This window comes from Nelumbo lutea, chromosome 5 (genome assembly GCF_056320005.1).
Source record: "Nelumbo lutea isolate HS-2025 chromosome 5, American lotus-T2T, whole genome shotgun sequence".
NCBI classification, from domain to species: Eukaryota; Viridiplantae; Streptophyta; class Magnoliopsida; order Proteales; family Nelumbonaceae; genus Nelumbo; species Nelumbo lutea.
Genome location: NC_142688.1, coordinates 44,350,498 through 44,422,586, shown reverse-complemented (window position 1 = coordinate 44,422,586; position 72,089 = coordinate 44,350,498). Strand labels below are relative to the sequence as shown.

The 72,089-nt window shown below is 39.4% G+C and overlaps 2 protein-coding genes across 3 annotated transcripts; both read left to right on the top strand.

The window, feature by feature from the left end:
- The first annotated feature begins 17,364 nt into the window (after window positions 1-17,364).
- On the top strand, window positions 17,365-18,363 carry LOC148852067 (uncharacterized). Its single transcript, XM_088944494.1, has 4 exons — window positions 17,365-17,618; window positions 17,685-17,774; window positions 17,856-17,891; window positions 17,982-18,363. Exons 1-4 carry the CDS (start codon window positions 17,453-17,455, stop codon window positions 18,074-18,076), a joined length of 387 nt encoding a protein of 128 aa, XP_088800620.1. The 5' UTR covers window positions 17,365-17,452; the 3' UTR covers window positions 18,077-18,363.
- An 897-nt stretch (window positions 18,364-19,260) lies between these two features.
- Window positions 19,261-71,674, top strand: RUG1 (Regulator of chromosome condensation (RCC1) family protein). 2 transcript variants are annotated; one of them, XM_088944493.1, is made up of 15 exons: window positions 19,261-19,863; window positions 28,005-28,081; window positions 38,043-38,121; window positions 43,311-43,370; window positions 44,085-44,180; window positions 44,319-44,412; window positions 46,106-46,148; window positions 46,289-46,334; window positions 46,432-46,478; window positions 46,589-46,691; window positions 46,972-47,026; window positions 47,160-47,226; window positions 47,357-47,393; window positions 61,491-61,570; window positions 71,169-71,674. In XM_088944493.1, the coding sequence occupies exons 1-15, from the start codon at window positions 19,617-19,619 to the stop codon at window positions 71,286-71,288; spliced, it is 1,251 nt and encodes a 416-aa protein (XP_088800619.1). In that variant the 5' UTR covers window positions 19,261-19,616; the 3' UTR covers window positions 71,289-71,674. The 2 variants fall into 2 exon arrangements, with proteins under 2 accessions (XP_088800619.1, XP_088800618.1); XM_088944492.1 differs by having other exon boundaries at window positions 44,079-44,180.
- Window positions 71,675-72,089: the final 415 nt, after the last annotated feature.

Genomic DNA, 72,089 nt, shown 5'->3' with positions numbered 1-72,089 from the left:
AAAAGATTTGCAAAAGGTTTTAATCTCGGGATCTATCTGATTAGAGAGTGTAGCATTGCACCTTGCAACCGAGAAGTTAAATGTAAGAGACCATTACAGGGTTGATTACCTGATGGACTTTATCTCACTTAAGTCCATTATCCTTCGATCTTCATATGGTGTCTGAATTTGATGATCATTTAGGTGTAAATGTTGAGCCCATGCTGATTGGCTTAGGCTTCACTGCTCTAAACAGTGAATTCAGCCTAACCTCTTTCAGAGGTGGGGCCGAACCCTTATGGACTTTAGTGAAACCTTTTGTGGAGTCTCATGCCATAGAATACCAAGCCTAAAATGGTCATGCAACACCTAGGGCCATGATCCTTTTGAAGAAAATGGGCCAAAGGCCCAATATTAATAAGATTAATTAACCTGTCACATGACAAAAGTTGTGTTGTCATGTGATTGGTTTCAAATCTATGTTTGATATTGGGTATGAAGCACTTATTCTATTAAGAGGATAATGTTTAATTGTTAAAAGAGTCTAGTTTCAATTTAAACCTGGATAATCTCCTAATTAGATCAGGAGTGTACTTCATTAAGAGATAAAGGAGAAGAGGACAAACAAGACTATACTACCTCTCTCTCATTCTCTTTTCTTCTCTTTTGTCTCCTAAGAAACCCTTGAACAACCTAGGCTTTCAAGAACTGATTTAGATCAATTTTCTTCTTTGTTTTTGCAAGAAAAACATAAAAGAATAGTGGGTTCAATTACCCTACTCGATCCAAGCAAGTTGGAAAGCAAATTTGCTGAAATCAAGTATTATTGAATCGGTTCTTTGTATACTACGCAATCTTCAGTTGGAAGCTAGTTTTAGGATTGATATTGGGCATGAACTATCACCTTGGGAGCTACAATTTGTGGTCTCCGTATTAGGTATAATCTCCCTTCTCCTCGGTTTCAAATATGGTCCAGTTTAATGCAAAACAAAATTGAAATTTCAGATTTCAAATTTATTGGTAAATCGATTCCCAAAAAGGTTAGAAAATTTTTTGAAATTTTGGCCAACCATCTAACATGGTTTGGACATCCATCTAATAGATTCTAACTCTTGTTATCAACATTTTGAAGTTTCTATTTATCTTATGACCCCAAGAGATTTTATAAAATTGGAATTGGTTCACCAGCTTTTCGATTAATTAAAATGACCAGTCATCTAGATTTTCATAAAACTAGAACTGGCCAAAGGGACTAAGACACAATTTAATTGGTTTAACAGTTCATCTGGCCCAATTCTCTGAACAAATATTGGAACTAATCTAAATGAAAACCAATTTGAACAGATTTGATGATTCAAACATTGAATTGGACCTTCCAAAATGGATTACACCTGATCCATCTCTATTGGACTCATTGGATGGGATTGGATTGGACCAATATCTGGTCCATTGACAACCTTACCCAACCTCCATCTTTCCCACATTTATCTTTCTCTTCTCTTACTTGTCTTTCATATATGTGTGCACACATGTGCATGCACACATACACAAATACAAAATTTATATCCCATGTTTTTTACTATGCATAAAAAAATAAGGTCTTTCAATGTGTCTAACTTGAATGAAGGTGCCAGCTAGCCTGTTGGTAAAGTCTTTAGCTGGTTGTAGCAAAGACTTACGATCAAGTCCTATCTTCACCCAAGTTGGGGGTGTAGGAGTTTTGGGGGAGGACTACTCCCTTTTTGTAGCCCATTATCAAAAGATGTGTATGGTTTGAACAACAACAAGTTAAGGTAATTAGGTAAACCTAGAACCCACCCATAATTAATTAATTGATGTCCTTATTGGCCATTTTGGGTCTTCCATGTCTTTATCTCATTCATAAGTTTCAAGTACCTTATTCTATCCAATTCTTATTAGATTTAAGATATCAAAAAGGAATAATACCTAAAAAATTTGATAACTAATAAGGCATCATAAAAATAGTAAGGGTTTGTTTGGTTCACAGTTAGAGTTGGAATCAGAATCAAGATCCTCCAAAATTAAAATCAAAATGATATATTCCCATAGTTTGTTTGGTTCAGAAAGGAATGAGAATGGGAATTAGAACCAACGGAAATAGGATTTCATTCCCAAGAGAGGGGCAAAGAATGGCCATTCCCTCAAATGGGAGAATGCCATTCTAGCAAGAATGGGAATGGGATTCCAATTCTGCCCAACCAAACAACTAGAATTGAAATCCAAATCCCCCTATTCTCGTAAACCAAACAAGGCCTAAGTAGTTAGTTGTTATTCATCAAAATATGGGGGGTTGATTAGTCAAAGTTCTTCTAATATCATACCCTTTCTGCATCGGTCATAGATATTACCAACACCACCCCACCCTTATATGGTCACCAAAAACCAAAAGAATTTTATGATCTTCAATTTACTAAGTTTCAATGTCATTTTACTTTAGCCAAATGTCCTATAGATACTAAAATGTTAGCCCTATGCAAGATGCTCTTACCAGTGAGGAGTTTGGGAGGGATAGATGTATTCAATGTTACTCCTGTAGGTATAGAGAGTCTATTTCCATGTTATAAATCCTAGTCACCTAGGTTGCAATGGAGCAACCCAACCATTACGCCAAGGCCCACCCTCGAATGTCGTATAAATAAATAAACTAAAACTACTAATCTAAAATGTCCAAACAATGTTGTGACCTCCAAAAAGCTCGTGATTGGCCCAGTAGAATCACCACCCATTTTTGTTTAAGAGGAAATGAGTCATCTTTCCAGGCTTAACCATTCAGATTTTTAGACAAATAGGGATTCCACTCTTTCACTGGCCTAGAAACAAAAATTCAAGAGTTCTTTGAATAAGGGGAGGGAAGGGGTTAGGCACCCCTCTCCTTAGTTGCAAACACAACCCAATATGAGATCTGATGGAGCGCGATCCGGCTGGTCTTAGCTGTCCACTGCCTTGCTTCCGAACGGGGTAGCAGGGAACCTGAAACGGAGGAGATGGGAAAGCTCCTGGGGGAACCCGGTGTAGAGGCTCCGAAGCTCAAGTTAGAATCCTTCAAAAGCAAGGTAATACCAGATAGCGCAAAGTTTGCATACCTCCGTTGTCGGGGGGCAGGGGGCTCTTATAGTCACTTCGTGCACTCGTCCCGAGGCCCTTGTTAGGTCGGGTATGATTACCCTTGTGCTTGTCAATTCGACCATCGTCCTTTCTGCTGAGACAGAACCGTCGCTGCCTAACCGTCATCTAACTGGAGATGGCGGTGTCAGTGGCGGTGGCAGGTGGCCGTTTAGGGTGCTGCCGCCAAACATCAGATCCCAAGTCAGTCAGGCGCGGCGCCCTTGGGCACGAACTTCCTTAGTGTCAGGCGTGGTACGACTTGTTTGGTTTTGGTGCCAAGTGATGCGAAGTGCTGAGCGAGGTGGTCTTGAGCTCAGAGTTATTTATAGGGCAGGTCAGTTCGGCGAAGTGTGTCCGGAGCTGTTACAAGGGTCAGTTCGGCGAAGTGTATCCCGAGCTATTACAAGGTGGGTCAGTTCGGCGAAGTGTATCCTGAGCTGTTACAAGGGTCAGTTTGGCGAAGTGTATCCCGAGCTGTTACAAGGTGGGTCAGTTCGGCGAAGTGTATCCCGAGCTGTTACAAGGGTCAGTTCGGTGGTGTGTTCCCTTGTTCCCGCCTAGGCTTGGCCCTTTTTGCCGAGCTGTTGTTTCTACCACGTGTCACATAATAGAGAGGTCGGGCCAAATCTTCCTTCATCAATCTCCCCCCACTCCTTGCGCCGGGGGTCTTGCCATGGTGCGGGGAGTTTTCGCGAGGTAGCAGGTGGATTTGTCCTATCCTTCGAACCTTCACTGCACGTGACGCTTTTGCTAGGGTTCTTTCGGTTTCCAAGAAGGCTGGAGACGTGCTTACTCAAGAACGCTGGTGGTTGTGACCGCGCGTTTTAAATTTCAAACCAATTCGCACCGCTGGGACATGACAACGGATCATTTCGAAAAGACGCGCCACTGCTGTACGTGCGGGCGACTCAGGGAGACGTGCGACGCGTCAGTTTCGGAAAGACACGTGTCGAAGCGACGTCGGTTTCAAAAATACGTGCGCTGACATTTCGCTTTTTTCGGAAAGACGTGCGCCAATCACGTCTCGACCTTAAGGGTTGTGCGGTCGGTAAGAACGTGGGCCGTCGGATCGTCTTCGGTCTGCACGGTTGATTCTTGGTTAATGTACCTATAAATAGTGGGGGACCCCAGTCAGTTTGTCACTTCTGCGGTTGTCTACTGAGTTCGCATCCAACCTTTCAACTCGCGTCCAAATCTTTTCCAGCTCGCATCAAAGCTGGTTATACAGTTCACGGTTCTTTGGCTTGTTCTCAAACTTTCCGGTGAGTACTTTCTTGAATCCATCTTTTTCCCCAATGTCTATCTTTGATAGCTCAGACGATTCTTCGAGTAGGGCCGACGTAGGTTCCACCAACCGAGCCGTGTCCCCAGTCTGCCTCAGTGATCCTGAGGTGGAGCTTGAGGACTATGAACTAGTAGGTCGAGTCGCTTCGGGCAGTTTGGCGTCTACCTCCCGCCGAGGTCGGATGCTAGACCGGTTTGGCCCTTCGACCATGACGCCCGAGGGGTTTCAATCCATACTTCTGTCTTACAATCTTCCTGAGGGGTACACATATTTTATTCCTTCGGGTAGCTTTCCTTGGGAACACGGTCCTGACGAGATCGTGATCTTTCGAGAGCAGCTCGCTGCAGGGTTGCAACTTCCTTTCCATCCCCTTCTCGTCGAAGTCATAAACCACTTCGGTGTCACCATTGGCCAGCTTCATCCGAACTCTATTCGGAACCTGGTGGGGACAGTTTCCCTTTTTTGCGAGCAGAACTTCCCCTTGGACCTAGAGATATTCTCCTCTATCTTGATGCTCAAGAGACAGGCGGGTCCTCTTCCTATGGGGAGACGGGCGTATTACCTTACTCCTCGCCAGGGTTTTAAGCTTCTGCACGATCTTCCTAACAAGGTCCCGGCGTGGAAGCGGGACTACTTCGGTGTGTGAAGTGCACAAGGATGGCCTTTTCAGACCGGGTGGGGTGAGGCCGCTCCCGATTTAGGCGTGACCCTCGATAAAGAAACGGTTAAGGGCCTCCGGCAATGGGCGCGGCAAGGCTTAAAGTGCCACCACTACTTAACGGAGGCCAAGCTTATTGCAGCCGGCCTGAGTTCGGGTAGGTTTCTAGCTATGCGGTTTTTTGTTTGCTTTGTTCTTTCATTTTTTCTGATGTCGAACTCGTTTCTGCAGGTGTGATGGACGCAGAGAGAACTCGTGGGGGGCGCTTGTTTCAAGGTATGAAGAGGAGGAAGCGGGTCGCCAAGCGAACTCATACCGAGCTGCCCCTGGATGAGGAGCCCCAAGTTCCAGACCATACGCCAGAGGATCTGCCCAGGGAGCCCGAAGTGACTCCACCGATGCACGAAACTGTCGGGGCGCCTTACGCTGAAACCACTCATACGGGCGCTCCTGCGTACTCAAGTGCTCCTGTTCACTCCAGGTCTGCTCATACGCGGGCTGGGCCCTCAGGCTCGGGAGCTCAAGGGGAGTTTAGGAGCGTGTTGACGCCGAACTACGCTCTTCAGAAGAGTAGGGACGCTACTTTCCCTGAGGAGGTCGCGGCGTGGACCGATCTTCCCTTGAATCAGGTCGCTTGCCGTGCCATAACACATGCCATGGTGGTAAGTTAGATTCTGTCTTCCTTTTTTATTCTGTTGCTTCTGCTGTCATTTGCTCACTTGTTTCTTTTGGTAGGTGAATTCTTCAATTCATGCCTTGGCGGCCCAAGTGGAGAGGAGCTCGCGACAGGCGCGAGCTGCTGAGGCTGCCGCTCATGCTGCTGAAGAAGCCTTCCATGCTGCAGAGGCGAATACCCGGGCTGTTGAGGCAGCTGCTTATGCTGCTGAAGAGGCTGCTCGCGTCGCGATGGCCAGACAGGCGAGGTCTCAGCGTGACGCCGAGGCCATGGGGGTAGTTGTCAAGCATATGGCGGACTTGAAGTTGGATTTGCAGCATCAAGTCGAATATCTTCAGGAGGACATCAGGGAGAGAACACAGATTTTTTCCCAAGGCATTGAAGACGCCAAGAAGAAGGCAGTTGAAGACTACATTGCCTCTCCGCGTTTTGACGATCTGATGGTGGACTCTTACAGGAGGGGGTTCAAGTTGAGCAGGTGGATGATCCGGAATACGTACCTCGACCTCGATGTAAGTGCCATAACCACTTCGCGTATAACTCAGGAGATGGCCAATGCTGCCGATGGCGAGCCAGACTCTGAAGGAGAGGCAGGGCCTTCGGGTGTTGTTGAAGTGCCTTCCGATGGCGAAGAAGTGGCTCCGGGCATGTAAATTTTTTTTTTTTGCCAATGTATTGTTTCTTGCAATGGAGTGTCTTTTTCCCCTTGCTCATCTTCCCCGAACTGTTTCTTTGCCGGGTTATTAAATTTCCGCAGTCTTTTATGCCGCGAACTGATTTTTTGCCGAGCTGATAATGTGCTGTCTACGCCGAAGTTCCTCTTGGCTTGCCTTGTGGCACATAGGGCCTGATTTCGTCCACTTCGCTAGTTGGTTTATAGGTAGTATCGCCTTAAGTTCACGATGTTCCACGTTCGAGGTACTCGTTTGCCTTCCAAGGTTTCGAGTTTCTATGCGCCCCCGAGCGCTCTTTTTACTTTATAGGGCCCTTCCCAATTAGGTCCAAGCTTGCCGATGCCGGGTTCGGGCACCATAATCTTACGAAGGACCAGGTCGCCGACTCGAAAGCTTCGTTACTTTACTCTGCTATTGTAGTAGCGAGCTACCTGCTGCTGGTATGCCGCAGTTCGGATGTGCGCGAGGTCCCTTACCTCGTCCAGTAGGTCGAGGTTGGTAAGTAACTCGTCTCCGTTCATCCGATCGTCGTATGTTTCTAATCGCAACGTTGGTATTTCGATTTCCGCCGGGATCACTGCTTCAGTGCCGTAGGTGAGGTTGAAGGGTGTTTCTCCCGTGGCTGCTTTTTTGGTCGTTCGGTGAGCCCATAAGACACTTGGTAGCTCTTCGGCCCACAATCCCTTAGCTCGATCCAGACGTGCTTTCAGTCCGCGCAGGATGGCTCTGTTCATTACTTCCGTCTGACCGTTTGCTTGCGGGTGCGCGATTGACGTGAAATTTTGCCGAATCCCCATGTTCTGGCACCACTCTTGGAACTTGATATCCTCGAACTATTTGCCGTTGTTGGAGATTAGAACCCGAGGTAACCTGAACCGACATACTATGTTCTTCCAAAAGAAGTTCTGTATGTTTTGAGTCGTAACAGTTGCCAGAGGTTCGGCTTCTATCCACTTCGTAAAATGATCTACCGCAACAACTAAGAATTTTCTTCCGCCTGTTGCTGGTGGGAATGGCCCTAGGAGGTCGATGCCCCATTGTGCAAAGGGCCACGGGCTGGCGAGGTATTTGAGGTCAGAGGCTGGTTGATGGTGGATGTTAGCGTGCTTCTAACACTTGTCGCATTTTCTGATGAGCTCGACAACTTCTGCCTTCATCGTTGGCCAGTAGTATCCTTGTCGAAGTGCCTTTTGGGCAAGTGTTCTGCCCCCCAAGTGTCCGCCGCACAGGCCTTCATGAGTGTCGCGGAGTACGAACTCGGCTTCGGTAGGTCGCAGGCAACACAAATAGGGGAGCGTGTACGACCGTCGGTATAACCGTTCGTCTATTATGACGTATTTGGCCGCTTGGCGCTGCACCCTCTTGGCTGCATTGCGTTCTGCAGGGAGGGTTCCGTCTATCAGGAAGCTCGCGAGTGGATCGATCCAGCTCGGCTCTGCTTCTAAGACGGGAGCGACCTCCTCTGTCCCCCCGAGAATACTAGGCCGAGGTAAGTCCTCTATGTACACAGTTCTCATATTGTTGTGACTCGTATTGGCTAACCGGGACAGGGCGTCGACCTCAGTGTTTTCTGACCTCGGGATTTGCCTGATGATGTGTGACCGGAAGTTGAGCAGGGCTTCTTTTACTTTGGCCAAATATGCGATCATGGAGAGACAGTGTGCTTCGTATTTGCCGATAACTTGGTTTACCACGAGTTGAGAATCGTTGTAGATGACCAAGTGTTTTGCCTTTACCTTTCGCGCTAGGTCCAGCCCGGCGATCAGTGCTTCGTACTCTGCCTCGTTGCTGGATGCCACAAACTCAAAGCGTAGTGCGTACTCTAATTTTGTGCCGCTCGGGCCGCACAAGACTATTCCAGCTCCACTGCTTTGCCGGTTCGAGGAACCGTCCACGTGAAGGATCCAGGGCTCCTCATCCCAGTTCGCGCTTCGCCTGACCAGGAGAGATGCCACACTGGCTGCTACCTCACGGGGTGGGGACGAGGCCTGGCTATTGGGGTGGTTCTGGGGCCGGGAGGCCTTCGCCTGGTGGGGGCATCCATCCTGCGGGAAGGCCTTGACCGGCCTCGGAGCGGGGTGGCGAGGTGGAAGTAGTGGTTGGTTCAGTGGCAGTTGGGGGAATTGTTGTTGATAGTGATATTGGGAGATGTTGTGCAGCACTTGGTGCTGGTGAAGCTGGTGTTGCTGGAACTGTTGCATTTGGGCTTGCATTGCCCGCATGCACTACATCAGGTCCTCCAACCGGTTTTGGCTAGCTGCCAGGGGGACGACAGTTGGTTCAGTGAATGTTGTCTCAATGGGGAGAGGAAAGGGGATGCTTGTGGTAGGAGGGTTTACGGGTGCCACTGCTTGTGGCGCGTTCAAGATGGGGATCCCATCCGTCGAAAGGGGGATGATGAACTGTCCAACGCACACTACGGGGATTTGAAGTTGCTCCCCGGTGGCGTTTGTCTCCGTGCCACGTCCGGTGTTGCTGGAGGAGGCCATGAGTGTTGGGTTTTTTGAAGAAAAAGGGGTTATTGAAGTTTGGAGGGAGGCTTTTTGAAGCGTTTCCCATAGATGACGCCAATTGATGGAGCGCGATCCGGCTGGTCTTAGCTGTCTGCTGCCTTGCTTCCGAACGGGGTAGCAGGGAACCTGAAACGGAGGAGATGGGAAAGCTCCGGGGGGAACCCGGTGTAGAGGCTCCGAAGCTCAAGTTAGAATCCTTCAAAAGCAAGGTAATACCAGATAGCGCAAAGTTTGCATACCTCCGTTGTCGAGGGGCAGGGGGCTCTTATAGTCACTTCATGCACTCGTCCTGAGGCCCTTGTCAGGTCGGGTATGATTACCCTTGTGCTTGTCAATTCGGCCGTCGTCCTTTCTGCTGAGACAGAACCGTCGCTGCCTAACCGTCATCTAACTGGAGATGGCGGTGTCAGTGGCGGTGGCAGGTGGCCGTTTAGGGTATTGCCGCCAAACGTCAGATCCCAAGTCAGTCAGGCGTGGCGCCCTTGGGCACGAACTTCCTTAGTGTCAGGCGTGGTACGACTTGTTTGGTTTTGGTGCCAAGTGATGTGAAGTGCTGAGCGAGGCGGTCTTGAGCTCGAAGTTATTTATAGGGCAGGTCAGTTCGGCGAAGTGTGTCCGGAGCTGTTACAAGGGTCAGTTCGGCGAAGTGTATCCCGAGCTGTTACAAGGTGGGTCAGTTCGGCGAAGTGTATCCCGAGCTGTTACAAGCGTCAGTTCGGCGAAGTGTATCCCGAGCTGTTACAAGGGTCAGTTCGGCGAAGTGTATCCCTAGCTGTTACAAGATCTATCTAGGCTTCTAGGAAACAAATTAATTTTACTTAATCAACAAACAAGATTAGAACACAAGGAAGGGCTGAAGGACTTTAAAGTTGATGGAAAACAATTTCTTCAAAAAAATGTCAACCATGGTTTAATGGGGATGTTTTCAGGGAGTGGGTATTGAGTTCCCCAAATCCCTCTCCTCTCTCCTTTAAGTACAATGGCTAATAAAAGTAAAGGATCACTCTATGAACATTAAATTCCTTCAACCTTGCCACAACAATAAGCAAGCAAATGACTTAAAAATTAAATAAAATTACTAAAAATCAAGCAAAAATGTTAATAAGATGAGTTGAGAGGATTACTTCTCGAATGTAGCCTTGCCAAACAACTTCCAACAATTAAGACAAACTCTAAAATGCTCGTTGAGGGTGATCTTCATTGGTAGTTTGATTTCAAACGTTCTTGGATGGTAGGAAACAAATATTTTAGAGTTTCTTAGACTTAGCTATGTGTTAGGGATGAGATTGGGAGAGATGTAGTGATTTAGACGTCTTTTAAAACCCTAGGATTCCCATTGACATAGGGTTTGGATATGTTTTCACTCAAGGTCGAGTTTCCCTGAATTATGGGTGCTCTCCCTCTAATTTTTTTCTTCAAAAATGCATTATTTATAGAGGATAGAAGACAAACTACATTTGCAACTTATTCTCCATGCATCTAAGACTTTATGGGGCTTGCTTTCTCCATGCATGAAATCTTGAAGATTTTGCTTGTAGAAGCTTCCTATCATCATTTTTCAATGGTTCCCCATGAAAGATTGAAGAGAGTTTGGGGTTTTCTCCCCTCCCCCCCCCCCAATGAGGTGCTTTTTGTGTTTGACCTTGAAGGGCTCGAATTAGGCATGTTGAAAGCAGAAAATGTAAATTAGAGACGGCCATAATGGCCTTTATGTTACTTCCTAGGTCTAAGAAGGGTTATTTTGGCCTATTAAGAGCTTGCTGATTGGTCCAAATGTTTAGGGTTTATTTGGCTTATGTGAAGGAATGACATCAGCCACTACCTCCTTAAAACCTTAGATCAATGCCAACTAAGGGTGAGTTAATCTGGAGCACTAAAACAAAATCTTTTTAGTTTAATGGTCAAATGGAGGAGTTAGGCCATAAAAATTGATGTATTGGGTTTTTTTTGGGTCTCTAAACATGGTGGTGAGATTCGATTAGTCAAATAAATCTGGGATGATGGAGATCCATGACATGATGTGCTCTAATCAATGAGATTTGTTGAAATTGAATCTTAACTTCATGGTGGGTCAAATGAGGGAATCTCGAGGTGAAATTTGGTGGATAGGCATTACTAAACATCTTGGATTTGATGAAAAAGATGTATCTTTGATCAGAGGTTTGGATTGGAAGATTTATCTCAGATTAAAGTTTCAACTTGGAATCTTGCTAATTTGGAAGGAAATGAGGGAATTTATGGTTGAAATTGAGTGGGAGGAATAATTAGGGTTTTAGAATTATTGAGAGGGGTTTGACCATTAGGATTATAACTCTTGGTGCAGTTGGAATATTTGTTAATGGGATTGATCAATCACAAAGATTTTGGTTGAAATGTAAATTATGTTGTTGAATCTTATGAGGAATTTAAATTTGGTCCTTGGGGTTTATTAGTTTTTATGATTGATTGTCATGATTTTGGGATGGGATGTGGTAGTTGATGTATCACAATAATTTTAGAGTTTGGGAGCGAGAACAAAGACGTAAGGCGGAGGAGTTGAGCAAAAATTGGGTGTTGACAAATGTATAAAAAATAGTAGTTTGATCCTTGAAATGTTTAAGGGTATCATATGATTGTCAAGGTTAAAATTGTCATCATAAAAGTCTAAATACATTGTACCATAAGAAGTCCCAATCAAGTAAGCCTATCCAATGCATGGGGTTGAATAAAAATTTGGATAGGTTTGGGTTGGAAATTTTGGATTTTAACTGAAGGGATGAGATATGCATTATATGGACGCTCAAATCTTGCGGAATAAGGTGGGCGAATTTCAAAAATTTTTCTCTTTCTTTAACTGAGAATCGCATTCCCTATTTAGAAAATCATATTTTCAATGATCAATCTTGAACCATAAACTGAACCAGATCTGGACCAAAAGGAGTAGGAGAGAGGTATACCTGATACAGAGAAATATTATCTCTTAATGAAGGTGTTCACACCCAAGGAATGATCCAAAGACTGCTCCTACTGAAAATGGTGCAGTGTAGGATGGAGCAAAATCAGCAGTGTTTTTCTCCAAGAACTCTATCCTTTGCAAGAAACAGTAGGATGGCACGTGAGCACAACTTCCTATCAATCTTTTCACAAAGAACTGATGTCAAGATCGAATCTTGACTTTCCCACAACTAGAGATCGAACTGGCAAACTGGGCGACAAGAACAATGAGGCGGCAAGAAAGAATTCTGCAGGGTTGCTTGATTTTTCTTTTTGTGATTTCAGCTCTGAAGAGGATGTGAGTATGTGTCTTCTAAAGGTTGCTGCCCCTTCCTTCTTTTGTAACCTAAACGATCAGTTCCTAATCCAATTAAGAGTTGCTGATCCAAATCAAATTTGGATTAGACATCCCTTTATGTGATAAGGATAAACCCTTATTTTATCTGCAAATTAGATAAGCCTTCTCCTAATCTCATTAGGAGGTTTCTAGATCTGAATCATATTCAAATATGTACTCTCTGAGTGAATGGGGTTAAGATCCTATCCTATCTGCTGACTCATCTCAGAATTCGCCCATATTTAACTTATTAAATTAGTCTAGTTTGAAATTGGCTTTAGGCCCATTAAGTTTATGTGCTCACTTAGCCTTCCTAACTGCTGCCCAGTTGGGCTTCCTTGTATGGCGTGGGACCCAAGCATTGATCTACACATCAGCCACATGGGTTCGGCCCAGCCTTTGTTACAAGGCCTGACCGAATACACTGCTATGGACAGTGCACCCCCTGAAACCCATCAAATGGGCTCTATGGGCCCAACACTTACTCTAAGTGGTCCCTGGGCCAAGCCACCTTGTAACACCCAGGGACTATGGGCAGATGCAAGATTAGCCCATCAGGTATTACCCTCAATGGTCTTATACTTAAACCTCTCAGCCCATAATGATCAAACACTACCCGATAAGAGAGGACCTCTCCCTCGGCTGCATGAAACAGTGTTGCACTCTTTGCTTATATGGATCCCGAGAATTGAAACATTTTGCAAACAATTTAAAAACCATAATATATATATATATATATATACTTTTATATCTCATATAAAATATATTTTGCAAAACAAATCTCAACAATTGAAATCGGATGTCGGCAGTTTCGGTTTCCATTAGTGAGAGTGCATCCCCGATCATTACCTTTGTCCGACAAAGGGGCTAATCCTGTCACTATGATCACCCACTCAGATGAATTCTCAAACTGTCCCAACATACCCAGGTTTTGACCCCCGCTAAGGATCTCACTGATTGGTACATCAAAGATAGCCCAATCCGACACCTAGTGCATTGCCATAATCGAGTCTAGGGGTCGGGTGTAACTTTCTAGTTTTGCCCATTAATCTTCAAGGTCCAGGGCAAGACTGAAAATCTGGTCCAGTTCAAAGATTCAATTAATCCTACACTATATGTGCCTAGGGTCTCACATTGGTAGCTGAGACAGGCCGCCCCAACCGACTTGGTCGCACAACAGTGTCAGCCTTATCAGAATAGGTCTCCCCAGACCGACCCACTGGCTGCGAACATTCTAAACTAACACAAGTCTCATTAGGTGTTCTGTTTAAGGGTATTTCACAGAAACATATCAAGGGAACATGAATCGAATATGCAGTTTTATTCATTTACAATAAACTCATAAAGTACATCATTCTAATTGAAGTTAAAGACATATAGAACTGTCCAACATTAACATCATTTTAGGTCTAGGTTAGAGTCATGTGTAGGCCTTTTAGGGTTAGTCTTGGGTTGGGCTGATTGGCTCTTAGCTTGACCTAATCCATCTAATTTAAAATTTAAGAGAAAAGAAGAGATTTAACGGGGGAGGGGAAACATTATAAATATTAATAAACCTTAATTATTAGAGGATGAAACTAATGGATCAAATCTATGATTTGTATTCTTAGACCAGATTCAAATATACCTCATTTCGAATCCTATCCATTTGAATCACTAGTTGAAACCAATTCTACTATTCGATTAATGGGTTTTCTGATTCACCCATAAAATACAATGCCCATTTGACCATTGAAACCAACATAATAGTCCTTCATGGTCAAAATTGCAAAATCTTAATTTTGGCTAGCATGGCCCAACCTTACGTGTTTAGGTGCTTACGGTGCAATGTTAAATCCTCCCAAAAATTAATTGACAATCAAAAGGTGAATCTTCTATCCAACTTCAACAAGTTCAAATACAACACATGATTTTAATAGGCTAACTGGAGTAACTCTACTCCTTCCAATTTCTCTCTCTCACGCACATCATATCATAAAGCTTCTGAACATGGGGAATTCAAGATGGCATTGTTGACTGTAGAAACATCCTTATATGGCTTCCATTCTACTCATACATCTGGAAATAAACCTGTCCATATACTGATACGCAATATTCAAATTCATGATGCATTCCTGGAACTTTACTCCAAATTTTCTCGTATCAGACTTATTTTGAAACTGAGTTTGATTAATCGAATTAGTCATATTGTCTAATTCTTTTTTACCTGAGGACTTATATTGAAATGGAGTTTAACTAATTGAATTAGTCATATTGTTTATAAGAGAAAGAAAAAAAGAAGCTTTTGATTTTTAAAAAGGAAATTATATTCTACAAGAAAAAAATCGATGATATACCAAACTTTTCCTCTTGTTTAGCTTACCTTTCTACAATAGAAATTTTGAAATATGTTTCTTGTATCACAAAATGTCAACCATGAGAGCTAAAATCCTTCCACCAGCATTTAGGTAGTAAGGGCCCATAACCCATTATGAGGCTTTTCCTTAGTCTTCATTTGATATATTTTACATTTTTATAATTGCAAAGTTTAATATCTTACTTGTTTTAATTTAAAAATATAAAATTGAATACATGTTTTTGAATCAACAACAATTCACTATAACTTACATTCATCAACATCAAATAGACTGTATATGCTAAAAATATATAGGAAAAGCTCAGAGGGAAAAACTAAAAGTAGACTATTTTTATGTATATCAAGGTATAGCCACGGTTTTTTGATGAGGAAGCAAATTTGATTAATTGATGAAAAACGGTGCAATACTTGCTGTTTGTTGGCTTACATTTCTTTTTTGAAAATCCTGTAGGTAAAAATCAATTTAAAGCATCTTCAGCCAGTACAAGTATAAAAAATTCAGGGGTGATTGACCACATAGTGGTCTTGTGCAAAACACAACCATATTTAACCAATAATGCATGGGCAATCTTGTTACATGTACGTGGTAGACATCAACAGTTGTTCTCTTCTTCTTTTCAGACTTATTAACTCTTGAATCTGGGAGTTAGCAGCCACAAGTATCGTCTTGGGATCAAAGATCCTTCCTTCTAGGGCCCATGGCTTTGTGACGGGATCTGCTCCTTACAAATGGGCGCCTAATAGGCACACCCACCATGCATTGGCAACATCTCCCATGAATAATAACTAATAAGTACGGGAGATGTTTTTAATGCATGATAGGATGTGCGTGTGAGGCGCCAGCAGTGAGGAGCAGATCCGGTCTCCATGGCTTTCCATCAATGCCAGAGTATGATAGAGAACTTTCTGAATGAAGAAATGTCATCCTCTAGTGTTTCCTTCACCTTGTTCAACCAAAGCGAAAACCATCTATCTAGTGTCCAATCCGGATACAAATCCATGTGGATGGCGAGGCAAGAACCAAACCAAACTAGTCTCAAGAACTCACACTTCTCAAATAAATGGTTAATGTCTTCTATTTCTTTCTTACATAGAGGGCACAAAGTACAAAAACCATCTCATTTTCTAGTATTTTGAACGATGATATCATTCAGGCCACCCCGTTCATTTTTTGGTAAGTTACTTACTTGGGAAGATGTAATTATCTGGGTAAGTTTTTCCTGGGAAACACTTACCTAGGTAAGTGCATACCCATGTTCTTTTATTTTCCAGGTAAATAAGGCAATGACCATTTAAGTGTTGGCAACTTTTTCCCCTATATGTTAAAGTTATTTACCCACCTACGAATTGAGTATCACTTACTCGAGTAAGTGATACCTAGGAAAATAAATTTTCCTTGATCCCCACATAAATTTGAAAAAAAAAACATGGGATTCTTGTTCAATGGGATTCCCATTGACCAATTTTCTCCCCTCTCAAAATCCAAGAAAGGACCACCCCCTCAGAGACGATATATTTCGCATGCATCTCCAATCATGTGGCTATGAGAAGTTTTCAAGGGCAAAGTGGCTATGAGAAGAATCAGCTTGATTCAAGGAATACATTAATTGGGTTGATGCACATGTGAATTTACCATGCAAGGTAAGAGTCCAATCATGTGATTTACATATATATATATATATATAGGATAGGGGTGTCTCCATGTAGGAAATGGAATCTACTAGTGTGAATAGATTCCCACGTCAGAGCAACCCACAATATATAAATATTGTTATATATAATTAGATATATATAATTATTTAATTATATAAATATATAATAGTTATTATAAATATTGTTAATAACTAGATATCGAATCGTTCGAACGGTTTTGACCGTTTTTTATTTTTTTGTCAAAATGGGCTGATTGTTTGGTTTGAACGGTCGGACTATTCGACACGGTAACCGGACTCCTGACCAGTTCGATCTTTGGGTCGGTTTTAAAAACTATGATGTTATGTTATTTGAGCGTGTAATTCATACGACCCGAAAATGGAACCGTTCTGGCCATTGGTTTTTGGGTCGATGGTTTGATCATCTGGTTCGAACAGACAACCCGTTATGACAACAAAAATTAAAAAAATAAAAAAAATGGCTAAAAACCATTGAATGGGTCAACGGGTTGACCACTCGGGTCAATGAGTCGTTGGCCGATTAAAATGGAACCGATTGCCTAGATGGTTCCCAATTAAAAAAATTAAAAAAATGGACGACCTGTTTTGACAACAAAAATTACAAGCAAAAAATTGAATGTGTGAGGTCCATTAAGCAGCACCATACATGTTATGCCATTCAAGCGTGTGACTCATACGACCTGAAAACGGAACCGTTTTGGCCACTGGTTTTTAGGTCGATGGTTCGACTATTCGGTTCGAACAAATGGCCCATTTTAACAACAAAAATAAAAAATAAAAAATAAAAAAATGATTAAAAACCATTGAATGGATCAATGGTTTGACCACCCAAGTCAATGGGTCATTGACCGATTTAACGTTTTTGGTTAGAAACCGAGATTAGAATAAAACAGAATCGGTTGCTTGGATGGTTTCCAATTAAAAAAATAAAAAAATGGCCAAAAACCATTAAATAAGTGAATGGGTTGATAGTTCGACCGCATGGTCAAATAGTCATTGACTAATTCAATAATTTTCACTAAGACCAAATCAACGAGTCAACGGGTTCCATTTCAGCCCCTATGAAGCAGGCCCCTCCGCTAGTAAAATAGTATTATGAACAGCTTGGCTCAACGTTCTATTTAAATGGGGTTGAGGGGGGTTATAACTGGTGTTCAAAAACACGAACCATTAATGGACGTTTCCTTCTATCAAAACATTGAATGAATGCTGACGTGGATGGCAATGCAAATGGGGTTCGCATCCGCCCCCAACAGATTTGCCCCCCGAAAACGCCTCATGGATTCACAATGCGCCGCGAGTCCTCCCATACACGAATGCACCTAACCCGTGCGGAGTGCACGTGTCCTCCCTCTTCGCTGAAAATAAGTAATCTCTCAGACTCTCACTCCTTTCCCTCTCTCGAATCTCAGCCTCACTTGAACTCTTGACCAGGAGTGCACGAACTGAAATCCGCCGGAGCTTCCCCCATTCGAGTTCCCTCAGTTGATGCCGACAATCGTTTGGCAGCTTTATTTACTGGAGGTAAGTTTTTCTCTTTATTCACATTTCTTCCATTCTCAAATTTGTTTTTTCTTATTTTTCTACATTGTTTTTTGTTTTTAGCAATAGAAAAAACAATGGAAGCTCCAGCCCGCATGGGTATGTACAACGGAACGTGTTTGATATTTCAATGCTTGAAACAAATAAAATCAATTAAATACTAATTTTGGGTTGAAATGTTCTGTTCAGATGTCTGTGGATGGAGCCAAAAAATCCTGCCCGCTTGTTTGGATGATTCAAGTTCTGGAGGTATTGGTGTTTCATCTACAACAAGAAAGAATTAATAACTTCTTCCTTGTTTTCTAATGTAGGAGATGGCAGCAGTTGATTTGTAAATATTTAGATTGGACAAAGAGACAAAGCAGAGAGCATAGAGGCAGAAGAAACAAGAATCCTTCATAACGACTTGAGAACAAGAGAAGCAAAATTGTAAATGCTGAGTGATTTGGAAAAACCCACGAAGACGCAATTTTACAATTAGACGCAATTTTTTTTTTTATTAAATGAAATTGGGTGATTCCATCAGAAGCTTAAATTGTCATTAAAAGCATAATAATTTTTCTTTTGTGAAGTGAGTTGTTGATCAATGGAAAAGGCACAGAGTTGCAGATGTTGCAGCGGTTCTGACTTGTCAACGTCGACCAGCGGAACTGGAGGGGGGCTCCCACTCCAGCGAAAATGAGAAAAAAAACAAAAAACAAGGTAAAAAAATGAGAAAAAACTTATTTGAGAACTGAAGGATACTTACCTCCGATATATAAATCTACCGAAGCGGTCGTCAGCATCGACCGACGGAGCTCAAAGGGGGCAATCTCCAACGGGTTTCAGTTATGAGAGCAGAAGGTCGAGGGTTGAAGTGAGCTGAAATTCGAGAGAGAGGAGTGAAAAGGATGACCTTTTGGGCGAGAGGGAGCTAACGGCTGTCCCATGGGACATGTGGGAGGACACGCATGAGTCCTATTAATCTGCGTGTGGGAGGACATGTGGCATGCTCACAGCCGTGGGGCATTTTTGGGGGGCAAAGCTGAGGGGCAGATGCGAACAGCCCTGTACTGCCAAAAGTACAGTGGTACTCTACCATGCTTGCCTCTGAAGGGCAAATTGTGAATCGGGATTTGCTCCTTAGAGATCGAATCTGCTCATCACCTTTGCGTCTCACAGGCGCCTCACATGCACATCCTATCATGTAGTGGAAACATTTCCCGTATTTATTGGTTATCATTCACGGGAGATGTTCCCAATGTATGATGGATGTGCCTGTGAGGCGCCCATTTGTGAGGGGCAGATCTCCACTTTACAAAACTCCTAACACCGATCTCACGGTACTTCTTACTTTCATTCGGAATATTATAGCATACAAATGAGAGATGTTCTCGATGTGTGGGTTAGACGTGCTGTGAGGAGCGTTGTGTGAGTATTAGATCCGGACTTTGTTCAATTAAATGGTTGCGGTTGCTACGTTAGCGCTACATTAGATTCGAATACGATTCGATCCCTCTCTGTCATGCGCTAAGGTTATGACCGAAACTTCTTTTCAGCAACGACCGATACGACACGTAACAGAGCAAAGGTCACGCAGCATTGTCACCACCACCCAATATACCAACAACCGTCGTCAGCTCCTCCATTTTCAAACCAGTCGATGACCAGACGGATTCTCACTTTTCCTCGTCTCTTTGTATTGAATTGCTTGCTAATGGCACACTTGAATTAATAAAAAGAAGAAAGCATTAATAACAATTTTCAAAAATCTTTTTTATTTTTTTTCGAAAATGACAATTTTCAAAAATCTTGCTTCTTCATGAACGGACTTTGTGATCGAGGATGTGGAGGAGGTGCTTGCGGGTTTGTAGATCGACATCCATGAATGGGTCAGGGTTAGGGTTTTGGCGGAGATGGATGTCGACCGAACCCAAGAAGAGATTTGCTGCTCTTTGGGGAAATGGTGATTATGGGAGGTTGGGGTTGGGCAAATTGGATTCTCAGTGGAGGCCAGCGGTCTGCCCTGGATTCGAGAATGAGAGTCTTCGTGCCATTGCGTGTGGTGGAGCTCATACCCTTTTCTTAACAGGTTTGCTTATGACATTCTTTATTCCTTTTTAGACTATTTGTTTTCTCAGTCTTGTAGAATTATGAATTGGTTGGATTCCTAATTGTTTTTTGAAGTCTGGACCAAAAGTAGCTATGCATAATATTATAGTTTACTTAAACTTGTGAAATTACAGTTCTCTTGTCTACACTGTTTTATTGTCACCTTTCCCTCCTATACCAAAGTTTAGTCTTTTATAGTTTGACATTGGAATTTCGAATCCTAAACTGAAATGGCGGTTACTGTTAAATTTTGGTCGACCAAAAGTAATTTCTGAGTTGTGGCCAGAATGCTCTTCTTGCATTTAATTCTAACGCGGTCCTCTTTTATTTTTGTTTATTTTTTATGCGTAGTGGCTTTTAGTGGATACCTTCTTGAATTGTTCCTTTTAGCTAGTAATACTGCAAATAGAATTCTTCTAGCATTGGAACGGTTGGATGCTTTGGATATTTATTATTTGTATTATAATGTAAATTAGAACAGGAAAGAAGGAGATGATAAAAAATCACACAGTGAATAGTTTAGAGATCATTCAGAAGAACCCGCAATGAATTCTACTGCACTTGTAAGCTTGATGTGTCTTGCCTTCAATTTCTTGAGACTTGGGATCCTTGTAGGTAAAGGAATATCTGATTAAGCATGGTGGTTTATCAATCATGATTTTCTCTGGTAAGAAAACATGTATGTATACTTCTGTCAATAGACCTATGCCACTGTTATTGGACAGTCCTCTCTAGGTGATTTCTGTTTGTGGGAGGTTTTGGGCATGCATTTATTTGGGGTCTAATTTATTCAGAGGATAAGATATATATATTTTTTTTTGTATTTACCTTTTTTGACTTTCCTTAAGTGGATCAGGCAGAGGAAGGGGCAGTGTTTTTTAAGACATGGAATTACATCCCAATTTATATTTGTGATCTTTGGTATAATAGGTATGGATAATTATAAGAGTATTGAGTTGTGCCAATTCCATATCATGAAAAACAGGAGAAGTTTTACAAAAATGGAGAATGTTTTGGATATTGGAGTCATCCGTAAAGATGTCTTGTGGACAATGCTCTTGTTGTTCTCCATCTATAGTGCAAAAAGCAAAAGCATATGGAGACTGTGAAGCAACACTTAGTTCATGATGCTATTATACCAGTAACTATGTTTCAAACTTGATGCAAGATAAAGATTTCTTTTGAGGTACTGATCTGTGATCCTCAGTTTAAAATAGAAATTCATGATTCTGTTGCTGATTTCAATCATAAGGCCTCATTATGGGTTCAGTTTGTTCAAATTCCTAACATTGTTATTAAGAGAATTCAGATCTCTTCATATGATATGATAGCTCTTGGGTCTACAATCTAGGCTTTAGAATAAGGAGATTTTCAATATAGCCCAATGAGAAATAGGAAGACATAACACAAATGGGCCGAGACCCACACTATCAAGTCCCACAATACTCCCCCTCAAGCTGAGCATAGATGTCCATCATGCCCAGCTTGCACACCAAGTCACCAAATCTGGCTTTAGCAATTCCCTTAGTGAATAAATCAGCAACTTGTCTTCATAGTTCTAAAGGCGCCAAGGTGAGGCTAGGCGACAGGGGGGGTGCCTTGTCACCTAGTCGCCTAGGAAATGGATTTTTTTAAGTAAAAACATGTATCCTAGGGTAGTTCCCTAGGTTATATAATCATATTTCCTTAATAAATATCCACAATTTTCATAAGAAAAGTATAAACTTCATGTTAAAGTATAGAAAATCAACATGTTCCAACATATTCATGAGAAGAAAAAGAAGAAAGAAAAAAAAAATAAAAAAATATAGGAGCTGAACCCCTATTTCTGTTATAGGAAAATTAATAAAGAAAAAGAAGAAAGTGTGTTGATTGGGCAACATTTTATGTTCTTTCATTACTTATGGGTTCAGGTTTTGAAGTCTTTGAGGGCTCAATACAGCATTTAGCAATATTTGTGTTGATTAAACCCTAACAAATAAGAAAATAATAAAAAGAAATTAGTATATAGCACACAAAATGAATATTTTAGTTTAAAAATGTCTATTTTATAATTATAACCTCAAAAAATTAAAGTTTTTTATAACACGCTATAGAAAACTACTTGGCGATTAGGCGAGGTGAGCCTCCAAGGGTGCCTTGCCGCCTAGGCGTTGCCTTGACAACTATGCTTGTCTTGTAAATGGCATGTAAGGAATACCTAACCTCCAGATACAATCCTTTTTCTCACAAAGTGCCTATCAATGTGTTTGGTCCTATCATGCTGAACTAGACTATTAGCAATATATATTGCAGCTTGGTTGTCAAAATAGAGCTTCAAGGGTCCTTACATTGTGATTCCCAATTTCTTTAAGAGTATCTTGAGTCAAAGAAGTTCAGCCACTCCATGTGCTATTGCCCGGTATTCAGCTTCAACACCTGATTGAGCCACCGCAGTTTGTTTCTTGATTCTCCAAGTTTCAAGATTTCCACCCACAAATGTGCAATATCTAGTTGTAGACCTCTTATCTCCAGCTGATCCAGCCCATTCAACTGTAAACATTAAGTTTATCATGCTTCTTAAATAACAACCCTCTTCCAGGACATGTCTTCAAGTACCTTAGTATTCTCTCCATTGCCTTCATGTGTGCAACATGAGGAGCATGCATAAATTGACTAATGACATGGACAACATAAACAATATTGCGTCTAGTGAGAGATAGGTATAGAAGTTTACCTACAAGTCATTGATATATTTTCTTGTCAGGTTAAAGGCCCTCATCCTTTTCATACAATCCCTAGTTTTGTTCAATAGGAGTCTCAATAGGTCTGCTACCTAATTTTCCTGTTTCCTTCAAGAGGTCCAAGCATACTTCCTTTGACAAATATAAATTCCTTCCTTAGACTTGGCCACCTCTATCCCTAGGAAATACCTTATAGGTCCCAAGTTCTTTATATCAAATTTAGAGGTCAAAAACTTCTTAAATCTTCTGATTTCTTCTGGATCATTTCTTGTCACCACCATGTCATCCACATAAACAATCAATGCTGTTAATTTCTCTCAATTTCTTCTAGAGAATAGTGTGTTATCAGCACTACATTGATAGTATGCCACAATCTTCATTGCCTTGCACAGTCTTTCAAAACATGCCCTAGGAGATTGCTTAAGTCCATATAGGGATCTCCTTAATTGGCATACTTTTCCATTCGTGTTATACCCCGGTGAAGGATCCATATAAACCTCCTCTTGAAGATCTCCATTCAAAAAAGCATTCTTGACGTCCAATTGGTGCAATTCCCAACTGTAGTTGGCTGCTAGAGACAGTAATACCCATATGGTGTTCAACTGGCAACTGGAGCAAAGGTCTTTGTATAGTCAATGCCCTCCTATGTGAACCCTTTTGCCACCAACCTTGCTTTAAATCTCTCTATTGATCCATCGGCCTAATGTTTCACAGTGTACACCCATTTACACCCAATAATGCTCTTTTTAACTAGTAGATCCACTACTTCCCAAGTACCAGCCTTCAATAATGCTCTCATTCCTTCATACGTTGCTTCCCTCCATTTAGGGTCAACAATTGCCTCAGAGTACCTGGAAGGAGTGGAAATAGAAGACAAGGCAGAAACAGAGGAATAATATGTTGGGGACAAATGAGAAGTAACAGGGATATTACCTTGACCAGCTTCAGAAGCATCTAACTAGTTGTAGTCATTAACTGACTGACCTCTCTTCCTTTTCCTCTAATTCACACTCATCTCCTTCCCAACAGTCTTGTCAACTTCTATAGCAAGAGCCACACCATTATCTTGAGTAGTGGGAGCAAGAGCAATCTCATCGTCTTGAGTTTGAGGGTTAGGACAAGGACCACCTGAACATTGAGGAACAAGAGGAGAGGATGGAAGAGGAGAAGAGACAATAGGAGTAGAGACAAATGGATTTACTTAAGAGGAGTTCTCTTCCACCCCACAATTCTCCCCTTGAAGAGGATTCCAAGAAGGTACAAAGAAGGACTGTGACTCACAAAAGGTAACATCTTTGGTGACGAATTTTCTCCCTGTATGTGGATCAAAGCATTGTATCCCTTTTGTGTGGGTGAACAACCCAATAAAACTCCCTGAATTGCCCTTGGATCCAACTTGGTGCTTTTTGGATTCTTAACATGAATGAAACAAACACAACCAAAGACTTTTGGTGGTAAAGAAAGCACAGGATCAGTAGGACAAGAGAAAGGGGTTTTGAACCCAAGTATCTTGGATGGCATCCTATTAATCAAATATGATGCAGTAAGTATTGCATGGGACCAATATTTCTTGGGAACCTTGTGCTGAAACAATAAAGCACAGGCTGTCTCCATGAGATGTCTATTTTTTCTCTCTACTACCTCATTTTGTTGTGAGGTGTAACTACAAGAGGATTGATGTAAAGTCCATTCATCCTCAAGTTCAAGATGTTTTTAAAGTATTCAGCTGCATTGTCTGACCTGAACCGTTTAACTTTCTTTCCAAACTGGGTTTCAAACCTTACAAAACATCATTGTGATTCTAGTAACTTCCTCGTTCTTTCGTAAGATAAACTCAGGTACACCGTGAGAAGTGATCAATGAAACTGATAAAATAGCGATAGCCATCCATAGAAACAATGGGAGAAGGACCCTACACATCAGAGTGAACTAAATCAAAGAAGGTAGTAACATTACTAATAGAACTTAGATAGTTTACCTTATAGTGTTTTGCCAACTGGCAAACATAACAAAATAGACTTTCAACAGACACATTTCCAAAGAGTTTTGGTAACAAAACTTTCAACAATGAGGACATATGACCTAATCTAGAATGCCAAGTAAAAAGGACTGTGCTTGGCTACTTGTTACTGCTACCACTAGTGGAGGCCTTCAAAGTTGAGCTTGTATCATCGCAAGGTAGTAGAGGTCACCAGCTTCACGACCACTCCCAATCGTTTGCCTTGTCAACTAGTCCTGGAAAACACAATGAGTGGGAAAAAAAAGGTTACAACACAGTATGGAAGATGACCTAATCTAGCATGCCAAGTAAAAAGGACTGTGCTTGGCTCCTTGTTATTGCTACCACTAGTAGAGGCCTTCAGAGCTGAGGTTGTATCATCACCAAGGTAGTAGAGGCCACCAGCTTCACGACCACTCCCAATCGTTTGCCTCGTTAACTAGTCCTGCGAAACACAATGAGTGGGAAAAAAGGTTACAACGCAATCTAGGGTTTTGGTTATTTTTGAGACTGAAAGTAAATTAATGGTGAAGTCTGGAAGATGTAGGGCAGATTTGAGAAGAATTCCCTTTCCTAGTTGAATGTCTCCCTTTCCAGAAATAGTGGAAAGAGAGCCATCAACAATCTTTACTGTATCATGCCCAGATGAGAGATGGTAAGAATTGAATAAAGAAGATGAATTTGTCATGTGCTGGGAGGCTCCTTAGTTAATAACCCAAGAGTTTGATGAAGAGGACTGAATAGCACTAAGGGAAAATATTATACCTGTCTTTGCAAATTGGGAGGAAGCAAATGGATAATTGTTTCAACTGAGCCATAGCCCGGTTCAGAATATCTACCTCTCTCTCCCACAATGTGAGCAATTCAAGTGCAGATTACTCACTAGGTTGAAGTGGAACACCGGTTTCCATTTCTTTCCTCCTCATCTCCTCATTCCTAATCAGGTAGAACACATGATGCAGACTTGGAAGCTCATCTCTCCCCAAAATTTAAGCTATAATGCTTTCATATGAATGGTCCAAACCAGCTAGAAACTTGAATATTCTTCTTTCTTCAATTTTCTTGTCATGCCTTTCTTTGTCACTGGAGCTATCCCACTCAAGAACTAAATGGTGATCAAGCTCTTCCCATAAGCTTTCTAATGTAGTAAAATAAGTTGCTACCGTCATGTCCCCTTGAGTCAAACAAAATATGTCTTGATTCAGCCTGTAAATCCTTGCTATATTTTTCTTTTGACTATAGGTGTTGTACAGTTTCTCCCAAATCTTGTGGGCTGTTGTATAATGCTGAACAGTCCTCGCAATTTTGAGTCATAGAAGTCATCAACCATGACATCACAGTTGCATTTTCCCTACACCAAGTCCTATAACTTGGTTCATCTTCCTTGGGCTCCTTAAATCTTCCCATCGGTGTAGCCTTGTAGTCTATGACTCACTATGGACCATCTTGCCAAAATGGCCCATTCCCTAAAGTTATATTCATCTAGCTTCACATTAGTAATTTGTACCATAGGATTTCCAAGGTGAATAACATTGTCAACAGTCCTAGAACCTCCAGAGGATACCTCACTAGTGCTGGAAGACATTATGAACTCACTCAAAGTAATACCTTGTAGCAAGTAGTCAACTGCTACTTGTTAGTAGTCGACTATTAGATGAAGAGATTTCTTAGTAGTTGACTACTAACAGTATCCTGTTTCTAGTAGTCAACTACTACACAAAGAGATTTCTTAGTAGTCGACTACTACCTCAGTAGAACTTAGAACAACAGAATAGAAAAGAACTAACAGCACTCCCCTTTACTCAAGCTTCCCAAACAAGCTTGGCTGGACTGTGAACTAAACTCCTGGCTGATACCATTGTAAGTCCAGTGGCTGAACTGTTAAATAGGTCTTTCTAGTATTCCATATACGACTACTCCACAGTTTCTTGCCCTACCTGGGCACACCAGCAACTATTTTGGGTTTCCTAGGAGTTTTTCCAAGGACAAACCTCAAAAAACCTTCAGTCAACCACGACCAGCAGAATTCCTTGTTAATCCAACAATAAAAGAGAAAACATAAGACAAAAGATGAGGTGAAGAAGATAGGCGAGCAGAATGAGATCGACTTAATGCTCTGATACCATGTTTGTATTCTGATTCAAACAGGGTGGCTTAACTCTACCCAGCCTATCAAACTGATATTTATATTAGGGCAATATTAAAAGACATAATTACAATTTTACCCTCCCCATTAGTAAGGGATGGAGTAACTTAAATAAGGAAGCCCAAGCCCATTAACACTTAATAACAGAAGTATAGCCCAACAAGAAATAGGAAGACATAACACAAATGGGCCGAGATGCACACTGTCAAGTCCCAGAGCACATGTCAATTTGAAACTGTCCATACTTTATGTCCCATGTTACTAATTTTATAAATGTTGGATTGAGGTTGATCCAGAAAACCAATCAAGGTGGGTGGCAAGAAAAGACCTTTGTTATGTAATAGAAGAAACAATTGCAAACATTTCTTGAATACTGACCCGTTTCCCACTGAACATGAATGATTCTAATACAATAGTAGGTTCAAACACACAATGTATAGGAACCACCAAGTCATGAAAGTGGTTTGACTATTGAATTAACTATGTATACCAACATCTATTGGGTTTCACAGTTTCATACAGAATTTTTTCTGTATTTTTGGTTAGTAACTGATAAGAGTTTAATTAAAAAAGGATGAGAGGTATGGTACAAGCAAAAAAAAAAGGCTTTTTCCTATCTCAAATAACAGATAAAAGACCCTTTTGGATGCTCATCCCAATGTCAAACTTGGTCTATTCCCATAAAATGATAAACTATTCCGAGGAATATGATTCCCAGTACTTTTTTATGGTGTTGATCCCCAATACAAGTCCTGCCTATTTACACTTTCTTTGGTAAATGAATCAGCTAGGGGGTTGGCAGACCTTATTACCCAAGTGAGTGAGGTATTGTAAGCAAAGATCTTTATTCCTTTATTTGATGATGATGGTGCAAAAAACCCAATTCTATACAAAGCTTTAATGCTGTGGTACTTCCAATTGTTTGAAACCATTCATATCAGTGATATGTTTTGCATGAGATGACCCAAGGATCATGGTTTGTTTACTTGTATGGATAGAGCAAAGTGATGTTAGTGTATCATTCATATGCAGATTGCTTGTATTGCTGATCTAATATCCAGAATTGGATTATTGATGATATTTTGTCTGATGTTCTATGTCTAAACTTGCTTACATCCATTTTGTTTTATGTCAAACTGTCAGTTATCTCAATGTGATTATTTATGAATCTCATGTTTGGCTTATACTACGAAATTATACTTTTTACTATCCTACAAATAGAATTCATTAATTATCTTATATTTTTTTAACAGAATCTGGGTGTGTTTTTGCTACTGGTCTCAATGACTTTGGACAACTAGGCATATCAATTGAGAAAAGATACACACAAGTATGTAATATGCTAATCCTGAGCATTGTAGCTGTTATTTGGAGCATTATTTGTTGCATTGATTTGTTCTGTGCTGAATATTTAGTCCATTTGTTGCTTCAGTACCCCTTTTTTCATCTATTAGTTTTGTGCCTCTGTACGCACTTAACTGTTTTGGTTGAAGTTTATTATAGAATATACACTATATTGGATATTGTGGCATGTGAGATCAATAAAAGGTGATCCAGGGCAACTATTAGGTCCATCTATCTTGCATATTGGAAAAGAGAAGACTGCATACTCGGATTATATGTTTTTCTTTTTGGTTGTTTTGAACAGTAACTTTAAAATTTTATTAACTGAGTAATAACAATGTGTGCATATAAGCATTGCATAGAGAGGTGCATGTTGCACAATCTTACATAAAAAAATAAAAAAGCAAATTACAATTGAGCCCAGTACATTTACCCCCTATGAATCCCTTGTTTGGCTAAAGCATCAACCAATCTGTTTGCTGACCTTTGCACCCATTGTATCCTAACAATCATGTTGCTAGTTAATCATTTGGACCTTTTGATTTCGTCCCTATAAACCCATACCACAGTCTCTGGCTTCTGTAATCATCCCACCAACTTGGGATTCCCTTCAATAAGCAGGTTTACAATATTCATATCCCTTACTGTGAAGTTCAGCAAGGATTTCAGACTTTGTAGAATCTTCCACCCCAGCTGGTCCAGAATAAAAAGCAAAAATAGAGTCATCCTTATTGTTGAGAACTCCTCCAACACCAGATGGCCCTGGATGTCACTGCATCCCTTGTGCATTTCACATGATTCTTCCCCTCTTCTTAGGCCAAAAGAAGACCGTCAACTCAAAAATCTGTTCACCTCCAATGGCATATTTCACCTGCACCCAAATAAAGAAAAGAGCTATTCCTAATTGAGCTCTTGATCAACATCCATCTCCACTTGGCCCATTTTAGAGTGAGACAGCTTTGTAGGTCTCTAGGTTCCATAGGACATTGTTAAATCTTCATCTTCTTATGTTGTTGATATGATTGATTTTCAGGGGCCCAATTCATGTCTTAACCATCACAAGTGATAACTCGATAACTCGGGTTACATCTTTGTGGAGATTTCGTATATAGATGCTTAGACCCCATTATTCATATCCTAATAAGATAGTTTGTTATAACTCTATATGACGACATGATTCCCTAGCAATAACTAGAGTGACTGGTTATTATTTATTAGACTTTTCTAGAATAACAACCTTCTTGAGAAAAATTGCACATGGAGGAAATATAATTTAATTATCTTATTCTGCCAAAGAGTCAAAGGTTGAAAGGTACTTGTCACCATCTTCAATAGAGCTCATCATGTTCTACCTAAATTCCATAGCTTGCAGCGCTCCTTATCCTCTTGGTACTGCTCCCAGTTCCTGATGCTAGTGGTATAAGTTTTATGGTGTTTTCTTTTGCCTAACTCTTAGGGGCTGTTTGATAACAGATGAAGTTGTGACTTATTGCTTTTGTCTTTTAGTGGATAAAATGGTCAAAGAATAAAATATTCAAGGCTATAATTATCTATATGACTTTCAGCTTTATCAATTAAGAAAACTACAGCCTCCTTAAAAACTTATTCACTAAAAGACAAAGCAATACACTTTTCAGTTCAGCCACTTCATCTGTTATCAAATGGCCCCTAATAGGTGTTTTCTTATTTTTAATCAAATTATTAATTTAAAATAATTTATTTATTTTCGAACAACTTGTATATTTATTTTATGATAGGAATGTGCAATATTTATGCATTGAAAATACACACATGATTTCTGTAACTTTTATGAAGTTATTTCTTTCAATTTTTAACCTAAAATTACTAATAAAATTGAAAAGAAATAAGAACAGTCCAGGAGCTTCAAATGAGCCAAACCAAATAATAAAGTCTACTAAGGGGATAAAACATGTAATGGAGTTAAATACACAGGGGATCCCTCAAGAATTTTTGTCATTGTGGCCATCATTTTTGGCAGTGCATGAAGGAAAAATATGTCAACAGAGAAATAGAATGATGTACTTGATACTAGGTGGTAGTGTGTATACATTGGTTCTATCATTCTTGAATGGGTTTTGGTCCTTCCATATTTGAAGGAGTGGACAATGATGTACAAATACTTGTTTGGGAGTTTGGTCGTTGTATTTGTATTTTTTTGTATTTTGGTCCTCCTTCAACTTCTCATGCTTTTTTTATGTATTCCATTGTATGTTTCTATGAGTCTTTTGCATTTACGTAAAACAAGAAGGCAAAACACAAAAAGGGAAAGAATTGAACCATTTTTTGATGAAAACAAAACAAAAAAAATGTAATGAGCTATTACCTGACACCCTTGGATTGATGGAATGCTCCCAAATGTTAATAGAGCGGTATGCAGGGAAAATCAAGTAAGGGTGCAGTTTCTATCCCTTCTTCAAGACCTAAGATTATTTATCTCTATGGGTTTTGATGGGCTTCTCCTGAAGAAGGCTCTCAAATTGTGATAGGATCTATGAGAGATAAACCTAGGGCCTTGGAGGCTTTTTTTCTGATCAATAACTGAAAACTTTCATTAAATAAGATTAGGGAAGTACAAAGAAAGGGAGAGGTAAACTCTCTTAACTATCCCCAAGCATAAGAACAAATTTACAGCATAGCCCAGATGCATGATTTGTTCCCACCCCTTGTTTTGCCAATGCATCAGCAAAGCTATTAGCATCTCTTTTACCCAATTCAGAATAATTTCCACTCGTACTAGCCACTTAGACTTTCTTTTCTCATTAATGTAGTCCCACCACACCAACCTCTCTTCCTTTTGAAGCCAACTTATAACCAGCTTTGAATCTCCTTCAATTATCAACTAAGAGATTTTTTTTTTATCAGCAAAGTGAGAATTTTATTCAATTAAGAGAAACAAATACAGGATTACAGCAGCTAGAAGCAGACATTGCACCAGAAATAGTTACATTACATTAAAGCCCAAAAAAGCTGTTGCCTTTGAACTCCCTGTTTAGCTAGAGAATCAGCCATTCCATTTGCAGTTTTCCTGATCCATGTGAATGAGGCATTAAGTTCCCTTGCCATGCTTACTATCTCCCTTAATGGATGTCTATAGATCCAAGGAACATTATCATTTGAATTGGTCCAAGATATCACTATTTTTGAGTCCCCTTCTGTCTCCAAGTTCTTAAGATAAGCTTGCTTGGCAACTTTTAACCCTTGTAGCAGAGCTAATAGTTCAGCTTTTAAATAATCACCTTCCCCTAAAGGTCCTGAGTACATAGCCAATACTTTGCTCGATGAATCTCTGATCACACCCCCAATTCCTGCCATCCCTGGGTTTCCTATTGAGCTCCCATCAAAGTTCAGATTAATCTTGTTTGGACCTAGGGCTTCCAATCCATCACCTTTCTTTCTTTCTTACTTTCTTCTCAGCAGTGTGTGCCACTTCATTCTACGTTCTTAATATATCAGTAATTGAGAATATTTGAAAGAGCTGGAGTGATTTTACCCAGTGTCTTACTTTTATCTTTAGGGTAAAATACAAAAACCTCCCCTGAAGTTTTTGACAATCATAAAAAACTCCCCTATAGTTTCATTTTAACAAATACCTCCCCTGAACTTTTGAGAAACTCAACAAAAACCTCCCTTCCATCACTGTCACAGACGGAAAGCATTAGATTGATGCACCAGTTTTTTCCAAATACCCATTCTATCCTTTTATAAATTATTTTACATACAAAATTACTGAAATAATTCCATTTTAACTCAACAAAAAAACATATTTCAGTAATTTTGTATGTAAAATTACTGAAATGATCGTTAAAAGAGGTTTTTGTTGAGTTAAATGGGGTTATTTCAGTAACTTTTGAATGTAAAATAATTTATAAAAGGGTAGAATGGGTATTTGGAAAAAAAATGGTGCATCAATCTAACGTTTTCCGTCTGGGACAGTGATGGTAGGGAGGTTTTTGTTGAGTTTCTCAAAATTTCAGGGTAGGTATTTGTTAAAATGAAACTATAGGGGAGGTTTTTATGATTGTCAGAAACATTAGGGGAGGTTTTTGTATTTTACCCTTATCTTTATGGCCTCCACTAGATCTTCTTTTGACCTATACTTCTCATTGAATGTTCTTGCATTCCTTTCCTTCCGTATTATCAACTTAGAGATGTTCAATTCCTTGGCTCTTTGAATTCCTTCCATAAGGGCTCAAATTTTTGCCCTCAAGGAATCTTCGACACCTATTGGACCCGAAGATAAAGTAATTATTCTGCCTTTCCCATTCCTGAAAACTCCAATTCTTGAAGGACCCATATTTCCTTCACTACTCCCATCAAAATTCAGCTTAATGAAACCACTGAAAGGGGAAACCAAGATGGATTTATGACAGCTTTCAAAGGTTCAGAATCAGCCACTTCTTTCCAATTCCTCCTCAAGTCTGCAGCAGAAACACCCTCAAATAATTTTAGGGTTTTTACCCAATGAACCATGTTTGCCGAACTGAGCCTGTCAAGTGAGCAAAGAAGAAGAAGAGGAAGAGAAGAGGAGAAAGGAAGAAATGTTCGAATGGATACTGTTCATCAGCCGGCCCTGTTCACTTATATAATAACAGTACATAAAGTTATATAAAAGGACCAGGATGCCCCTGATTAGTGATGGGACACCCAGTCAAATAAGACACTAAATAAAAATAGGCCTAGTAACTAAGGCCCATTAACTAAAGACTTAATACCCAACCCAGACAAGAGGATAACAAAATATCAGCCGAACCAACATTCCCCCTCAAGCTAAGCATGGATGTTAATCATGTTTAGCTTGCCAAGTAAGTCCAAGAATTTCACTGTGGTTAGCCCTTTAGTTAAGACATCTACAATGTGCATCTCTGAGGGAGTGTAAGGAATGCAGAGTTCTCCTAAGACTATTCTTTCTCTAACAAAGTGACGGTCTATCTCAATATGTTTTGTTCTATCATGCTGCACTGGGTTATTTGCAATGTTGATGGCAGCCTTGTTGTCGTAGTACAACTTGAGAGGACACTCAATCTTCACTCCCAGTTCACCAAGAAGAATCTTAAGCCACAACAGTTCCGCAACACCATGAGCCATAGCCGATATTCAGCCTCTGCGCTAGACCTGGCAACCACATTCTGTTGTTTTCTTCTCCATGTAACTAAATTTCCTCCAACAAAGGTGCAGTATCCTAAAGTCGACTTTCTGTCACCCACAGAACCAACCCAATCTGCATCAGTATATCCTTCAACTTCAATTTTATTGTTTTTTTCTGAACAAAATCCCTTTCCCAGGGCAAGACTTCAAATATCTGAGAATCCTTTCAACAACTTTCATGTGAGGAATTTTTGGATTGTGCATGAACTGACTGACAACATGAACAACATAAGCAATGTTAGGACGAGTGAGGGATAGGTAAATTAACTTCCCCACTAGCTTTTGGTATCTTTCATTATCAAGGTAGTCCTCTCCTACCGACTCCTGTAGACCATGGTTTGGTTCTATTGGAGTATCTGCTGGCTTGCACCCCAACATGCCTGTCTCTTGTAGAAGGTCAAGGATGTATTTCCGTTGACATATATAGATGCCCTCTTTGGATCTAGCAACTTCAATCCCTAGAAAGTATCTCAGTTGACCCAGGTCTTTGATTTCAAATTCAGCAGCTAGGACCTCCTTCAGCCCTTTAATCTCTTCCTTATCATCCCCAGTAATTACCATATCATCTACATAGACGATAAGAGCTGTAAGTTTCCCATTTCTCTTCCTTATGGGGTATGATCTGCCCCGCTTTGAGTATAACCACCTTTCTTCATGGCTCCACATAGCTTCTCAAACCAAGCTCGAGGGGATTGTTTAAGGCCATATAGTGCTTTTCTCAGTCTACACACTTTCCTACCAAATTCATAACCTGGTGGAGGATCCATGAATACCTCCTCATGTAGATCACCATTTAAAAAGGCATTCTTCACATCTAACTGATGAAACTCCCACGAGAAATTTGCAGCTAATGATGGTAGAACTCTGATAGTGTTGAGTTTTGCTACCAGAGCAAATGTTTCTTTGTAGTCAATTCCTTCCTTTTGAGTAAATCCCTTTGCTATGAGTCTAGCCTTGTATCTTTCAATGGACCCATCCTCCCTATGCTTCACAATGAACACCCACTTGCATCCAACAGTGCCTTTCCCTTCTGGTAGATCTACTAATTCCCAAGTCCCTGCTTTCATTAAGGCCTTCATTTCTTCATTGATAGCCTCTTTCCACTTTGGGTCAGACACTGCCTCTGAGTACCTAATAGGAACATGCACAGAAGAGAGAGTAGACACAAAAGAACAACAACGAGGGGACAAATGTGAGTAAGACACAAAATCAGCAATGGGGTGTCTGATAGTACAAGAATGGGTAGACTTACGAAGGGCAATCGGAAGATCCAAGTCAGAGGAATTGATTGGATTACCTTGAGTTACTGAGACAAGTTGATCCGAGTCCAATTGGTTGCTGTCATGAGTTGGAAGACACTTCTTCCTTCTATTGTAGGTGATTTTGATATATTTTTGTTGCCTGTTGGAGTCTTTAGTAACATTTGCAACATCACTAGCAGTAGCTGGGCCAATGGGAGCCTCACTAGATTCACCTAGGATACTACAACTAGGAGGATCAAGAAGAGATGATGGAAGATCCAAGGCAGAGAGGGGCACAAAGAAGGAGGGAATAGAAGGATCAACAGGAGGGTCCTCTTCCATCCCACTAGTCTCCCCCTGAAGAGGATCCGGGGAAGAGGGAAAGTAGGATTGAGATTCAAAGAACACCACATCTTTTGTGACATATTTTTTCTTGGTGACTGGATCGTAACACTTGTATCCCTTTTGAGTAGGAGAGTACCCCAAGAAAATTCCCTTCGTAGCTCGAGGATCCAATTTGGTCTTCTTTGGATCCTTGACATGTATGAAACATACACACCCAAAGACCCTCGGTGGAAGAGAAAAAACAGGAAGGTGAAGGCAAAGAACAAAAAATGGAGTCTTCATCCCCAAGACCTTAGATGGCATTCGGTTTATCAGATATGATGCAGTAAGGATTGCTTGAGACCAATAGGCTTTTGGAACATTGTGCTGAAATAGTAAAGCTCGTGCAGTTTCCAATAAGTGTCTATTCTTGCGCTCAGCAACCCCATTCTGTTGGGGGGTACTAGCACAAGATGATTGATGGATCATTCCTGCATCCTCCATAAACAAGTTTAAGGACCTTTCGAAATATTCAACAGCATTATCTGACCTGAATTGCTTGATTTTCTTGCCAAATCGTGTTTCAATCATTTTGCAAAATGCCATGGTTACCCGCGACACTTCATCTCGTGTCTTTAATAAGTAGATTCATGTGCATCGAGAATAGTGATCAATAAAACTGATAAAGTATCAATAGCCATCAATAGAAACAATGGGAGAAGGCCCCAAACATCAGAGTGGACTAAGTCAAAAGGTGCTTGAATTTCATTACTAGAAGTTGAATACACAGTTCTACACTGTTTTGATAATTGACAGACTTCACATACTAACTTTTGACTTGAAACACCTTGGAACAATTCCGGAAACAACATTTCCAATGACGAAAATTGTAAATGACCTAACCTAGCATGCCACAGGTGTAGCTTAGTTAATGACTCCACATTAGATTGACCACTAGTAGTAGATGTTTGTAGGGTTGAACTAATGTCTGCGTCAAGGTAGTAGAGGCCTCCACGCTCATGACCTTTCCCAATCGTTCTCTTCATCAAACTGTCCTGAAAAACACAATGAGTAGGAAAAAAGGTTATGCTACAGTTCAAGTTCTTGGTAAGTTTTGAAACGGATAAAAGGTTTGAAGAGAGATTGGGAACATGCAAGACAGATTTGAGTGAGAGGTCCTTGCTTAGGTCAACCGCTCCTTTCTCAGATATGGTAGAGAGGGAACCATCAGCAGCCTTCATCTTGTCTTGGCCAGATGTTAAATGATAGGAAGAAAATAAAGAAGATATGTTAGTCATGTGGTCAATTGCACCGGAATTAATAATCCAGGAGGCTGGATCAATGGAACTAGTTGCACTAAAGGCGGAGACAATACCTGATCTGGCAAGGGAGGTGGAAGCAAGGGAATTTGTCCTTAGGCGGGCCAGTGCCCGGCTAAGTATTTCTACCACATCAGCTGTGAAATCCATAGACCCATGTCCTTGGGAACTAGTAGCAAAGTATGTTGCAACACTCATATCTCGGCAGCAATATCTTGATTCAGTCTATAGATTCGGGCATTATTTTTTTTCTGCCGATAGGTCTTAGACACCTTTTCCCATATCTTGGCAGTTGTGGAGAAGTGTTGAACGGTTCTAGCTACCCTTGGAGTCATTGAAGCAAGTAGCTAGGACATGACTGTAGCATTCTCTCTTCTCCAAATAGCATATTCAGCACTCCCTATTTTGGGTTCTTTCTTCTGCCCATCCAAGTAGCTGGTAAGATCCCGGGATGTGATAAAGAGCATGGCTGAAACAGACCATTCCCTAAAGTTGTATTCGTCTAGCAACACATTTGTTATCTGTAGGCTGTGCAGATTTGGGTTTTCCAGATTAGGTGACCTCTCACTAGCCCTAACATCTCTAGAAGACACTTCCCCGGATATGGAAGACATCTTCTCCGACTTGCAAGAGTACCAAAAACTGTCACACAAGTTATATGAAACCACTTCAGACTTACGGAGCTTGCAGCACTGTAAACTCAGACTGGAGGGTCTGTATCAGGACCGAAATACCAAGTTCCACTCTGCTGTACTGCTCTAACTACTGCTGTTGTAAGCTGCCACCAAACTGCTGAAGCACCGAACTGAAACCCTTATGCTGTGTTTAGCCACTGTTTCCGCAGCCTGGACCAGGATGCCCCTGATTAGTGATGGGACACCCAGTCAAATAAGACACTAAATAAAAATATGCCCAGTAACTAAGGTCCATTAACTAAAGACTTAATATCTAACCCAGACAAGAGGATAACAAAATATCAGCCGAACCAACAAACCATTTTAATGGTGATGGCTTCAATTAAGCTTCCCTATGTCCCTCTTTTTCTGCGAATGTTCTTCGGTTCCTCTCTTCTCATATTGCCCAACAAATTGTTGCTCTTGTACACCTCCATAAAACTCTTCCCCTCTTCCTCTTCCAACAAACAAAGGTAGGGCTAAACAATCTTTGTACATTTGGTGGGGGGTTATACCTACACCCAAAAAAGGAAAAAAAACCATTTCCAAATTGCTAAAACGAAGGGACATGAGATTAATAAGTGAAGGGAAGACTTACGATCAATTTTACAAAAGGGACACAAATGAGGAGATAAAACAAAGCGTCAATTAGGTCTTTTCCTTTGGAGCAGGTCACAATTGTTAATCCTAACCAGAAACACTTCCCAGCAAAAACCACAACACTAGGCGGGATTGGTTTACTCCAAACCTCATTAGCTGGAAAAGGTATGCCCAGGCTATCATTAGGCCGAATTTTAGAGACAGAAGGAAGGAAAAACAAGTGAATGAACCCGAGAAGGAGAGAGTCCAAATTCGACAATCAATCCTGGAGGGGTCCAGGAAAACCTTTTCAAGATTTGAAGAGCTTGATCTTTGATTGACAGGTTGAAACCCTACTTTATTTGGCTTTTCCCATATTTTAAGCTCCTCTTAGATTTTGTTCTTACTCTATGAGATATATTTGTCATGTGGTAGAAATGTTGGAACTATTTAGAAATCCTGGAAGTTATTAGATTTAGTATCCTCTCTTAGGGAAAGGAAAGTATTGAGAATATCCTAAGCCATGATTGAAAAGAAAATAGTTCATGTTTCTTTTCTTTTTTTTGGAATTTATGTAAGGGCTACTTGTAAACTTTGGGGTTTATTTTCATATACATTTGCTGAACTTTTCTAGATGTTTTCAGGAGCCTCTCGAAGTCACTGGATTTAATAAGGAAATTGTATACATATCAGCCGGTTATCATCATTCTTCTGCTATCACAGGCATGGATTATAGGACTTTAATTGATTCTATTCTCAGTTATTCTAATTGGATGCATTTCCTTTCTATTTTTTTCCTTATTTGGCAGGAGATAATTTTATACTGTAATTTTGGCTGTTTGGTTTTCAATCTATCCATGAAATATTTTTTTTTCTTTTTTTAGAGAAAATCTATCCTTAAAATCTTGATGGTATCCTTGTGTTGTTTCATGGAAAATAGTTTGGATACATTCTGTGGTTCACCTACCTAGCTTTTCATCTTGATCTATCAATGGCTTAATTCGTTCATTCATGTGAATTATTCACATATTTTGCTACTCAAGTCAAATATGCTACAGAGACATTATAGGCAATCTTGTAAACAGTCAGGTATTGCATCCAACATATTTTTGTGAGATGTTTCTGAAAGGAAAGTATTTGTTCCAGTCAGTGTATTGAAAGAAAGTGTGCTAATGTAGAAAAATATGTTTAGATATGACAACCTCATGAAGCATAAGAATCATATGACAAATTTGGCCTTAAAATGCATATTTTGCATTTGGCATGTACAAGGTACAGTAGAGTTGTTACCCAGGCATGGCTGGCATAGGTGGAGTAATCAGAAAAGGAGAAGGAAACATCACTACAATGTACTCAGGATCTATAGGGATTGGGGACTCAGTCAAGGCTGAAACTTGGGCAAACCTTTGTGAAATAAGAAGGGCTAGATCAATGGGCATCACAAACTTGATAGCTGAAGGGAATTGAGAATCGTAATTGGTGGTTATGTGGAACCCAACAGATCTCTTTGAAGTATAGACATTTTTTTGAACAATAACAGAAACAGAATTCATTAATAATCAAAGAAATAAGTACAAACAAGAGAAATGGAGAGATAAACTCTCTTATCTCTCCCTAAAAAGTAAGTAGTATTACAACCATGCCCAAAACAATCGGCTCCTTCCCACCCCTTGTTTTGCCAAAGAATTAGCATCTCTTTTAATCCGCTTTAGAGTGATATACATGTCTTGCATCAGCTGCTTGATTCTTCTCTTCTCATTGATGAACCCCCACCAATCCACTTCCTCTTCCTTTTGCAACCATCTAATGACTAGTTTTGAGTCTTCCTTGATTGATAACTTCCGAATATACAACTCTTTTGCTATTTGAATACCCTCCAAGACAGCCAATCTTTCAGCTCTCAAATATTCACCTACCCCAATATTTATTGGAATTGGAAGTATAGACATGCTGTTTGAGAAATAAAGTATTTGATTGAGCACTTGATAAGTAACTGTAACTTGGGTGCCACAATGTGCAAATGGACTGGAAAACAAGGGACCATGAGGGATACAATGCTCCGGAGTCAAGTAATGTAATGCATCAGAATTTCATTGTTGTTTCTTGGAAGTTATCCAATGGCAACAACCTCCTTGGGGTGTAAGACTCTAGAAATTTGATAACATTAATAAATTGTCAGTTATTCATCAATATATATATATATATATATATATAGGTGTCCCCTCAACACCGTTCGAGGTTGTATTTGTTTTTTTTTCTTTTTTTATAAATTTTCGTTCTACTTAAAAAAAAGAACAGGTAGAGTTGTTGGTACATGAACATGACAACAAGGATGATCAGGTCTGAAGGGTTGGAAAAGCAAATCTGGGATAGGTGCTATTTATTTCAACTGGTTTTCTTCGTTCCAAATATGAACTGTTTGCTGAAATAGGGCTGTCGAATGAGAGAAGAAGAGGAAGAAGAAGAAGAAGATATGAGATGGGCGGCAGAATTAATCCTCAGCCAGCCCTAATCTACTATATATAAGGACATTAATAATGTTACATGAATAGACAAGAATGCCCCTGATTAGTGATGGGACTCCTAGTAAAAAATAAACACTAAATAAGATTAGGCCCAGTAACTATGGCCCAATAACTAATGACTTAAGACCCAACAAAGATAAACATACAAATTAAGACAGCCGAACCAACACTCCCCCTCAAGCTAAGCATGGATGTCAATCATGTTTAGCTTGCCAAGTAAGTCCACGAATTTCACTGTAGCTAGCCCTTTAGTCAGAACATCTGCAATCTGCATCTCGAAGGGAGTATAAGGAATGCAGAGTTCTCCTGAGACAATTCTTTCTCTAACAAAGTGATGGTCTATCTCAATATGTTTCGTTCTATCATGTTGCACTGGGTTATTTGCAATGTTGATGGCAGCCTTGTTGTCACAGTACAACTTGAGAGGACACTCAATCTTTATTCCAAGTTCACCAAGCAGGATCTTAAGCCATAAAAGTTCAGCAACACCATGAGCCATGGCTCGGTATTCGGCCTCTGCACTAGATCTAGCAACCACATTCTGTTTTTTACTCCTCCATGTAACTAAATTTCCTCCAACAAAGGTGTAGTACCTAGAAGTAGACTTCCTGTCCCCAACAGAACCAGCCCAATCTGCATCAGTATATCCTTCAACTTCAATTTTACTGTTTTTCCTGAACAGAATCTCTTTCCTCGGGCAAGACTTCAAATATTTGAGGATCCTTTCCACAGCTTTCATGTGAGGAATTTTAGGAGTGCATGAACTGACTGACAACATGTACAACATAAGCAATGTCAGGGCGAGTGTGGGACAGGTAAATCAACTTCCCCACCAGCTTCTGGTATCTTTCCTTATCAAAGTAGTAAACATGATGTAAGTCTGGCATTTCATCCCTTCCCAGAATTTGGGACCTTATGCTCTCATATATAGGATCTAAGCCAGCCAGAAACTTAAATGCTCTACCCTCTTCAATTTGTTTGTCATGCTTTTCCTTGTCTCCGGCACTCTCCCAATCAATAATAAGGTGGTGATCTAACTCTTCCCATAGTCCTTCTAGTGTAGCAAAATATGTTGCAACACTCATATCTCCTTGCCTCAAGGCAGCAATGTCTTGATTCAGTCTGTAAATTCTGGCATTATTCTTTTTCTGCCCATAGGTTTTGGAAACTTTTTCCCATATCTTGGCAGCCGTGGAGAAATGTTGAACAGTCCTAGCTACTCTTGGAGTCATTGAGGCAAGTAGCCAGGGCATAACTATAGCATTCTCCTTGCGCCAAGCTGCATATTCAGCACTCCCCACTTTTGGTTCCTTCTTCTGCCCATCCAAGTAACTAGTGAGTTCCCGGGATGTGATGAAAAGTAAGGCTGAGACAGACCATTCCCTGAAGTTGTACTCATCCAACAACACACTTGTGATCTGTAGACTATGCAGATTTGGATTCTCCAGATTAGGAGACCTCCCACAAGCCTTAACATCTCTAGAAGACACATCCCCGGATATGGAAGACATCTTCACTTACTCGTAAATGTCAAAATTGTAAACGCAATATATAGTGAATTGTTTCACACTTACGGAACTTGCTGCACTGTAAACTCAGTCCTGAGAACCCGACACAGAGCTAAAACACCGAGTACTACACTGCACACTGTGCCCTAATTACTGCTGTCACAGATTATACTCTGTTGTGCTACCTTCTTCTGTGTTCTAATCACTGCTGCTGCAGCCTGCAACTTGCTGTGTTGGCTTCTACTGTGTGCTAAGCACTGCTATCGCAGGATATAACCTCACCCACGAACAGTTCTAGGACTGCTGAGATTAGTCCTTCCGCCTAGATCTGTTCTACACAGATCTATCTTAGCCGAATGGCTACAGTCTGCTGTACTGCATCTAATAGGGCATCAGCCTCTGGGTCTACCTCCCCTTGGGCCCTACAACCAAGGGAAACCCTAGATGTAGGTCTAGCTGTGTTCTATGACCAACCCTAGGGTTTCTTTGCAGCAACCAAAAAAAGAAAGATGAGAGAGTTAACTGCGAGTAGAAGAAGAGGCGGCTGCTGTAACCAGTCGAAAGATTAGTGCTCTAATACCATGTTTGCTGAAATAGGACTGTCGAATGAGAGAAGAAGAGGAAGAAGAAGAAAGAAGATATGAGATGGGCGGCATAATTAATACTCAGCCAGCCCTAATCTACTATATATAAGGACATTACATAATGTTACATGAATAGACAAGAATGCCTCTGATTAGTGATGGGACACCTAGTAAAAAATAAACACTAAATAAGATTAGGCCCAGTAACTAAGGCCCAATAACTAATGACTTCAGACCCAACAAAGATAAACATACAAATTAAGACAGCCTAACCAACATGAACCTTTCTCCAATTCCTTGTATAACTTTTCCTGGAATAACAGTTTGACAGCATCTTGGTGGAGCATAAAAAAAAAACCTTTGTATGTCTCTTTTCAGTTAATACATTTTTTTATAGTAAATAGTTTACTTCACCCTTTTTTACTAGACAGTGTCCGGTTGAGCAGAGGAAACATGGAAAACTTAGGATAATGAAGCTTTCTAGCTGTATATTGATTAGAGTAATAAAGAAGGAGCAAACCAAGTATAACAGCAAAGTAATGTCTTGCCAGGACTTGTGATACGATTCTAAAGAGGAAAATAATTTAGTCCAAAATCAAATATGAAGTTTAACTAATAAAATATAAAGACATGCTGTCCATCTCCTATATAAGCCCCATTAGAAAAACTTAAGTACAGGTTAAAACCATTTGGAGACATGTAAAACTTCCACTGACCTTTAGACAACATGATATCTGGCATGGAGTGCTACTTTCTACTGGCATGTGATATGTTATGATGCCGCTTTTTCCTTAATGAAATCAGAAAGATCATAGACTCTATCAGTTGCTGATTTAGATGGATTCCTAGAGAGCTTAACTGTAGTGCTGACAGCTTGGCTAAATCTGGGGCGGAAAGGGATTTTTTGTATAGCAGGAATACATTACCATTGCAAATTCCGGGAGTTTCCTTTTGTTACTTTTTGTCTTCTTTGAGTGTACATTCCCCCTCTCTTTTTTTCAATGAAAGTTACATTTTCTCAGATAAAAAATGATATGTTATAATGAGAATTAAATTGAACACCTTTTTAATCTCTGATTTGTTCAGCTAGAATTTTGCAAGCATGTTTTGTTAATAAATGTGTTGGTTATTTGTAAGTGCTAATTGCTTTTAGTATGTATTGCAAACAATAAGGATTAATAGTTAAATATCTGTTTTGGTCATGTATGCACTTTTTATTAAATTTATATATGCATCTCTTATTTTCTTATTTTCTCAAGTTTCTTTCTCAAACAAAATTATTCATATTTTTGCAGTGGACGGGGAACTTTACATGTGGGGAAATAATTCCAGTGGGCAGCTTGGCCTTGGGAGAAGTAGTAACTAAACCATTTCCTCCTTTTTGATGTTGTAGTGTACACTGTTTTTTTCTATGAATTTTCTAAAGTAAACCATGTATCTTTTTCAATTTTTGAAATTCAAGTTATAGACCAAAATCATTCCATTTCAGCACTTAATCGAAGTTGAGAAATATTGTCATAATATTATTTCCTTTTGTTTCCTTCATCCAGAACTTTCACTTGCTGGTCAAGTGTTATTATATTTTTATTCTCCCTCCCCCTCATCTCCCTCTATTTCAGTTGGCACTTGTTCTCCATGAATTCTCTTGTAATACTCTTTGCTTGTTCTGCTTTCCGTAAACTCTCTGTTTTGTCATTTATAGCAAAACAATTAATTAAATGGAAATTTTTGCCAACCGTGTTATTCTAAAATGCCAATAAACTTCTGTTGCTATTTCTCTCTGTTTCGTTTGCCCCCTTTTTATTTTAGGTATTTGAGTAGCTGACCCCATATAGTTGGGACAAGACTTGGATGATGGTGATAATTGTTTTAGGTATTAGATAATATGAAATTAAACAATGGATGTGACATTAAACAGAATGGAATGAGGAAACAAGATTAATGTAGCCAACCCCATATAGTTGGGGTAAGGCTTAGATGATGACGATTGTCATGATATGAAATTAAAATGTACTATACAGAAACTAACTACAAAATTGATCATTGTTTTTACTAATCTGAAGGAGCAGCAAAGATAGTTTCTTCACCAAGTATAATTGAGTGCTTGGGTGGAATGCGGATTAAAATGATAGCTTTGGGTTCAGAGCATTCAATTGCTGTCACAGGTAGCTAGATCGGTGCACTTATAACCCTAGTTTACTGATTTTACTTGGTGGTTGTGGCATTCTATTTTTCTTGTTGACAATGTCTGGGTTCTAAGAAATGGTCCTATTTGTTTTTTTTTGTTTCTTTGTATCATGTAGATGATGGTGAGGCCTTAACCTGGGGAGAAGGTGGATCTGGAAGACTTGGTCATGGACATCAATCGAGTATTTTAGGTTTTTTAAGAAGTCCAAGGTAACTTCTTAGGGTTTCATGATCACAAGGATTCTGCATCACTGTTAACATGTTATTTGTAGCAAATTTGTCATGATGAAAATAATACACTTTGCCTTTTTTTCCTGATATTATCATATTTTTAATATCATTCCATGCTTACCTTCTTTTCCTTCTATTTTTATCAATAACAGAAAATTTATTGTTTGTCATAAGTGGGAAAATACAGAAGAAAGGCACCCAAAACAGAAGATGCCTCAACAAAAGATACAAACCCATGGACGAGAGCCCAATAATTTAAATATGTTATTATTAATTATAATGAAATACTTAATTATTTATTATATTAAATAATCATAATTATTTACTTATTATTAATTACTTATTTGTTAGTAATAATTATTTATATTCTATAAAATAAATTAATAATTCTATAATGATTTGTGTTTAATATTTTCTATTACTTATTAAATAATTAATAATTAATTTAATTAAAATATTATATTAATATTTTATTAAATAACTAATAATTTATTAACAGGTCGTGGGTCTATCATTTACAAGGTTTTTATGTTGAATAAGTTTCCCCCTCCTTTCTCACTTGTTTCACACCAAAATGGTGTGCTTTCACTTCCGAAGAATTGAGAACTGCAATCCCACCTTTTTCCCATCCCATCTCATAACATCCCACAAACCAAACATGGGAAGGGAAGAATATTTGAGAATATTCCTTTTTCCCTTCTCATCCCACAAACCAAACAGATCCTATAAAAGAAAAATAAAAGTCCAAATCTAGATTGCGAAGGGAAGAGGAGTTCGGTTGAATCAGTATACTTAAAAATATTAGGAAAATTGTATTCTTGGTTAGCAGTACACAAAGAGGTTACAGGAAAAGATTACAAGCCCTTTTTTGTCTTTGAAAATCTTTTTGTTCATAGTAAAGGGGTGATGGTATATTGGTATAAGGTTCAGAGATGTATTTCTGTACATTCCCAGTGTACAGCCTCATGTTGTACAGGGGCTATCTTTTTGATGTTGAAAGACATTGATGTTATAAAAACAGAACTTCTTTGGATGTACAATGGACACAATGCTGTTATCCTTCAGTGTTTAGTCCAACCTCTCCTAGAGAATATCCATGTGTAGGTTAACTTCTCCCTCTTCTTATCTATACACATCTTTTTATGTGAATGGGTAATAATTTTATCCTTTAAAATTTAACCATTCAATTGAAAACCTTCAATTAATTAATAATTACATTACCCTTTTATTTGGTGATGCAAATAAAACAGGTAAAACTGAGTAAATCTGCTAACTGCTGAAGTCTAAGAATGGATAATTAATGTTTCAATGGTATTTGTTGCTTTGATGGTTTGGATGTCTGAGCCAATGGTAGTCCTGGGTTCCCTGATTAACTTGTTATCCATCCAGTTCCAGTGTAGTTTGATTTTTAGTACGTTATTATGTACTTTATGTGAACTTTTCTTACTAATACAAAATCTCTTGAAGTCTATCAACATCATCCATATATGAAAGAACACTAAAACTCTGAAAAGACTTAGGTAGACTGGATTTTCGACTCATTACAGTTCATACACATTTGAGAGAATAAAACCATTTTTGTGCCTTATCCAAACATTTGTGCACTACTTTTGGATTCTTGGATATGCTTATTGATTGTTTTAGGGGGTTACTAACAGTCTTTCTTTTGCAGTGAATATACACCAAGGCTCATCAAGGAACTTGAGGGAATTAAGGTACTTTTATAGTTATGACCTGTTTCATTCAATTCCTTCTTGATAATAGATATTTCTCCTAGAAGTTTTACCATCCAAAATAGACCATCAGATTTGGACCATTTTTTTTCTTTTTTTGGCTCTTTTTTATGTAAATATAGGTTAAAAATGTTGCTGCTGGATTATTGCATTCAGCCTGCATTGATGGTAACTCCCTATTTCTGTCTCCTAATGTAAATTTGTGAATTGAATGTATTTGTTGTCTATATTTATGACTTACTTTTTCTTGTCTTGGAAATACCAGAGAATGGATCAGTTTTTATATTTGGTGAAAGAGCAGCTGATAAACTGGTAATTGGAGAAAATATATATTCTTTGAGATCCTGTTTGGTGGTTACATTTTGATTGCTTATTGGATCTTCTTTTCATTTGCTTTATGGATTTCTGAATGGAAAATTTAGGGCTTTGTGGACAAAAATAAAACAACATTGCCTTCCATCATCAGCAAAATTCCATCATCTGAAGAAATTGCATGTGGTGGATATCACACATGTGTTATAACAAGTATTTACTTTACCTCATCCAAAATTAGCTCTTTTATATAAGTGAATCATATGATAGGCATGTAAGAGCAACAAACTTTTACCAAGCAAATCCAAGAATTGTATGGAATTTGTTCATTTAGGATAATAGGTTGAATGGTCACAAACAAGTGAGTTTTAATAAATATTTCCTGAATTGAGTCTGTCCTTTAACATTGCAATGATCATCATTGATAGGTGAATGGAAACGCTGCCCTAAATGTAACTTTTCTTTTCTTTTCCATTTTCTTTTCTCCATACAGATGGTGGTGAACTGTACACATGGGGTTCAAATGAGAATGGTTGCCTTGGTATTGGGTATCTGCTCCCTAAATAGTCTGTCATAATAGCTATAGCTTGTAGGCTTGTATTTATGACTAGAAGTCCAAAACTCTTAGCATTTCAGTCTCTTCACCAGCTGATATATCTTATTTATTTATTTATTCCTTAGTTGCACAGAAGTTATCCACTCACCAGAAAGAGTTGAAGGTCCATTCATGAAACTTCCTGTATGCAAGGTATGCACTTCATTGGACAATTATCATTTAAACATGCAGTTGAATAGCACTATACATTTTTCTGCCGAAGTTTATGTTTCCACAAACTTCTAGAACAATTTTAAATGTTTCGAGAAATCTCCTTGTGTAGGTATCTTGTGGTTGGAAGCACACAGCTGTGATTTCTGGTACGGGAGTTGTTCTAAACATGAGAGTCAAATTAAGAACTTTTAAGTGTCTAATTGCAGCATCTTCCATTGTAATGATATTTTAGTTTCTTCTTCCCTTGGGCATATGCGGTTTTCTTTTATTTAATTTAGATATTTCTTGAATTAACAATGAAATACTTGATCCACCTCTGAGTATGTTTAAACATTTTCATGTGTGCCCATTGACACTGCCAAATATGTTACTCAAGTTAACAATAGTAACCAATGCTTTCAACCTGCCATTGACTTGGCCGATCAAACCGTTCAAACCGTCAACCAGCCAGGATTTTGGATCCGGTTCAGTTGAGACCCATTAGATGGTCAAAAGCCATTGACTTGGTCAAGAATCGTTCGACCCAGCCGGTTCAACCGTTGACCCATTCGACCCGGTGACCAGGTCGCGGGTTGCACACTCAATGCATGCAAAACTTTCGGAGGCCATAACTTTGCACTCCAATGTCCGATTGGGGTGATTTGTTTTTTATTTTGGGTAATTTTTCGATACCTATGCGTCCCAAGGAGCCATAGGCGCCTTGCCCCGCTATTTTTGCGAAAAAATCCCTTTTCTGGCCTCAAATTGCAATTTTTAATATTTTTATAAATAAAAAAATTAAAAACTGAGTTAAAAAATATAAATTAAATATAAAATAATAAATATAACATATCTAAAACATATTTATACATTATTTATTGCTAAAATATATATTTATACACATATGTATACATATATACACATATATAATGTATATAAATATATATACACATACATGCAGTGGCGTGGCACGGTCTGAACCGTTCGACCCGGCCGGTCAAACTGGTGACCCGTGACCCGGGGGCAAAAACAGTTCAGCCTCTGGGCCGGTTTTTAAAACACTGATAATAACACTTAATGTATCAATTGAACTAGGTTCCTTTGAGCCCAGTCAGTTGATATTAGGGTCACCAAATGACATCACATAAGGAAATCTTACATAGATTACTCGTTTTTTGCATATTGACATTGTTACTAGTTTAAACTAAAATTATCTTGGTAATATTTTAGTGCATGTAACTTTCATCCCTAATGTTGATGATCTTGTAGAAATAGTGGGCCGGATGGGACTATCCTTTTTATGCTTTGCCATTAGTTTACTTGAGTTAATGGGCCTTTATTCTTCTTTCTTTATATTTATTGACAGCCGCTCCATTAAGGGCACTTGTAAATGTCCTATTAGTTTTCTTATTATGATTTATAAAAGTACTTGAGGATTGGAGAGAGAATGATTAAACTCTTCTTCTTCATTTCTTCTCCTCTCTTCTTTTCTCTTTTCTCACTCTCTTGCTCTCATATTTCTTTCTCCCTTCCTGTATTTTTCTGATTAAAGGGAAGACACAAGTGCTGGCTAGTTTTCTTCTTGGTATCAGAGCATACAACTACCTTTTTTTCCTTCTTAATCCCATACATATTGTGTATGGAGATCTGAATGGATAATTGATTAAAGAAGATAATCACCTCAGTTGGTAGAGGATTTCAGGAGAAAAGCGGCGATCAGATTGGTGTCTAAGACAGTTCATGGAGTTCTTACCCAAAACCCTAGAAACAGGAGATTTATGAATTAAGGGTCCTAGAGGGGATTCCAACTTGGCGCTCAGAGCTTCAAGGGAGTATTTTTTATCCTTATAGAGATCGATTCAAGTAGAACTGTTTTTTAAAAGGCCTACAAGGAGAGGTTGGGTTTTAAAGTAGAGATCAAGCATGGCTCAGAGTCCGGACAGGCTTCAAGAGCGTCCTGTTGATCCTCTGTTGGCTGTGACCATAGTGAAGCTTGATGAAACCAATTATTTGGCTTGGTTACAGTCAGTGACAATATATTTTTATAGTAGAGGAAAGTGGGGGTATATATCTAGTAGTAAGAAGGAACCTAAGGAAGATGATCATTCTCACGGGAAGTGGATGCAAGAAAATTATACTGTTATTGGTTAGTTGGTGAATTCGATGCATCTTTATATCAGCCAACATTACTTGTGGGTAAATTCTGCAAAGGAGATTTGGGATAATGTTGTAGAGACATACTCCCAGAAATTGAATTTGGCTAAAGCATATTAGCTGAAAAATGATGTCAGTAATTTATGATAAGGGGAGAAACCATTAATAGTTTATTATTTAATGTTGAAATCTCTATGGCAAGAGATTGATTTGATGGAGGTAATTGCTTGGGAAAGTAAAATGGATGTTGAAACTTATAGTAAACTTGTGGAAAGAAACAAGGTATTTGAATTCCTTATAGGGCCTCTTGACAGTGTAGCTGGCCAGAGATAGGTGAAAGAGGAGAGAAGAGAAGAGAAGAGAAAAGAAGAGAGGAGAAAAGAGAGGGTTTGCAATGCAACAGTACTGGTGGCGCCAGTGTTTATTTAATATATATAGGGCGACAGAAAATAACAAGGGAAAAGACCCTTGTGCCCCTGAGTACAATAACAGACATAACAGAAATAAAAAACGAAATAAAAAACACTTTAATTTGGACAAACAGGTCCTAACAACTGCAACTAAGTTATTCTAACATTATTCCAACACTCCCCCTCAGGTTGGAGCATAGATGTCAATCATGCCCAACTTGTCACACAAATCTTTGTGCCGCACATGATGAAGACCTTAGGTGAAGATATCTGCAAGTTGCTCTTCCGAGTTGACATATGGTGTGCACACTTCTCCACTTTCAAGTTTCTCTCTGATAAAATGCTTTTCCACTTCAATGTGTTTCGTCCTATCCTGCAGAACTGGATTAGCAGCAATATTGATGGCTGCTTTATTATTACAGTAGAGTGAAGTCAGATTGTTTACCACAAAACCCAGTTCACCTAACAGATTTCTTATCCACATGATTTCCGCAACCCCATGAGCCATCGCTCTATACTCTGCTTCAGCACTGGATCTAGCCACCACACTTTGTTTTTTGCTTCTCCATGTGACAAGGTTTCCTCCTACAAAGGCACAATAACCACTGGTCGACTTCCGGTCATTGACTGCTCCTGCCCAATCTGCATCAGTATATACTTCCACTTTTAAGTGACCGTGTTTCTGGAACAACAAACCAGCTCCAGGAAACTTCTTGAGATATCTCAAGATCCTCTCTGCAGCCTCAAAGTGAGTTGTCATCGGGTTGTGCATGAATTGACTAAGGACACCCACTGCATAGGCAATATCAGGCCTGGTCATAGACAAATACAGAAGTCTCCCCACAAGTCTCTGGAACATCTTTACATCTTTCAAAAACTCTCCCTGACTGTCTCCCAGATGGTGATTAGGTTCAATAGGTGAATCAGATGGTTTTACCCCCAACTTGCCTGTATCTTCTAGTAGATCTAGTACATACTTCCGTTGGGAAATAAAGATGCCCTTGTGAGAGCGGGCAACTTCAATTCCAAGGAAGTATCGTAAGGGGCCTAGATCCTTTACCTCAAATTTAGTGGCTAAGAATTTTTTTAGTCTCTGGATTTCAGCCTCCCAATCTCCTGTGATCACTATGTCATCCACATACACATTAAGAGCTGCAATTTTACCTTCACCTCTTTTTACAAACAAGGTATGATCTGACTGGCATTGTTTGAACCCCATTTGTTGGACTGCTACATGGAATTTACTAAACCAAGCCCGAGGTGATTGTTTCAATCCATATAGGGACTTTTTCAACCTGCACACCTTTCGTTCACTGCCTCTGGCACTGAACCCTGGGGGTTGGGTCATGTACACCTCCTCTTCCAAGTCACCATTCAGGAAGGCATTCTTGATGTCCAATTGGTGAAGATCCCAGTCAAGACTTGCTGCCAAGGAAAGGAGAATCCGGGTGGAGTTCATCTTCGCTACAGGGGCAAAAGTCTCTGCATAGTCTACTTCATATACTTGTGTGAAGCCTCTTGCTACCAGTCTAGCCTTGTACCTTTCAACAGTTCCATCAGCTTTGTGTTTCACTGTGAACACCCACTTGCACCCCACTGGTTCCTTCCCTTCAGGAAGATCTACCAACTCCCACGTACCATTTTTATGTAAGGCATCGATTTCTTCCTTCATTGCATCTGTCCATTCAGGTTTTGACAAAGCTTCTGCCATGGTCTTAGGGATGGGAACACTATCCACAGAGGAGAGGAAGGCACGGTACGAGGGTGAAACATGCTCATAGGACACAAAGTTAGAGATAGGATGATTAGTGGTACAAGATCTAACACCCTTTCTCTTAGCAATAGGAATATTAAGATCATTGGGGACATGTGAATCAACATTTAAAGGAGCAATGGGAGCAAGTGTACCTGGCTGATGAGACGGATCTGCCTCGGGTGAATCCGATGATGTTGGTTGCATAGTGTCTAGTTCCACGGCTCTTGAACTCTGCTGGCTCATATGACGACGATGGAAAACCCGGAACGGAGGAGGATCGGGTAAAGGAGGTAGTTGAATCTGAGTCGTCACCTGTTTCTCCTCAACCCTACTCTCCCCCTGAGGAGAAACCGAGAAGAACGGTTGACTCTCAAAGAATGAGAGTAGATGACGATTTTTTCGTTCAGCCACACCATTTTGTTGGGGTGTCCTGGCACAAGAGCTTCGCTGAAGTGACCCACTCGAATTAAAGAACTTCGTGAGATCACTATGGAAATATTCATTTGCATTGTCCGATTAGAAAATATGAATTTCCGTTTGGAACTGAGTGAACACCATGCGTTGGAAATCTTTCACAATTTGTGGCACTTCATCTCGAGATCGCATAGGATAAACCCAAGTGTATCGAGAATAATCATCAATCAGCGTAACAAAATACTTATAGCCAGCCGCAGTAGGTAGAGTAACAGGGCCCCAAACATCAAAATAAACAATATGAAAGGGAAATTCAGATCTTTTATTTCTTAAAGGTAAAGAGCTTCTACAATGCTTACTCAACTGACAAGTTTGACACTGTAACTGACTCACTGACAAGGACTCAAACAACTTTGGGAACATAACTTTTAACGACTCAAAAAAAAGATGACCTAAACGACTATGCCATAAATAGGTCTGACTCTCACTCGACGAACTTGTGGACTCAGTCGCCACTAGACCAGCATTATTCTCCAACACGTAGAGACCATCCACCATGCTTCCTCTACCAATCGTCTTCCCCGAGGTCAAATCCTGAAACACACATGAAGACGGAAAAAAGGTGACTGAGCAGTTCAAAGAGTGAGTAATACTACTAATGGACAACAAATTAATAGGTAATTTCGGAACGTGCAGGACATTTGGAAGAGTAAGGCCAAGTGGGAGAGATATGGTGCCTCGGCCAGCTATGGTACAAAAAGAACCATCAGCCAGTCTTACCTTATCTCTCCTAGAGAGAAGGTTATATGTCTGGAACAAATTTGATTTACCGGTCATGTGATTTGAGGCTCCGGAGTCAATAATCCAAGGTGAATCAGTAGTATGAGATGACACATGGAAGGCTGTGGCATTACCTGATGTAGACGCAAATGAGGTAGAAGGAGTAGGCCCAGAATCCACCTGGCGGAGAGTCCTACCATACAATTCCAAATGTTCATGGAAGGAATTGATAATATCTTCCATAGGGTCAGAACCGGGATGTCTCTCCTGAGTTACGGAAGGACTAGTCTCTGTCGATGCCAGATTAGCTGAGTTATACCTTCTTTGATTCTGTTGGCCTGGTTTCTTGCCCTGATCCGGTGTTGACTTCTTGCCCAAATTCTGTGCCCATTTAGGTTTTCCATGGAGATCCTAGCATGTATCTTTAGTGTGTCGTGTCTTCTGGCAGTGAGTGCACCAAAGCTTGCTTTTATCTTCTGTTTTTTTCTGAGTGTCACCCCTTTTAAAACCACCTCCAACATTTGTATCTGAATTTCCCCGGACTGCTAGGGCAACTGACTCCCCTTCTACACCATTCGTCACACTTCTTCTGCTTTCTTCTGACTGCACCAAGGCATACACCTCCTGAACTGATGGCAAGTCTTTACTACCCAAGATCTGTACCCTGATGGACTCATATGACTGATTCAGCCCTAGGAGAAAGGCAAACACGCGTTGCTGTGATACAAGTGACTTATAGGCTTTTGCATCTTCATCACACTTCCAATTCACGTTCTGATAGTGATCAAGTTCTTTCCATATTGATGTCAAATCAGAATAGTACATCGAGAGACTCCTCTCCCCCTGCTTGCAAGTAGAAGATTCAGCTTGTAGTTGATATATCTTGGCATAGTGTCTCTGTTCTGAATAAGTGGACTTCGCTTGTTCCCATATCTCACAAGCAGTTTCAGCCCACATAAAGGTCTTCCTTACTTGTGGCAGCATTGAAACCAAGAGCCAAGACATCACCATACTGTTCTCTTGGTCCCACCTATCATGCTCAGCACTTCCATACTTCGGTTCCTTTACTCTCCCATTGATTTATCCTATTCACCCCCTAGCAGTGATGTAGAGTTTTATCCCCCTAGACCACTCAAGGTAATTCAGACCATCAAAGGGAATGACAGCTATGGGAAAGCTCATATCCATTCCCCCACTCACTCCATTGTGGCTTCCTGAGATTTCTGAAGTAGCAGAATTCTCAGTCGACATGGTCAAGCAGTTACTCAGTCCCACACACCGGATTTAGGACCCCTCCTTACTCCACAAAGCAATGCTCCACTCAGTTCACACCCACACACTAGGGTTTACCAACCAGATTGTGCACAAACCGTACCAAATTCTGGACAAAACTGAGGTAATATTCGGTAGTTTCAGACCTGCCTATCAGAATTCTAGAATGGCTAACAGCCACTAATCAGCAGGAGAGATCCTTCTTGCTTATGGTCAACTCAAACCATTGAGAAGACAGGTCAGCATTGACCTACAGGTGTCTTAACACACCAACAGGATCACACGATCCAAGACAACTAGGGTTACACAGGTTCGATAGCATTCAGCCGCCCCAGATTCATAGGGTTTTCACTCGGCCCATGATCAAGGAGAGTAAAGAGGAGAAAATTAGAGGGAGAACTATACCAGTCATAGCTATTCTGTAGTCCAGAATCAGATTTCCTTTCTGCTAGTTTGTTCGACCTATTCTTTGGGTTGATCGATCTTCTCTTGACAGTAGGGTTGATCGGTCTGCTCTCTTTTAATCAGTATTCCTGCTCTGATACCATCTTGACAGTGTAGCCGGCCAGAGATAGGTGAAAGAGGAGAGAAGAGAAGAGAAGAGAAGAGAAGAGAAGAGAGGAGAAAAGAGAGGGTTTGCAATGCAACAGTACTGGCGGCGCCAGTGTTTTTTTTAATATATATAGGGCGACAGAAAATAACAAGGGAAAAGACCCTTGTGCCCTTGAGTACAATAACAGACATAACAGAAATAAAAAGTGAAATAAAAAATACTTTAATTTGGACAAACAGGCCCTAACAACTACAACTAAGTTATTCTAACATTATTCCAACAATTACCAAACGGAATATATTTGCAAAGAATGATGTAGCTCTCTCTCAGGGTTATTCTATGGTGAGTAGTGAGGAAAGAAAAAGGCAAGTATAGGTTTAGGGGGCAGTTCGAATCGACCACTTTTCTAATGTAGGGGTGCAACCTAAGGCAGCTTAGGGAAGGATGTCATATGTGAGTATTGCAAGAAGCCAAAACATGCAAAGGATATTTGCTGGAAGTTACACCCAAAAATGTTGCTGGCTCGATTCAAGAATTCTAATAATAATAAGAAATATGGAAATGGTAACTCATCTACAATTTGTGGATGACTTCATTATTTTTTTTGTGAGAATGGAGACAAATTAGGAGCAAAAAACCTAAGGATGTTGGTGAAACTTTTTGAAAAAGTGACAGATCTGAGGGTGAACCTTAATAAAAGTCTGGTGGTAAGGATCAATTTAGCACAAGAAGATCTTAATCTGTGGGCTAAGGAGCTAGGATGTTTAAGAAGTGATTGACCACTCAAGTATTTAGGCCTCCCCCTTGGTGCGAATCCTAGAAATTTAGATTTTTGGAATCCAATTGTGGACAGGTTTAAAAGGAAACTCGCTGCGTGGAAGAGGAATTATATTTATTTGGGGGGCATGATTACTCTCATTAAGTCTACCATAGCAAACCTTCCAGTTTACTTCCTTACGGTGTCCAACATGCCTCAAGCTGTGGGAAAGAAATTAGAGAGAATAATGAGGGATTTTTTGTGGGAACCGGGCGAGAAGTAGAAAGATCACTTAGTAAGATGGGATCTAGTAACTAGAAGGAAAGAGTTTTGAGGTTTGGGGCTAGGGAGATTGAAGGATAGGAAAGAGGCTCTACTAGGAAAGTGGTTTTGGAGATTTGTGGCACAAGATTGTGACTAGTATACATGGGCTCTCAGAGAATGGTTGGGATGCTGGAGTGTCTAGCAGGGTTTCCAGTGCTTCACCTGGGAAAGCGATTCACAAACTACTTCCATTGCTCCTCAATCATTTCAGGTTTGATCTCAATTCAGGTAACAAAGTTAAATTTTGGGAAGATGTGTGGGTGGGTGACGCTTCTTTAAAGACCTTATTACCCTCAATTTGTGCCCTTTCCTGTCTTAAGGGCAAACTTGTTGCTAATTTCTTTTCCCCTTCTCCTTCACAATCTGGTTTTGCTTGAAATTTGGGTCTCCACAGAAATGTGAGAGATTGGGAGCTGGATTTGGTGTTTTCTATTATTCAGCTGCTTGACAGTCCAAGAAGTCTGGTGTCGCCCTATTCCCCCCCAAAGTGAGTGCTTTCTGTTGGGAGGTTTACCATGGTGCAATTAACACCTGTGATCTGATGCAGAGGAAGAGGCCTGGATGGTGCCTTTCACCTAACTGGTGCTGTTTGTGTGAATCAAATGGTGAAACTTCTCATCATAATTTTGTTTCCCATCCTGTTGCTAGCTGCATTTGGGAATGGTTCTTTTCTCTCTTTGGATGCAGGTGGGATACCTCGGTGAGCTTGAAAAGACTGTTTGACACCTCCACTTTCAGGTGGCCAAAAAGAAGAGGAAGAACTTTGTGGAGATGCACATGGGCAACAGTGCTTTGGATATTTTGGGAGGAAAGAAATCTGAGAATTTTTGAAGGAAAGAAAAGGTGTAAGGAATTACTGATAGAAGGGATTATGATAAAAGTGATCTCATGGGTAAAATCTATGGGATTATTCTCAGACTTTACTGCGGATGATATAATCAGGAACTAGAGGATTGTAGTATCCTCGTCATCAGCAAAAAAGAAGGTTTTAAGAAATTGGAATCCTCCTGAATCTGGATTTCTCAAATTAAACTTTGATGGGAGCAGCTTTGGCAACCCAAGTGTGGCTGGAATTGGTGGGGTCATAAGAGATGACATGGGGAAAGTAGTGGGGCTGTATTCGGGTCCTATTGGAGTGGAGACTCCATTACAGCTGAACTAAAAGCAGTGGTCTTTGGAATACAAAATGGCATGGAAATAGGTGTGAGAAAGCTGGTTGTAGAAGGCGATTCCAAAGTAATTATAAGCTGGCTAATGCAGATCGGAAAGACTCCATGGGTGTTCAGAAATGAGATCAAGAAACTTAATCACATTACAAAGGACATGCAATTATTATTTCAGTGGACTCCAAGAGCAACAAATGGGTTTGTGGACCAGCTAGCGAAGCAAGGGGCTAATAGGGAACATTGTTTTTTGTCTCAGTTGTAAGGCTGTAAAGCAAAATCTTAGGTGTAAATTTTAAAGTCTAATGGGGTAACCGAGGCTACTCAATTTCTGTACTAATTCTCATCTCATTTTTCTTAATAAAATCACCTTTGCTGATCAAAAAATAATATGGAAATGGGAAGACTGGAAATGCTAATGCAGCCATGGTTCCAAACAGTGGCAAGGGTTCTAATGAAAAGACTACTATCGAGTAGCTGGCAGAAACAAAGGCAGAATTTGAGATGTATGGGAAGATGATTAATCACCTTGAGAGCATAGTCACATCAACTTCTAATCCTTCAGGCAATTCAATTTCCATGCTTTTGAAAATTCAGGTATACGTGCTACAACCAACCATGCAACTACCTTAGGTAATCATAGAATCTCTTGGATTATAGATTCTGGAGCTTCTGATCATATGACTAGTGTTTCTACCTTATTTAATTCCCATAACTTGCTTTCTAGTCGTGACAAAGTAACCCTAGCTGATGGCTCTCTTACACCTATTTCTGGCAAGGGAGACATATCAAGACTACAAATTCCCTCACCCCTAACTCTATCTTTCATGTTTGTAAACTTCACACCAACCTTTTGTCTATAAGTAACCTAACTAAATCATTAAATTGTTGTATAACCAACACAGGATGCATCACATTCAACTTCAAAGAGCTTGTTAAAATCAGGTAAAGCTAGTATTGGAGCCTTGGTCATTCTCATCTTTAGCTCATGGAAGCTTTTCTTAGCTGCGGAGTATATGTCAACATGATTTTTGTTGTGGATGAGTATATATCAACAAAATAAACTACCACAAACTTCCCCATAAATGGTCTTAGAACTTGGCTCATGAACCTCATAAAGGTAGTAGGAGCATTAGACAACCCAAATGGCATAAACAACCATTCATAAAGACCTTCCTTAGTCTTGAATGCAGTCTTCCACTCATCCCCCTCTCGGATATGGATTTGATGGTACCCACTCTTCAAATCTATCTTTAAAAAGACTTGTGAGCTAGCCAATGTGTCTAACTTGTCATCAAGGTTGGGTATGGGAAATTTGTATTTGACTGTAATCTAATGGCACGACTGTTAACATACATACGCCGACTACCATATTTCTTTGGTGTGAGCAAAGCTGGTACAACACATGGACTTAAGCTCTCACGGATCAGCCCCTTCAACAACTTTGTTACTTGTCTTTGGAGCTCCTCGTGCTCCTTAGGACTCATTCTATAATGGGGTAAGTTAGGCAATGTTGCTCCCAACACTAAATCTATATGATGTTGTACGTCTCTTAGGGGAGTAAGGCCATTGGGTAATTCCTCAGGCATCACATCAGCATATTCATGAAGTAGCTTCTTCACCATCTCTGGAATAAGTATTTCTTTTCTAGCTTCTTTTGCAACCAGCATGTAAACAACATCCAAATTTCCTTCTTCTTGAGCCAATTTGTTTGAGATGAAGAGAGTAGTGGTTGGCTTCGTTTCCCTCTTTGGAAATGAATCAAGTTGCATTGGTTAAGAGTTATATTCTTATTGTCTTTCACAAAGCTGTACGTGTTCCTGTCCCCATGATGAATGGTCTTATGGTCATATTGCCATGGGTGTCTGAAAAGAATATGGCATGCATCCATTGGGACAACATCACACCATACCGATTCTTCAAATGTATTACCAATAGAGAAATTAATTAAGCATTTAGAAGAAACTCTTACTTCATTTCCTTTGTTGAACCACAAAATACGATATGGTTGGGGTGTTGAACAGTTTTGAGCTGTAATTTATCTACAATCTCTTGAGAAACAAGATTCTCACTACTTCCACTGTCAATAATCAGGTTACACAACTTCCCACCAGCTGTACAACGTGTTATAAAGATATTCTTTCTCAACCAATCCCCTATTAGTGGTTCTTTAGGTACAACCATGGAGTGTTGTATTACTAGAGCTTCACCCTCAATGTCCCCATCCAAGTTTTCTTCCTCTAAAGCATTAGGTTCAGTAATTTCAGCCACTTGTCCATCCTTAACATGGCCTTTATCATCTTGTTGTTCATCAATGGATTCATCAACCAGATGTGTTTGCCCTTCAATTCTTCTCTTAGGACACATTCATTGGAATGATGCCCCAACTCCATACACCTGAAACATCTAACAGTAGGCTGCCCTTGACTGCTCTTGGTTGCATTTGGAGTCCCTGGGACTGTAGGCCATGTTTGGTTGATCACACGACCCTTACCAACCCCAACACTTTGGCCTCCTGATGAAGATGTACCTTGGACAGCGCTTAGTTTTTGCTCAGAGCTCTGACTCAATTGAGCTTCAACCTTCAAAGCTAGCTGATATGCATCCTTTACTTAATATGGGCAATGCAGGCTGACCTGATCCTGTATTGGCAACCTCAAACCATTGATATATCTACTAACTTTTTGTTGTTCAGTTTCAGTCATATTACTCCGAAGAGTTAATCTATTAAACTCTTTTATATACTCCTTTACACTCGTTTCCATTGCCTTAAATTCTGCACCCTTTGGTAAAGAATTAACCTTTCTTTTTCCCTTCCTTTCTCTGCCCCTTTGGTAATTTTTCCACCAGTCCAAGGCTGTCCCACGCATCTTTGCTTTTACAAGCTTCACTTTTCTTTCTTTATTCATTTCTTTCCAATCAAATTAATTTTCAATGTTGTCCTACCAATCTAAAAACTCTTCAGGTTCCAACTCACCATCAAACTCGTTAATATGAAGTTGAACACCATGACCTTGATTGGATTGTAAAGCTTGCACTATTCGGTCCTCTCACCGCTGGTTGTTATTCCTTTCATGCCGATCACCTTTAGGTTGCTCAATGTCTTCACTAATAATGTCAGTGGGCTGTTCATCAACTCTAGGAGCTTGTCTTCTTCTTCCTAACCCCAAATCACTTGCTATGTCACCATCCCTAGCAGCATTTTGAGTTACAAGTTGAGCAAGATGTTCAATCTGTTCTTGCAGCCTTCTTATAGCCACTTGTAAAACCTCTACAGTGACATGTTGTGGTTTTCTACCACCCTTTCCACATCCACCCCTTATAGCCATGATAATATAGCAAAACACAACAAGAAGATGAGCTTTGAAGCAAACCCAAGGAAAGAACTTGCTCCGATACCATTTGATGTGGACAGAAAAACAAATTACATGCAGCACTTCAAGTATACAGCAATAAGCACAAGAAATACCAAGTTGAAACACAAAACAAGTTGGATTTTTAGGGATTTCAGACCTGAATCTTAAGTAAAACTCCTCTTGGAACAGTTCTACTACAGTAATAATGGCAGCAAGCTGGCCTCCCATGCAAACACACAGTGATAGAGGGATTTGAAGGTGCCAAAATGGGTCGACTCCTCAAAACCCAAGCTCCCAATACTTGAAAACCCTAGATAGGGCTGAGCTGTAACTCAAACAAGAGAGAAAGAACCAAAAAAGACCCCTATAGAAACAGCCCCCTTCACTTTTATAAGACCCATTGGCTTGCTGGACAAGCTAGTTAATATATTTACACATAAGCCCGTAGAGTGTTTCCCTCTCACAAACAACTTCTTAAGAACAAAACTAACTTCAAATGAACCCCCAAAAGATAAACTTTGTTACAAAAAGACCCAAGAGACCAAAATCCAACAGATGCACTCAACTTCCCCTGACCAGAATTGGACATATAAAATGACGAAAACACCCCTGTTCCCAAGCTGTGAACAAAGCTACCCAAAAACAACAATTTGGGATACTACTACAAAACACATCCAAAACAGAATATATTCACTTTTTTTTCATTTTTTTGCCTCATCATTAACCCAGAAATTATGAAACTACTACTGTGGGTTTTGCTAGTTTCCTTTCTGCTGGAGTTCCTTGCTTGTAGTTCTTCTCCTTTTTTTTATTTAATATAACTACTCTCTCCTAAAAAGATTTTTTCCTTCTCTGCTTTAGCTTGCTTTTGCTCTGGTGGGTATCTCATTGGCTTCATTACTTTGATTGTTGCCAAATATTTGCTTAGAGTTGTCCAGTAAGTATCATACTTGTGAAGAAAAGATGATTCTGAAACATGATTTAGGGTCTTATGCCATATAATATACTATAGATAATTATATATAATGTAAATTTTACTGGAAAGTCTGTTCTCACCCAAATCCTATATGTTTTATTGAAAAAGTAAAATCATGCCTGTGTTTTAATAGTTTTAAAAGCTTAGTACATCATTTATGGTCTATGTTATTTTACAAGGGTGCCATTTCATATTAGATGCTTCAATTTTTTTGTGCAAGTTCTGTATGTGACACCACTTCCAGCTATGTTCATATCTGGAGTAACATAGCTTATGGTCTTTATTTGATTAAAAGTTATTATTTGTTAATATAAGTGCAATGACCATAACCTAAAATGACATAATTCAGGTGACAATATTTTTACTTGGGGCTGGGGAGGTTCACATGGAACATTTTCTGAAGATGGACATTCTTCTGGAGGGCAATTGGTTTGCTTCTATCTCTTTTTGCTGAAATTAGATAGCCTTTTAGAAAAAAAAATTAAAATCAAAGAACCATGACTAAAATTAACAAATATGATAATTTTGGAACCAAGTTTGATACTTCACTATTGGTTGATGGTTGACTAGCGGCATACTTGGACTGACCATACTATATTTGCAATGTAGTACATATTTGAGAAAAGTTACCCTCATCCATTTTGTTTACATTTTGAATTTAGGTCATTGTGGAATTTAGATGTATGGAAAGCATTTTGTGATCGAACATGAAGTGTAAGAGCTCTAGAAGTGGCATACTTGGACTTCCATACTATACTTGTAATGTAGTATGGATTTGAGAAAAGCTACCCTCATTTATTTTGTTTACATTTTGAATTTAGGTCATAGTGGAATTTAGATGTATGGAAAACACTAATGATGGTTCTTGTGATACTTATCTTTCCTTTTTCAATTAAAATAACTTGAAATATTTTTCATACTGCTCATAAGAAGTAGAGAGGATTTTACTGGAAAGATGAAGATAGAAATATTGGTTTTATGATGGATGAATGTATTTACTTTAGGAAACTGTTAATAAAAAAGGAAGTAGAAAGGTTCGGTTGATAGAGAATGCAAGAGAAGAAAAGAAGACAAAAGATATGAAAAAGGGTTTTCAAGAGAGAGTGTTGAATTGTTTTCTCTTCCTATTGGCCCAAGTAATATTCAGCTTCTAATAAGTGACCGAAATTACAAGAATCCCCTCAGTAAGACATTTGAACAGATTGACTAAAATCAAAGGTATCCAATAACAAAACTGCCCCTGTCAACTAGACTTTAACAGTCTCCCTCAAGATGGAGCATAAATATCATAAAGCTCTAGCTTGGTTATTGATTAAAACAATAAAATAAAGCTCTAGCTTGTTACAAATGTAATCTATTCAATAACTTAGGTCTTCTTCAAGGGAGCCAACCTCCATGGGTAAGAGAGAAAGAGAGAGAGAGAAAGGAGAATGGTTTATTTCTGAATTTCTTCAATGCCTCCTCTTCTCTTTCTTGGTTGTATTTATTCTGTTTTCATTCTCATGGTTACAATGCTTTTGTTCTGTTACAACAATTTTTTCAATTCACTAATTTTTTCAATTCACTTTTGGTTATGCTGATGTGACTTCTTGCTGACATAGCCTCTTTGTGTATACTTGACTAACAACCTTCAGTTGTGTAGAGCTCTCAACATGCTAGCTCAAACTCAGGCCTCATCCCTGACAAAAAACTAGCAATATCTAAATGTTCTCTTTGTCCTTGCTGCACCTATTTGTAGAGAGTGAGGCAATCCTGATAAAGTTGATAAATTCTCATAACGCTGTCTTGTCTAGACTACAGTTGTCTAGCATGCTCCCAAACTTCTGTCGCTGTGTCCAAAAACATAAGATTAACACTTTTTTTTCTCCTTGCTGTTCCACAATGAAGTCATAATATGTGCATTTCCTTGCACGCATTCATTGTATCCTTCCGACCCAATCTTGGTTGTTCTTCCTTAATATATTTCAGTTTGCTTTGACTAATCAAAGAAACCTCAACTGATTTAGCCCATGTTTCATAGTTCATACCATTGAGTTTGACAATAGTCAGCTCGACATTCATAATGTCTGACTGTAACACAACAGCTGATTTGGAACCACTTGTGTAAGAAATTGAACTAATGATTAATCTTTTGAAAATAAAGATTTTATACCACACCACCACCTCTGTACACAGGTTTACACTGCATTATGTTCCAATTTCTACCACTAGAAAACATCCAAAATACAGTAGGGTACAGGATACTTGATCCACCAGCTGACCCCATAATCACAAAACTTGACTGCTACCACACCAGAAGCATCTCACACACTCACCACACAGTGATGGAAGGTTCTGCAGCCATTCAAAACCCAGAAACAGCCCTTCTTGAAATTGCCAATTAGAAGTGAGCTTAGAACACCACCAAAAACTCACCACTTGTTGCAACTTGAGACATTAAAGCCTCTTTACTTAGAGGTTGATCAGTCCTTTACAATCTTTTTTCCCCCTCTGAGAGAGTAGGAGTTCTCTAGAGGGGAAGAGGAAAAAGACGTCTAAACCAGGTTAGAACGAAACTAATTGTTTGATCTGCAATTATTGAGATTTAGAAATAGAAACATCAGTTTGTCCAACTGTCTTCAGAAATCAAGAATCTAGCATGAAAACCTACCATCATGACACCGATGAAAAAGATGCGATTGTGTATGTGTGTGTGTAAAACATATATGTGTATAAATTTGATAGCAAAAAAAATTCATTAAAAGAGAAAAGAGATACAAGAGATAGGTTGGTTAGGCATCACCCAAGAAAAAACCCCCAAAAACTTCACCACTTGAACACTCTCACACAAAAATCCAAAACAACCAACTCCACAACCAATGCATAAACTAATAACATTACCAAACCTTTGCACACCAAGAAAAACCTTAACAACCAACTTACAATCAGAAAAATAAAATGCTAAAACCCAAAGACCCAAAGTCCAACCCAGATGGCCATTAGTCACTTCACCCCAATTTCAATCAAGAACATTGTTAGACTGAACTATACAGGGGCAATATTGTCTTTTACCTTCTCATCAAGTTGGGCTTTGTCAGTTTTGTCTTACTTTAAGGTACTGCCCCTAAACGTAAGTAGGGGTATATCAGTCACTGTACTATCATCATATATAAATAAGATTGGGTCAGCTAGGGGAGGATTCATTCGCTCTAGACCGGATCGTGGTTCTCCTATTCTCTTCTCTCTTCTCTCTTTTTCTCTCTTCTTCTTTCAACCTACTACTGAAACACAAGGGCCAAAGTTTTAAAACATGGTGTCAGAGCAATAAAAGAGAAGACACAACTGCGGTTTTTCTCTCGCTTCTCTTCCCCTCTTTCTTTTCTTTCTTTTCTGGGTTACAAAGTGAGTTAAAGGGGACTGAAGAGGCTGTGGCAACCCTATTTCAGCACCCTTTGAAATGCTGTCATGATAAGTGACAGCCCTAGTTGTCGAGTGGTGATTTGTGTGGTGTCTGAACCCTCATTTGAGCAGTCAAGAGGGCCTTTGTTTTTTCTTGGCCAGCTGACAGTACTGATGCTAGCTGAAATCTGTGGTGGAGAAAGTCACTGAATGTATTCCAGGTGTAATTTCTGCATGTCTCTCCTTGCTATGTGGATTGGAAAGTGTTGTTAAGAGGTGAGTGAAATGTTGTAACACCCAGGCAATCTTTACTTTGTGTGTGACAATCAGTTCTTGTGAGTTAGTAGTAACACAGTAGTGGTGGTGTTGACTGTTTTGAGTAGACAGCATTGTGGCAACAATAAGAGAAACTAATGGTGATAAAAAATCAAATGTGATGATAACCCCTGATTTTCTAAGTGTGCAAATGACGTCGATCAAACTTAATGGTGAGAATTATGTGCATGGATCAAATCGGTGGCGTTTTTTCTTAGGGCTAAGAAAAAGGTGAAACATGTGAAGGATGAGAAACCCTCAACTGAATCTCTAGGATATAGTGAGTGGGAGCAAGAAGATGCTCAAATTATGACATGGTTATGGAATAGTATGGAGCCCAAAATAAGTGTAAACTTTATGTTTCTTGATACAGCCAAGAAGATATGAGGTCATGCTAAGAAACTCGGGGGGTCCTACTCTTCCATCTCTTGAGGATGTATTTGCTCAACTCTGTAGGATTTCACTTGAACCTACAGCAAACTCTACTACTTCTGATAGGTCTGCATTTATTGTAGCAAGAGGGGGACTCTGTGGTAATTGAGGTGGTGGTTGTGGAGTTAGAGGAGGCCGTGGTGGTCCCATGTTTAGCTAAGGTGGTGGAAGCAGTGGTGGTCAGGGTTTAAGGGGAAGCCATGGTAAGGGACGAGGCAGTGATCCTAGGAAGTGCACCTAATGTGGTATGGAGGGACATATAGTCGATTTTTGCTACAATCTACATGGCCTACCTTCTTCATAAGCTAATCATGTTGTAACAAGTGGTGGTGAAGTGGGTGATAACAAGCAATTTGATCAGTTATCCTCTACATTTGTTCATAGGAAAGAGATGATGAGTATTCCCCATGATGAATATGAGAGGTTTCTCTAGGCTACATCCCATCAAAACATAATTGCTCTTGCTCACTCTGGTATGGCTTGTCTGGCATCCAAACCCCCCACCCCTTAGATTATCGATTATGGAGCCTTCAATCATATGATTGGGACTCCAGGTGTGTTTTCTTCCCTCTCTTAGCCCTCCACCTCACACATTATTACTTTAGCCAATGGTTCCACTTCTCCCATTTGTGGTGTTGTTAATGTTAATGTTGCATCTTTATCCTTATCATCTATTTTATATGTTCCTAAGTTTCCTTTACATATTATGTCTGTTAGTAAATTAATCAACTTCAATTGTTCCATCACTTTTACCCATCTTCTTGTGTTTTTAAGGATCTCAAGTTGGGGAAGAAGATTGGTGGAGGGCATGAGACCAATGGGTTGTATTATCTTGGTGGTGTGTAGTTGCACTTCAGTCTTCCCTTACTCCTCTCCAATGGCACTGTAGGCTTGGTCATCCATCTCTTAAAGCTCCCAAACTACTTGTTCTGTCATTGAGTCACCTGTCATCACTATAGTGTGAGTTGTGTCAATATGGGAAACACCATTTGGTTTCATTTAGTCCTAGAGTTGATAATCATGTAGTGAGTCCATTTTCTTTAGTTCATTCAGATGTTTGGGGTCCAAATATAATTGTGTCCTATAATGGTTACAAGTATTTTGTAATTGTTGTTGATGGCTATTCAAGGATGATATGGATTTATCTTATGAAAGAAAGAAGTGAATTATTCTCTATTTTTCAAAAGTTTCATGCTGAAATTCAAACTCAGTTTGGTATTCCAATAAAAATTCTTCGTTCTGATAATAGCAAAGAGTACTTCATTTCAACAATATTTGGAGCATCATGGTATTATTCATCAAACTTCTTGTACATACACTCTACAAAAAAATGGGGATGCTAAAAAAAAGAACCAACATTTACTTGAGATTGCTTGGTCCCTTCTAAATCATATGAATGTACTCAAACATTTTTGGAGTGATGTTGTGTTTACTGCTTGTTTTCTCATTAACCGAATGCCTTCATTCATTCTTGATGGACGTTTTTCATTTTTTATTTTGTTTCCTACCCCCATTCCCTTAACTCCTCGAATCTTTGGTTGTGTATGTTTTGTTCAAAACTTAGGTCTTAGATTGGACAAGTTGGATGCCCACACTATAAAGCATATCTTTCTTGGCTATTCTTGGACCCAAGAGGGTTATAAGTGCTATAATCCTCTTACTTAGTGATCATTTGTTTGTCTTGATGTTACCTTCTTGGATTCAGTTCCTTTTTTTAGTAGTACTGTTGTTTCTCCCTCTTTTCCGGTGGTCCCTTTTCTAGTTCTAGTTTATGATGTCATCCCTACTGTTCTAGTTACAGTTGAGCCTTCACCTTCGCCAATGTAGATTCATACCGACCGGCCACCAATCAGGAAACTGTATACTCATAGATAAACACCATCTCCTCTAGCTCCTTCTCCACAACAGATCCTACTTCACTTGTTCCTACCCTAACATTACCTCCTACTTCTAACCTTGACCTTCCCATTGCTTTATGTAAAGGTAAACATAGTTGTACTCTTCATCCAATATCCAATTATGTTTCTACTTCTAACATTTCTAATTCCCATTGCAAGTTTGTTTCTCTTTTGTCTTCCATATCTATTCCTAAGGATGTCTATGAAGCTCTTACCTCACCAGGGTTGTGTCCAGACATTGGAAGAATAACTCTCTGCTCTTGCACACAATATCCAATTATGTTTCTATTTCTAACATTTATAATTCCCATCGCAAGTTTGTTTCTCATTTGTCTTCCATATCTATTCCTAAGGATGTCCAGGAAGCTCTTACCTCAATAGGGTTATGTCGGGCAATGGCAGAAGAACTCCCTACTCTTGCACACAATCACACGTGTGAGCTCACTACTCTTCTTGGTAAACATATTGTAGGTTGTAAGTGGTTGTATACTATCAAGTACCTACCAGATCCTACAGTGGAAAGATTGAAAGCCCAATTAGTTGCTAAGGGCTACTCACAATTGTATGGGGTGGACTACATGGAGACCTTCTCTCCAATTGCTAAAATTGGTTCAATGTGTTCTCATATCTTTAACAGCTATGTATGTTTGGTCATTAATTCAACTTGACATTAAAAATGACTTCTTACATGGTGATTTGGTTTAAGAAGTTTATATGGAGCAACCTCCTGGGTTTTTTGCTCAGGGGGAGGATGGGAAGGTATGTAGGCTCAAGAAGGCAATTTTATGGGCTGAATAGTCTCCTCAAGCTTGGTTAAGCAGATTTAGTGGAGTTGTAAAAGAATTTTGTGTGAAACAGTTTTAATTTGATAACTCAGTATTTAGCTATAATTCTGGTGATGGGAAGATTTTGTTGGTTGTATATGTAGATGATATTATTATAATCAGTAGTGCAGGTTGGGAATTGATAGGTTAAAGTCCTTTTTACAAGATCATTTTCAAACAAAGGACCTCGATAAGTTGAAGTACTTCTTAGGTATAGAATTTGCAAGATCAAAGCATGGTATAAATTTGTACCAAATGAAGTATGTTCTTGATCTATTGGAAGAGATAGGGTTGTTAGGTGTTAAACCAACTGAAACTTCCATAGAGTCAAATGTTAAGTTGAGCATTGATGCAGATGATGTGTTTGATGATCCTAGAAGGTATAGACATTTGGTTGGAAAGTTGAACTACTTGACTATTACTCGACCAAATATCTCCTTTGCAATTAGTGTAATCGGACAGTTTATGTAAAACCTACAGGTTCCTCGTTCAGATGCAGTTGTTAGAATTGTGATACTTGAAGGGTGCACTAAGTCGTGGGTTGTACAAATCAGGAGGAAAACTTGAAATAGTAGGTTATGCAGACATAGATTAGACTGGTTCAGTATCTGCTAGAAGGTAAACTGTAGGATATACTTTCCTTGGAGGAACTCTGATCATGTGGAAGAGTAAGAAACAAACAGTTGTGGCAAGAAGTAGTGCAAAAGATGAATACAAGGCCATTGGCACACAGCATGTGAATTGGTGTGGTTGAAAAATCTCCTACAAGAGATTGGATTCTCAATAAATAGTCCTATGAAATTGTATTGTGAAAATCAATCTATTGTCCACATCTCAACTAATCTATTTTTTCATGAGAGGATGAAACACATAGAAGTTGACTACCATTTTGTAAGAGAAAAGATCCTTAGTGGAGTGATAAGCGCAGAGCACATGAATTCAAGAAACTAGTGGGCAGATTTGTTTACAAAAGAATTGAGTTGCGGAAGAGTGAATTACATATGTAACAAGCTGGGACTATATGACATTTACCCTCCAGCTTGAGTGGTAGTGTTAGAATCGACTAAATAGGGGAAATATGGTCTTTTACCTTCTCATTAAGTTGCTCTTTGTCAGTTTTGTCTTATTTTAAGTTGTTGTCTCCACACTTAAGTAGGGATATATCAGTCATTGTACTATCACCATATCTATATAAGACCCGGTCGGCTAGGGAGAAGATTCATTCTCTCTATACCATGTGGTTCTCCTACTCTCTTCTCTCTTCTATCTCTCTCTTATCCTCTCTTTCTCTCTTCTTCTTTCAACCTACTACTGAAACACAAGTGCCGAAGTATTCAAACAAACATCACCATCTACCAGTCCTTTACCAACCTCCACTGATCTGTCTTCCACCTCCTTCAGCATTTGATCCTCAATACTATCTTTATCATCATCAAATTCCTTTCTTTTCTCCAATTCCATAAAAGATTTTCTAGCAAACCCCTGACATTTTATTTGTATGGACTTCCTTTTTAACATTTTTGTCCACATCCAACATTTTCTCTCCCTGACTCACTCATGATTCTCACTTCCATCTTCCCCTACCTGCCTGATTCTTTTACATCCCCTCCATCTTCTTTCCAATTCTGCTTTGCTTGTTTCCTCTAATCCATCCACTTGGTCATCAGCCCAATTCTCCTTTGCACTTCAGGAACCATCTCCATTTGATTCATTCTATACCAATCAGGAAAAATAACAGTTTAAGTTGTTCTATTAATAACTTAAATATTTAAAGGATCTTTCGGTTTGATATATCGAATCCCAGATGCAAAGCCCACTGTTGACCTATCTACAAGAGAGAAATCTCAGTCCCTGCTCCAATATGGCCTAAATCATCAATAGCACTTTTATCATCCATCAAAGATTAGTTTTATTCTACCTGGATCTGAGGGCTTGTATTCCTACTATAAGGGGCATGTAATGGAAGAAGGTGGTCATTGCTTGCTAGATCTGAGTAATCTCCAGAGTCCAGACCTTAATGAATCATCCTAACAGCCTTAACCATTACCAGATCAATGGTTGCTTGTGATTCCAACTTCATATCATTGAAAGTTGTTGCATTCTGATCTTCCCAACTGTTCCATAATATTGCTTCCCTTTTACACCTCCAAAGGTTTTTCCCTTTTAATAGTTGGTGACAAGGAAATGGTTGAGAATTACTAGAGAAGATCAAATGAAACTACGGATCATAAATTTATGAACTTAAAGTCTGGTTCCAATATTATTGTAGCATTAAATGTATCAGTTATATTGATCAAAGTTCATCCTGATGCTTCAGACAGAAAGGGTTAACAGCCCTACAGGTGATGTTCTGATCATTGTGATTTTGTGATTGAATTTGTTAACTGTCTGAATACATGCCCTCACAAGAGATCCACTAGCACACAGGAACCTAGAAGAGCCTATGTCTGTACATAGATAATTTAGATATCTACCAATAACCCATATTTTAGCATGTTGTTTGCTAAAGATTTCTATTTAGACAAACAAAAAGAAAAATAAAGTTATAAAAAAACAAAATGTAACTGGCATCTCCATAAAGAAAAACTTGGGTCCTTGTAGCTTATACCATGATCAAACACATCCTTGCTGCATTTCAATATCAATAACCTCTATAGTTTTTGTCCAGCCTTGTTCAGCGTCTTTGAGCTTTAAAATTGCAGGCTCAAACATATTAGCTATTTAGTGACCCTTGCTGATACAAAGTAATATTTATAAATGTCTGATCAAGAGTTGAAATTAGAGCTCCTTTGAGAGGGCAATCATATGGCCAAAGAATATTACATGATTTTAGGATAGTCAAGAAGGTAGGGATTAAAACAATGGTTCATTGAGGCTTCCAAGTTGTATGAGATCTTGTGTATGTTTGTGTACGTTTGGTCTTATGGAACTCCTTTTGCAATGCTTTTAATTGAAGAGTTCACTCAATTGTTGGTGTTTTACCCAGTATGTTAAGTTCAATTGTATGTTTATACGTGGTACAATAATATTTTGGTTACTTTTATGTTAAAAAACACTATCAAATTAAAGAGTTATTGGGTTTTTTATTTTGTCAATCTACGAGTCTTTTTTTTTTTTTATTGATAATTATCAATCTACCAAGTATTTCACTTTAAATATGTCAAGTTGTCTTCTCTACAGGGACATGGAAGTGATATTGACCACTTTGAACCTACAATGGTGAATTTTGGTGAAAATGTGAAAGCACTGCAAGTATCATGTGGATTCAATCATACAGGTGCTATACTTGAGTATACATAAATTTGGTCATAAGTTACAGCAGCACACGCTTGTGTTTCATTTTTGGCAGGGAGATGTTTGATCTATTGTGACCTGCCTTTCCCATTCTTCTGTAAGGGTTAAGGAAAGATGATTCTCAATTATGTCGTATATTTATTTACAATCAAAGGTAAATATACATGTACACAGAAATGGAAAATGGTTGATAATAGAGTATACACAATTATATCCCAATTGTGTATGATGTGTAAAGTTAATTCATTAAGGATTATAATAGATAGCAAAACACAATGACTAACAGGGTTAGTCATTGATGAGGTAATCAACTTCACAGAGTCATAGATTCCATACTGGGATTGCTTGGATGTGCCTCACAATTATGAAATTGCAATTTTGTTATCAGTTTCCATGTGCTTTGTTCTTTGTTCTTGATGATTTCTCTTTTTTCCTTTTTTTAGATGGTTTATCATTTTGTGACTTGTGTTCTGTCTTGTGATGTATAATTGTCCGTGTGCTGTGCCAACTGAGCAAAACACATTTTCCCATCTTTTATTCAAGAATTCTTTTTTAGACGTGTATACAGTCTACCCAATCAGAAAATTAAACTTGATTTAATCTATTAAATTAGATAATAAATTTATATATAAAAAATATGAAATAAAATAATAACCTAAATTTACAACATAAAAATGTGTGTTAAACAAGATTTATCAGAATACATGAATAAAAGAATATCAAAATACTAGTATTACATGGGTCATCCTCTAGTACTACATAATAATAAGCAATGCAATGGCAATAAAATAACGGCACACATGGGGC

Coding starts and splice junctions, on each gene's coding strand:
- RUG1 (XM_088944492.1), top strand. CDS start 19,617: ATGTGGAGGAGGTGCTTGCGGGTTTGTAGATCGACATCCATGAATGGG. Junction 38,122..43,310: donor TCATTCTTCTGCTATCACAG/GCATGGATTATA, acceptor ATATTTTTGCAG/TGGACGGGGAACTTTACATG. Junction 44,413..46,105: donor GGTTTTTTAAGAAGTCCAAG/GTAACTTCTTAG, acceptor TTTCTTTTGCAG/TGAATATACACCAAGGCTCA.
- LOC148852067 (XM_088944494.1), top strand. CDS start 17,453: ATGAATGCTGACGTGGATGGCAATGCAAATGGGGTTCGCATCCGCCCC. Junction 17,775..17,855: donor GGCAGCTTTATTTACTGGAG/GTAAGTTTTTCT, acceptor TTTTGTTTTTAG/CAATAGAAAAAACAATGGAA. Junction 17,892..17,981: donor GGAAGCTCCAGCCCGCATGG/GTATGTACAACG, acceptor TGTTCTGTTCAG/ATGTCTGTGGATGGAGCCAA.